Here is a 72,089-nt window from a genome sequence, read left to right as displayed (position 1 = left end):
TGAAGTCTTAGGACACAGCTCCTACCTTTAAGCGGATTCTAGGGGCCGGACTACCTGCTAGGTCCCTCCCTAAGGGTGGGACCAGGAAGGGGGGTGGTTACACCCCCAATCCTTTGTCCAGCTCGCCCCAGGCCCGGGACTCGTGTGCCCCAGGACCGGTTTGAACTGGCATATGCCCCGAGGCTCCTTGTGAGCCACAGGCATGTCTGGTTTCTTTCAAGCCCTACCTGACCAATACACAAAATCCTGTCTGGGGTGGTGCACGCACCTCCCCTGGCAGGAAACCCTTTGTCCACACCTCCCAAGCTGGAAGGACTCCCAGCAGCAGGAGGGCAGACTTGTGTCTGTGGTGGCAGCATCCATTTTGTGGAGCTGAGGCTATGTCTGATTTTACCCGGGTTTCAGGTACTGTACATGTCCTGTCCCTCTAGAAGGGTGGAATGCTAACCCCGTCGCCAGAATTGGCGAGGGGTTAGTATTCCAATTCGTATGACACCTTACTCGACATGTTTTGATAAAGCCAAACCAGAGTTAGCATTTAACCACGAGGTTCATAATGCACTTAAGAGTACATGGTATGACGATATCTGGAAACAGTAGAAGGAAGTTGTTCCGACCACTGCAGACAGGCTCAGCTCATGCCAGAGCACTATCTCACGTGGAACCAAGCACTCTGCCTTCAGGATTGTTAAGGCCTGCCATAGGAGTGACTTATAGGTTACCAGGTGTCCCATTTACGGTTAGGTATAGGTATACTACACCTAAGTAAGAGGTGGTTACACCAACTTACCCCAGCTGAGTGATCAGCCAGTTGTGTCAGATTTGTTAGGCCAAGCCTGGGGTGGCATAATACATGCTTCAGCCCCGGGCAGGCCTTGGGTACACCAATGCCCTGGGTACCTAGTGTACACTGGTACAGGGGCTGACAGGGTGATCCACTTCCAATTGGTTATGCACCTAAGGTGCATAGTTTTAATTTAGTAGAGAGAACAGCAGGCTGGGGGTCTGATTGGCAGGCCCACAGCCTCAATATGTCAAAAACCAGTGAAGCAAAAAGCAAAAATTTGGGGTGACCATAGGATAGCAGACCCTACTCTCCTACACAACCCCCCCCCAAACGCTGGGACATTAAACTAGCCTTGACCAGTCTCGTCTTCATGTCCTAAGTGGAAGTACCTGGAGAGACCATCTGCATTCCCATGGTCAGTACCTGGCCGGTGCTCCACTGTAAAGTCCATACCCTGTAGGGAAATGGACCACCTAAGCAGTTTGGGATTTTCACCCTTCATCTGATTTAGCCACAAGAGGGGCTTATGGTCGGTCTGAATCTTGAAGTGAGTGCCAAACAAGTATGGCCTCAGCTTCTTCAGGGCCCACACCACAGCAAAGGCCTCCCTCTCAATAGCTGACCAATTCTTCTCTCTGGGGGTCAACCTTCTGCTAATAAAAGCAATGGGTTGGTCTTGACCATCTACATTAAGTTGTGACAGCACAGCTCCCACACCCAACTCAGAAGCATCTGTTTGGACAATAAACTCTTTGGAGTAGTCAGGACTTTTCAGGATAGGTGCAGAGCACATGGCCTCCTTCAGGTCATCAAATGCCTTTTGACAGCTTACTGTCCACTGAACCTTTTTGGGCATCTTCTTGGATGTCAGATCATTAAGAGGAGTCACTATGGACCCATAGTTCTTAACAAACTTCCTGTAGTACCCAGTCAAGCCCAAGAAAGCTCGAACTTGAGTCTGGGTGGTTGGAGGGGACCAGTCCTTGATGGATTGGATCTTACTCTCCAGTGGTTGAACTTGGCCTCCACCTACAAGGTGGCCCAAATACACAACCTTACTCTGCCCTATCTGGCACTTAGTAGCCTTGATAGTGAGGCCTGCCCTTTGCAGAGCCTCCAGAGCCTTCTTCAGGTGGATCAGGTGATCCTCCCAGGTGGAACTAAAGACAGCAATGTCATCAAGATATGCTGCGCAAAAGTCATCCAACCCAGTAAGGACTTGGTTCACCAGCCTTTGGAAGGTGGCAGGTGCATTCTTCAGACCAAAGGGCATCACCACAAACTGATAATGCCCACCTGGGGTTGAGAATGCTGTTTTGGCCTTAGACTCCTCAGCTAATCTGATTTGCCAATAGCCAGCTGTTAAGTCAAATGTGCTCAAAAACTTTGCAGAAGCTAGTTTGTCTATGAGCTCATCTGCCCTTGGAATAGGGTGTGCATCTGTCCTGGTGACAGCATTGAGTCCTCTGTAATCCACACAGAACCTCATCTCTCTCTTGCCATCTTTGGTGTGAGGTTTGGGGACCAGAACCACTGGGCTAGCCCAGGGGCTCTCTGAGGGTTCAATGACACCTAATTCCAGCATTTTATGTACCTCAGCCTTTATACAGTCCCTGACGTGGTCAGGTTGTCTGTAAAGTTTGTTCTTTACAGGCAGACTGTCACCAGTGTCCACAACATGGGTACAGCAGTCAGTTTGACTAGGTATCAAGGAAAACATATGTGAAAATGATTGTAGAACCTGTCTACATTCAGTCTGCTGATGGGCAGTGAGGTTGCCTCCAAGGGTCACTCCTTCAACTGAGCCATCTTCCGGGTTCTGAGACAACAGGTCTGGGAGAGGGTCACTCTCTTCCTCCTGTCCCTCATCTGTAGCCATGAGCAAGCCCATGTCTGCCCTGTCAACATATGCTTTAAGCCTGTTAACATGGAGTACCCTGTGGGGACTCCGGGGAGTTCCTAGGTCCACCAAGTAGGTGACCTCTCCCTTCTTCTCCAGGATTGTATGGGGTCCAGACCATTTGTCTTGGAGTGCTGCTGGGGCCACTGGCTCCAACACCCATACCTTCTGTCCTGGCTGATACTCAACCAAGACAGCCTTTTGGTCATGCCAAGCTTTCTGTAAGGCCTGGCTTGCCTCAAGGTTTTTGGATGCCTTCTCCATATACTCAGCCATCCTGGAGCGGAGACCAAGTACATAGTCCACTATGTCGAGCTTAGGCTTTTTGAGAGGTAACTCCCATCCTTCCTTCACCAAACACAGTGGGCCTCTCACAGGGTGCCCAAACAACAATTCAAAGGGGCTATAGCCAACCCCCTTTTGTGGGACCTCTCTGTAAGCAAACAGAAGGCAGGGTAGAAGGATGTCCCATCTTCGCCTGAGCTTTTCAGGTAATCCTTTGATCATACCCTTTAGGGTCTTGTTGAATCTCTCAACAAGCCCATTGCATTGTGGGTGATAAGGGGTGGTGAACTTGTAGTTGACACCACATTCCTTCCACATAGCTGTCAAGTATCCTGACATAAAGTTGGTACCTCTGTCAGATACTACCTCCTTAGGAAACCCCACTCTGGAGAATACTCCCAGCAGGGCCCTGGCCACAACAGGTGCTGTAGTGGTCCTAAGAGGAATTGCCTCTGGATACCTGGTGGCATGATCCACTACCACCAGTATAAATCTGTGTCCAGATGCAGTGGGAGGATCCATGGGACCCACTATATCTATTCCCACTCTTTCAAAGGGAACCCCCACCACAGGTAGTGGTATCAGGAGGGCCTTTGTTGTGCCACCTGATTTGCCACTGGCTTGGCAGGTAACACAGGAGCGACAAAACTCCTTTGTATCTTCATTCATATGAGGCCAGTGAAAGTGAGGGACAAGTCTGTCCCAGGTCTTATTCTGGCCTAGGTGCCCTGCTAGGGGAATATCATGGGCCAAGGTAAGAAGGAAGCCCCTAAATTGCAGAGGTATAACCAACCTCCTGGTTGCACCAGGCTTGGGGTCTCTAGCCTCTGAATAAAGGAGCCCTTCATCCCAATACACTTTATGGGTACCTTGAGCATTCCCAGCAGCCTCAGCAGCAGCCAGCTGTCTGAGGGGTTCAAGAGAGGGACAGGATAACTGAGCCTGCCTCAAGTCAGCCCTTGAAGGTCCCCCTGTCCCCAGAAACTCAACCTGGTCAGGTTCAAGCTCTTCAGGGACAGTTCCTTCAGGGTCCTCTAGATCAGCTTCCTGGGAAGGCTGATCATCACTCTGAGGCAGGGGGGAAGGCACCGCCTTGACCCTCCTGTTCTTCTTCTTGGTAGGTGCTTGGTCCATTGTTCCAGGATCCAAGACCTGTGGTTCAGTGAGGCACTTTTTGGCCTGTGACCTGGTCACAGCAAGGACATGTGATGATATACCTAACATCTCTGCATGAGTCCTGTACTCCACTTCTGACCATAGAGAACTCTCTAGGTCATTGCCCAACAAACATTCTACTGGGAGGTCTGCACTAACCACAACCCTTTTGAGGCCAGTTACCCCTCCCCATGAGAAGTTAACAACTGCCACACTATGTGAAGTAGTGGCATTGCTGGCATTGGTCACCAGGTAGTTCTCACCTGGTATGTACTGTCCAGGGTCCACAAAGCCTGGTGTCACCATAGTGACACTGGCACAAGTGTCCCTGTAGGCTTGAGCCACTTTTTCGTTTATTAAAGGAGTCTGTCTGTACTTGCCCAGGTTACTGGGGCTCACAGTCAGGGACAAATCAATGTCCCCATCACAGATCAGGACTGCCTGTGTCAGGGTTCTGTCTAAGTCAGAATCTCCTTCAGTTCCCATAGTGATTCCCACTACACCCTTTGTCTGGGGACCAACACTGCTAACAGTAGTACTGGGAGCAGGTGCCTTAGGGGCAACAGTGTTGGGGGCTCCACCCTTTTTGCAATCACTAGTCCAGTGAGTTGTATTTTTACAATGATTGCACCAGGGTTTCTTTTGACCTTCTTTCTTCTTTTTGGACTGTTGGGACCCACCCTCCTTAGCAGTAGTTTGGGGCCCTGTTGAAGACTTCTGGTCTTTAGGTTTCTGATCTCCACCCTTTTGGTCTGTTTTCTTCTGATCACCCCCTTGGCCCTGGTTCTGGTTCTTTTGCTTAACCCTGGTTCTGACCCATTTGTCTGCCTTCTTTCCCAATTCTTGGGGAGAGGTCAGATCAGAGTCAACCAAGTGTTGATGCAGTTGCTGGTTTTGACAGTTATTTAAAATCTGTTCTCTCATCATCAAATTATACAATCCTGTAAAATCAGATACCTTACTTCCCAGCAACCAACCCTCCAAAGCCTTAGTGGCACATTCAATGTATTCAGACCAGTCCTGAGTCTGTGTCTTTTGGGTGTCTCTGAACATTAACCTGTACTGTTCAGTGGTTAAGCCTAACCCATCAACTAGGACACTCTTCAGGACTCTGTAGTTTCTGACATCCTCTTCTCTAACAGTGAGGAGTCTGTCTCTGCCTCTTCCCTCAAAGGAGAGCCAGAGGATTGCTGCCCACTGGTCTTCAGGAACCTGCTGTACTTTGCAGGCTCTCTCAAGAGCAGTTATCCACTTGTGGATGTCATCCCCACTTTTGTAGGGGGGCACAACCTTAGACAGGTTTCTATTATCGAATACCCTATCTTTGTCCTTAGGGACAATGCTGCCACCAGTGGGTATAGACCCACTCTCTTTATGCTGCCTAGCCCTGCTCAGTTTCTCTTCCATCAGGGCTACTTCTAGCTCCTGCTTCCTGATCCTCAGCTGGGCTTCTTGCATCTTGGCCTCATGTTCCCTCCTCTGAGGGGTGGTCATCCTTCTCCTGGAGTGACCTTGAGAGCCTCTAGAGCCATGGGAAGCATTGGAGTCACCTGAGCGATTCTTTCTCCTCCCAAGCCCTGGGTTAAGTCCACTGGGGAGATCCAATGGGGTAAACCCACTGTCAGTCCCCAATAGCCTTGGTTTAGCTGGGCCAAGTATAACACTTGGCACTGGGCTAGTTCTCCCTTCATTCCCACTCTCATCTGTATCCCCATCACTTTCCTCCTCTGTAGTATGGTGTTCATCTAAGGGATGGCTATTGGAAAGGGGTACCTCAGTGGCATCTTCAGAAGGGGGGCCTCCTGTCCCTGTCCCTAAGGGGGCTAACTGGGAGGCTTTCCTGAGAGCTTTCTGATCTTCATCAGCCTGTAAAAGCTCCCTGAGTTCAGCAGAAGTAGGATTCTTGGGCTGTTTAAGGCCCCTGATATTTGCCAACTGCCTGAGCTCATTTTGATTAAGGGTAGCAAAGATGGATGGTGCCCTCTGGGGGTCACTCTCAACAGAGATGGGTACAGTGGACCCCTCTGCCCCAGCCATTGCTCTTAAGTGTGGGTGGATGTGTTGCAATCTACCTACACTTGGGTTTACCTACTAAACCTATCTAGTAGTTGTAGTCAGGGTGTGCTACTCCCTTTGCTCTACAACAACTAAGTTCAGTAGAACTTAAGTATATCTAATCTTGTTTTATATGTACCTACAGGTACCTATGTGATCTTTCAATTGGTAACCAAGAGATTACAATGGTAAAACACAGCAAGCTCAAATCCAACCGCTGCTCACCAATGTGAGAAGTTGGCCTGGTATATGCTGTTCACTAGTTCTAGTGACCACCTTGTACCATGCCAAGCAACCCTTATGGTGTGGTTGTAAGTCAACCTTTTCGGACTAGCTGCCCTAGTGGTAGCGTAGGCTAAGCAGTCTTTGAGGCTAAACTCGTGATGCGTGTTAAGCAAGCTGTTTTACCAATAGTAACCCCCTTTTATACCAATGAAAGGACACCACACAGATATATATTCAAAATATATATGTATTTATTTCTCAAAGTAACCCCTAGTCTCTTTATGAGCACAGGAGCACAAATCGTCAAACAAGATTATCACAGAATACACAGAAGTTGCACTTTATATGGATAGGCCCTGGTGGCCACTCGAACCATATACTAAAATAGTGGTATAAGTACCACGAACAGAAAAGGGAAAAGGCCTAGGGCCTCTAGAATCGCTGGGCCTACACGGAGCTAACTTCAGTTAGTGACCAGGAGGTCCACGGGTTGCGTGTGCAGAGCAAATAGTCACACGCGTGCTCCCATAGGTTTCAATGGGTGCGTAAAAAGTACAAAGTTACTGCAACGAGGATCTTCCGGGTGGGCTAGGAACTCAAGATTTGGAACACAGGCACTAGAGATGTAATACTACACTTGGGCATAGGAGTGCCAGCTTTACCTCACCCACAGGAAGCGGGTGCATAGGCCTCGAAGTGCGTCGGGTTTCTTCTATCTGTTCCGTGGGGCCTGAAGACAAAGATGCTGCAGGCGGCCGGCCCGGAGGAGATGCAGTGGATCCAAGAGTGGATCGGAGATGTTGAAGACCTGTAAGCAGAGGGGACAGTGTTCACAGTCACTAGCCAGTGACCAGCGTTGCACCAGGTGGGTACCAGGCGATGTCGGGTGCAAACAGGAAGAAAGGTGTAGCTTGTCTCTGCAGCCACGTGGTCCCTGAAGGTCGACGACGTCCAGGAGTCAAGTCATGAGCTGTCCCACACAGGCTCTCACTGTCAGCGGTGTCGGCGACTTGATCGAAGCAAACAAGCCTTGGCAAAAGCAATTGTTGTGGGAAAGGAGATAAGCTGATGGCTCTGACCAGCAAGGTCAGAGGAACTGCTCCTTTGGAGGGGAGCAAGGGCCAGTCTGGAGCAACCAGACCAGCAGTGTTTTTCGTAGATTTCGTCGCCAAGATGGCCACTAGCCAGCGGGCCAGCAACCGGCGAGGCGCGTCGAGTGGCAAAATGCAGAAGGGCCCCACGCAGATCGTGGAGATGCTGGAGGGCTCACCTTTGGTGCAGATGCTGCTCGAGGGTTGGGCTTTTCAGATCCCAAAGCACAACTTGGAGGGAGCCTCGGTTGTTGCACTGGTCAGCTTGTCGTAGTCGTTCCAAGATGGCTGGCTCCACGTGTCTCGGTGCCTCCACGGGTCTCCTCTTTTCAGGGACTGTGGATCGGGCGGTGAGAGGTCTGGAGGTCCAGGTCTTGTCAGTCTCTGGGCTCGGGCTCCGGCGGGAGGCGGCGGCAAAGCAGACGTCGATTCGCTGGATGGTGCTTGCGTTAGCAAGGTGGTCACTCCCTGACCACAGGGGAGATTGGCTTCAGTCCTCTGTGCGGCAGAGCGTCGAAGTTCCCGTCTTCTTCTTAGTTTTAAGTTGATTCCAGGATGTCTGAAGTCTTAGGACACAGCTCCTACCTTTAAGCGGATTCTAGGGGCCGGACTACCTGCTAGGTCCCTCCCTAAGGGTGGGACCAGGAAGGGGGGTGGTTACACCCCCAATCCTTTGTCCAGCTCGCCCCAGGCCCGGGACTGGTGTGCCCCAGGACCGGTTTGAACTGGCATATGCCCCGAGGCTCCTTGTGAGCCACAGGCATGTCTGGTTTCTTTCAAGCCCTACCTGACCAATACACAAAATCCTGTCTGGGGTGGTGCACGCACCTCCCCTGGCAGGAAACCCTTTGTCCACACCTCCCAAGCTGGAAGGACTCCCAGCAGCAGGAGGGCAGACTTGTGTCTGTGGTGGCAGCATCCATTTTGTGGAGCTGAGGCTATGTCTGATTTTACCCGGGTTTCAGGTACTGTACATGTCGTGTCCCTCTAGAAGGGTGGAATGCTAACCCCGTCGCCAGAATTGGCGAGGGGTTAGTATTCCAATTCGTATGACACCTTACTCGACATGTTTTGATAAAGCCAAACCAGAGTTAGCATTTAACCGCGAGGTTCATAATGCACTTAAGAGTATATGGTATGACGATATCTGGAAACAGTAGAAGGAAGTTGTTCCGACCACTGCAGACAGGCTCAGCTCATGCCAGAGCACTATCTCACATGGAACCAAGCACTCTGCCTTCAGGATTGTTAAGGCCTGCCATAGGAGTGACTTATAGGTTACCAGGTGTCCCATTTACGGTTAGGTATAGGTATACTACACCTAAGTAAGAGGTGGTTACACCAACTTACCCCAGCTGAGTGATCAGCCAGTTGTGTCAGATTTGTTAGGCCAAGCCTGGGGTGGCATAATACATGCTTCAGCCCCGGGCAGGCCTTGGGTACACCAATGCCCTGGGTACCTAGTGTACACTGGTACAGGGGCTGACAGGGTGATCCACTTCCAATTGGTTATGCACCTAAGGTGCATAGTTTTAATTTAGTAGAGAGAACAGCAGGCTGGGGGTCTGATTGGCAGGCCCACAGCCTCAATATGTCAAAAACCAGTGAAGCAAAAAGCAAAAATTTGGGGTGACCATAGGATAGCAGACCCTACTCTCCTACACCTGGTCTACAAGTTTTCCCCTTAGATTATTGGCATGGAATGTATATTCATCTTTAAAGGAACAATTGCGCCTGATGCGCAAAAATTGCCCGTAGGGCAAATTTTCTTTCAGACTCCGTGGGTGATTGCTTGTGAAATGAAGGGCTTTGTTTCTGTCAGCTTTTTTCTTGAATAAAGTCGTGACCAGACGTCCTTCTGTTGCATATACTTCTACGTCCAGAATTGGCATTTTATGAGTTAAATGATTCATACTGAATTGAATATCTGTTGTCCTGTTGTTTAACCAGCCATGGAAGGAGTGTAGCTCTTCTTCATTTCCTGTCCATACCATAAAAATGTCATCGATGAATCAAACCCAACTTCCAATATATTGTGAAAAAGTGTTGTAATTGTAGACAAATTTGTCTTAATATCTGGACATAAAAAGTACTTTTAGCTCTGGGGCGAATGGACACCCCATGGCTACTCCCTTCGTTTGGTAGTAGAATTCATCATTAAAATTGAAGTAGTTCTTTTTTAGAGCGAAACTTGCCAATTCCATTATAAATTCAGTTGGTATTTTCATTGGTTTGTTTCTGCTATCTAAAAAAGAGGATAACACCGCCAGTCCTTCATCTTGTGGTATTTGGGTAGATAAAGATACCACATCTAAGGTCACTAAAAGATGTTTATTTTCTTCAAAATTCTTTGTTTCAAGTTTGTTAATAAAATCTGTGGTATCCTGGAGGAACGATTTGACTTTCACCATGAAAGGTTTTAAAAAATAGTCCACAAATTTTGAAATGGGTTCCATTAACGACTCGCGACCCGAAACTATTGGTCTTCCTGGCGGGCAAGCTTCATCTTTGTGTACCTTAGGAAGTAGGTAAAACATTGGTATTCTTGGATGTTTGTTTTGTAGGAACTCGTATTCTTTTTTGCCTAGAAAGCCTTGATCGTATCCAACTTTTAAGATATTGAAAAGTTGTCCTTGTAATTCCCATGTGGGATCTTTTGAGATCTTCTTGTAGCATTCTCTATCACAAAGCTGTTTATTTACTTCGGCTGTATACTGGGGAATACCCCAGACCACAATCGAACCGCATTTATTGGCCTGTTTTATTGTTATTGTTAAATCATTCTTCAGATTGAGAAGAGCCTCCTTTTGGATTTTGGAAATATTAGGTTTCACAAATCTTTTTTTATTTTTCCCAAATTCAGCAATTGCCGATAGTACAGTTTTTTCAAAAGTAATTACCTCTTTGGGGATCTTACCAGATGGCGGACAGAAAGTGGATTTCTTCTTAAATCCTGTTGTTTCAACAGAGCTTGATGAAGGGTGCTCTGCAAAAAAGGTTCATAAACAGATTTTTCTGCAGAATTCTATAACTTCTGCCTTTAGTTGCACAAAATTGGTATTCCGTGTCGGAACAAAGGTTAGTCCTTTCTCTAAAATGCTTAATTCTGCATCTGTCAAAACTTTGTTCGAAAAATTATAGATAGACGATCTATTTAGTTTTTGTAATTCTGTCTCCTTGTTGACATTTCCCATGGTTGGTTGTTGAATCCTATCCTGCCTCGTGTCTTTTGCTGGCCTCTTCCTAAAAAAGAAGGCTGCTGTTGTTGTTGTTGATGTTGAAAATTCTGTTGGAGATTGCCCGTCTATTAAACCCTAGATGGCTGCTACTATTTTCCGTTTCGTTACCACTGGAAGAGGAGGATGTTTCCGAAAATGTGATGAAATTATTTTTCGATCTCCCCTGATATTCTGGGAAAAATCTTCGTGCCTCTACTCTTGAGTAGAAATCTGTTTGGAGATAAGGATAAACTTTGTCCAAGGAAAAGTTCTTCTTGTCTTTTTCAAATTTCGTGCCTTTTTGATTTATTGTATAATCCTTAAAATCAAGAATCTCTTTTTCCACTTTGTCTAACAATGCCTTTGAGTCCGTGATCATTTGATTTGTTTTAATTTAATTGGTTAAAAAAGGTCATCAATCAAAATTGGCACCTGAAATAAAACCTTGATAAGACGCTAATGGATGCACCACTTTTTGCTTTTAAGAAGGATAAAAGCATCGCCAATCAGATAGTGCGAGCAGCACTTCCAAAACCAAAAACAGCCACCCTTCGCGATTATGTGGGCCTCTCCCCAGTGAAAGGTCACCACAAATGTGGAACTTGCATTTGTTGTGAATCAACGTTGGAAGCTGACTTGTTCACCCATAATGCAATTCATTGGAAACACAAGACGTTTTCTAATTGCAAGTGCAAGAATGTAGTGTATGGGATTATGTGCCCATGTATGAAATTATACATAGGGAAGATCAATCAGGAAGTACGTCACAGAATCTCACAGCACAAACCTAGAATTCGAAAGAATGTACAAACGGCCCCATTAGTGAATCACTGGCAGACAAACACAAATACAGAAAAAGATTTAAAATGGACTGTTATCTCAAAGGTCGAACAGGATTTTAGAGGTGGAAATCTGGATGTGAAATTAACAAAACGCGAAGCAATGCTAATTATCAGATTCAATATAGCTATCAATGGGCTAAATGAACTTTCAGAAATGTGCAAACTGTAAGTAATATTGAGTCGCCCACATGTTTTATGACTTGTAAACAGTGCAGAGTTTATTACTGCGAGGAGTTAACTGCACAGTCGATATTCATTTATATATACATATTATAACAGTCCAGAGCCAGGCAGTTGCTGCATGAAACGTTAGGATTAACAAATCATGCAAAGCATTCGAAGAACCTTTGTATGGGGCCAATCCTAACTACTATTATCAGAATTCCTGGGACGGTGATGTAATCACGCTCGTGTTCAAAATAGTTCCCGCCCTCACAACGCTAGTGATTCGATTCTACGGCGAACTGCCAAACATTTCAACCCGTTTGCAAACTTGATACTGTAATTTGAGGTAAGAGCAGCGATAGTTTTAATTCTTCAACTGCGTGAAAGAGTTCGGTGCAAGCAGCTTGTATAACTGCCACGTCTTTTAAACAACAAGCGCTAATTGAATTGTATCGTCTGTTCTTCTCCAGAAAGTCGCCGAACGCCACTGGCATTTTCGCAATTATTTTCAAGCGGACGACAGGCAGAATATAAAGTAGCTTAAATTATGGATAAACACGCTCGGTGACCGACCATATTTAGTTGTGTTTAATAATAATATTAGGAAAAACGTTTAATCGCTACATTTGTAACGTAGCCCTTTTTCTTCTTAGTACTAAGCTGCCACGCCCCTTCACCGCGGGTGCCAGCATACTCGTTTTTTCAGCGGAGAAACGGACATTAAATAAGGTACTGGTCATTTTTGAACAAATAGAATATTGTGAACTACATCAAAGTTTTGGCCCTACTAAATACGAGGTATATATATGTCTTCCAAACAGATATGTTAAATCATCATATCCATCTGCAACTGGCTTTCTGCCACTATCGATCTGCTACAAGTAAGAGCTAAATACTTATAACTTTTATATTTTGTCTATATAAGTGTGGTTTCACACAGACTTAACAACTGAATGAATGAGACTGTGACAGAATGATTGTTTTTTAGGTGCGACAGTTTGGAGAAACTGAAACGTTCTTTGGTCGGCTGATCATTGAGCATCTGAAAAGGTAAGGGTTTTTGAACAGATGAGGGCTGCAGAGATAGGGGTCCTTAAGGTCAATTACTAAGACAAGGATATTTCTCCTTCTTGTTTTCCAGCTATTCTGGTCCTGATGAGAATTCCCAAAAACTTGGAGGGATTCGAAACGCATAGACCGTTGTTGTTAAGGCCAATCCAAGACCAAAATTGTATATATTTTTGATTTAGAGAAATCTTTTGTGTTGATGGCCTTGCAGTTTATTGCAAAAAGTTGTTGCTTGGCATTTTTGTTGTAAATTTGTGAGGTATTGTTATATGTTGGTATGACAGGTGTGTTTATTGATAGAATGAATGAAGTTTTGAATCAGTCAGGATATATGGGGAAATGAGAGTTTGTTTAATTGTGGTTTGAATGTTAATAAATATGTGCTGTCGTTATTTGTAAGGATTAAAAGGGTGTGTTGAGAGATATGTTTTACTAAAAATTGAAGATGTTTTGCGGTGTTCAAATCTTTTTTATGTATTAATGAAAAAATATTGGGATTAAATCCAACGGAATAGGCAGTTGCTGTGTCATAGTTTTTCTTCAATGCACGTTTGAAAGAATTTTGATGTACTAGCAGTATTGGCATTTTCATTGTTTTGTGATTATAGTTGGCTTGGCCTTGCTGCTTAGTAGCCAAACCCTTTATTGGTTTCTTGCCACGGATTGTCAGCTGCTCTCCGGGGTCACTGTTTTGCCCGGGGGTATCTCTGATCACTCCTTCGTCTCCCTCCGCCTTGGTACCTCCTTTGCAGACACCCGTACGTCATGGCGGATGAATGCCTGGTTCCTGCAGGATGCCGAATTTGTCACGGCCCTCGGGCGGGAGCTGAGGCTTTATTTCTCATCCAATACGGGCTCTGTCTCCTCGCCGGGAACATTGTGGAAGGCCGGCAAGGCTGTCCTACGTGGGGTGGCTAGAGGCCTGGTTCACGCAAGGCGTAAGGAACAGACCGCACGACTCGAGCAGCTGGAGGCCCAGGCGGCGCAGTTGGAGGAGGTCCAGGCTGCCAGCGACAGCGACAACTCCACTCTTCAACTTGCGCTGCTCCGCGAAGAGATCTGTCAGATCTTGCTAGAGTCTGCTAAGATGCTGTGGCGCTCCTCGGTGGCGCGTGTGTATGGCTGGGGTGACAAACACGGCAAACTACTTCACAATTTAGTGTCCTATCCCAAAGCCAACCGCATTATTCCCGAGATTCGGGCTGAGACTGGAGCCCATCACGTCACATCCCTAGCCATCGCCCGAACCTTCGCCGGATATTATGCGGCCCTCTATGCGGCCTGCCCTCCTCGGAGCTCCTTGGTGGATTGGTTGGCTCGGACTGATACTCACCTGCCATGCCTTTCCCGGACGGCCTCGGAAGCTTTGGACCTCCCCTTCACCCCGGAAGAGATCCATGGGGCTATCTCACTGCTGCACTCCGGCAAGACGCCTGGGCCCGACGGATACCCCCAAGAATACTATGCGGCCTATCGCGACATATTGGTCCCACACTTAACAGCTCTATTCGAACACGTGGTAGATGAGGAGTCGTTCCCACCAGAGACGGATGTGGCCACCATTGAAGTCATCCCAAAGACATAGCCGCCCTCCCTTGACTGTGCGGATTACTGCCCTATTTCCCTCATTAATACAGAAGTCAAAATCTTCGCCACTGTGATAGCCCAACGGCTCCGTCCCCACCTGCAGGACCTGGTCCATCCGGATCAATGCGGTTTTATGCCTGCCCGGGGTACCCGGCATTGCATACGCCGCCTACACCTCGCCCTTGCACATCGCCATCAGCTCCCCCGTACCTGGCGTTGCTTTTTATAGATTTCGAAAACTTTCGATATGGTGGACTGGAGTTACCTTGATGGGGTGTTGGAGAGGATGGGTTTCGGCCTCCCTTTCCGGCGCTTTATCCGGGTCCTCTACTCTAGACCCAGGGCACGGGTCCTTATTAATGGCGTGTTATCTGAGACATTCCCCATCCGGAGGGGCACCCGACAGGGTTGCCCGCTCTCGCCGCTTCTATTCGCTTTGGCGATGGAGCCTCTGGCCTCTCTCATCTGTCAAGACTCCTTCATCCGAGGCTGGGCCTGGGATCCGAGCCACACTGACAAGATAGCCCTGCATGCCGATGACATCCTCCTGTTCTTGGCGGACACAGAGAACTCTGGCCCGCGCTGTTTGGACGCCCTCTCAGCCTTTGAACGGGTCTCCGGCCTCAGGCTCAACCCGGCGAAATCCACGCTGGTCTCCCTTCATCCATCCCGGGCATGCTTTGACTGGTAAATGAATTTCCCATTACGCAGGCAATCGTTCAAGTACTTGGGGGTGTGGGTTGCCCTCCTCCCAGAGCTTGAATGGGCCCTGAACATCAGGCCCTTGGTCGCCAGGGCCAAAGCCGACCTCAGGAAGTGGCAGTCCCTCCCCCTCAACCCCCTGGGCAGGAGTGCCCTTTTCAAAATTATGGTCCTCCTCCGCTTCCTGTACATCCTACAGAATATTAACGCCCACCTCCCGAGCAGTTGGTTCCGGGAGATGGACGGCGTCTTCACTCGGTTTTTATGGGGTGGCGGGAGGCCGCGATTATCCCTGGCACACTGCCGCATCCCTCCCTATGACGGGGGCATGGGGGTCACTAATCTGCACCTCTACTACTTGGCCACGAGGCTCATTGTGATCCACGACTGGTTCGCAGGTGGCTGGTCCGACCTGGCGTATCGGGTGGAACTCAGGTCAATGGACCTTACGCAGGTTCAAGCTTATCTGTATGGAAGCCCAGTGTCACAGTCTCTCTTCCCCCGTCACTAGGACGGTACTAATGGCCTGGCACACCGCACTACGCCACGTAAAGTGGGATCAGACACTCCCCAGACGGACGCCCCTGTGGAGCGGAGCATGGTTGAGGGAGGTATCGTCTCTCCAGGACTTCCGTCAAACTTCCGTCACTGGGATCTTGTCGGAATCTCGCTATTGGGAGATGTCTGGGTGGGTGATCATATCAGATCCTTTGCTGACCTCCAACAATGCCATTCCCTCCTTCCTTGACAATTTTACAAGTATTTACAGCTCAGACACGCCCTCCACTCACACATTCCATCTCCAACTGCATTTCCGGAATTTAATCCCTTGAAAGCCCAGGTAATGATGGGGAATCTTGGCAGCGGTGGGGTGTCTCGGATTTACCGTTCCCTGGTAAATAATGGTCCCGCGTCCCTAGACCGGCTCCGGGCCCGCTGGGAGGGGTGGTTGGGCCCCCTGGAAGAGGCGGACTGGAGAGACGCTCTTATGGCCCCCAAGACCCTGACAACCTCCTCCAAACTGCGCCTTGTTCAACTCTATTATCTTCATGCGGCATACCTTACTCCAGCACACCTGTAAAGCGCTCATATGCGGTCCTCTCCAGCCAGCGCGCACTGCAGCCACACCCCAGCAGATTTTTACCACATGGTGTGGCAGTGTCCCAGTCTCGAGCCATTCTGGGGGGGCGGAACTTGAGCTTACGCGGGCCCTGGGTTGGGAGGTCCCCCACGACCCGCTGCGCCTGGTCTTGGGGGTGTTTGATGGCCTTCATGGATCCCGGGCAGACAAGCGCTTCCTAGGTACAGTGGTAGCGGTGGCGAAGCGGGACATAGCGGCACTCTGGTCGCAGGCTAAACCGCCCACTGTGAGGAAGTGGAGGCGAGGAGTAGACTGGTGTGGAATCCAAGAGTAGCCCCTTTTCGAAGCCCGGGGATGCCCCGAACTTTTTGGTAAAATATGGGGCAAGTGGTTCCACTTAAGACCCGCCTGAGGGGTCTGTGTGTGTTGGCTACGCATATTTCGTTAAGTATGTGTCATGCCCATTTCAAAGGTGCCTTATGAGTCATGGTCGTCTTAATTTGAGTGTCTTTTGTCCCAATAATGTGTTTGATTTGCTGCCGATTAATTTTTATCTTTGTTATAAAAATGCAATAAAGTTGATAATCAAAAAAAGTCCCATGTGGGGAAGCATCCCCCATTTTATGAAACCCCATCTCATTTAGTAAATGTAGCATTTTGGTTTCTTGCGTCACCGTGAGTTGTGGATGGTGAGTCAACACGAGCGTGTATACGTTGGGAGTTTGTGCGCTCGTTTTTCTAATGTATGCCATGCTTTAGAAGTGCAAGTCGCTGGGTATATCCCCGTAGACGGAGTATTTTGTTGGGGAGATGAGATAAGTGCAATTAGTGGCGTGGGAAGCATATTTTCATGTTCTACAGATATATGTGGTATATGTCCATGTGGGTGTAGCCAGTATTGGGCACATTGTGCCTGTGCACAGTAATAGCAGAGTTGGAGGTCTGGGGCCCCGAAACCTCCTTGCATGTATGGTCTAGTAAGTTCCTTCCAGCCTACTCATGCGTGCTTTCTAGCCCATGTCAATCTAACTAGAGCTGTACGGAGTCTAGCAAAGAGCACTTGTGGAATCCATATAGGTATATTCATGAATAAATAAAGAAACCGTGGTAGCACCACCATTTTTTGTATGGCTATTCTATTGGCGAATGATAGGGGGAGGTGGATCCATCTGTCAACCTGTTCTTCTAGTCTAGTTATTGCTTTCCCATAAGGGTGGGACCAGGAAGGGGGGTGGTTACACCCCCAATCCTTTGTCCAGCTCGCCCCAGGCCCGGGACTGGTGTGCCCCAGGACCGGTTTGAACTGGCATATGCCCCGAGGCTCCTTGTGAGCCACAGGCATGTCTGGTTTCTTTCAAGCCCTACCTGACCAATACACAAAATCCTGTCTGGGGTGGTGCACGCACCTCCCCTGGCAGGAAACCCTTTGTCCACACCTCCCAAGCTGGAAGGACTCCCAGCAGCAGGAGGGCAGACTTGTGTCTGTGGTGGCAGCATCCATTTTGTGGAGCTGAGGCTATGTCTGATTTTACCCGGGTTTCAGGTACTGTACATGTCGTGTCCCTCTAGAAGGGTGGAATGCTAACCCCGTCGCCAGAATTGGCGAGGGGTTAGTATTCCAATTCGTATGACACCTTACTCGACATGTTTTGATAAAGCCAAACCAGAGTTAGCATTTAACCGCGAGGTTCATAATGCACTTAAGAGTATATGGTATGACGATATCTGGAAACAGTAGAAGGAAGTTGTTCCGACCACTGCAGACAGGCTCAGCTCATGCCAGAGCACTATCTCACATGGAACCAAGCACTCTGCCTTCAGGATTGTTAAGGCCTGCCATAGGAGTGACTTATAGGTTACCAGGTGTCCCATTTACGGTTAGGTATAGGTATACTACACCTAAGTAAGAGGTGGTTACACCAACTTACCCCAGCTGAGTGATCAGCCAGTTGTGTCAGATTTGTTAGGCCAAGCCTGGGGTGGCATAATACATGCTTCAGCCCCGGGCAGGCCTTGGGTACACCAATGCCCTGGGTACCTAGTGTACACTGGTACAGGGGCTGACAGGGTGATCCACTTCCAATTGGTTATGCACCTAAGGTGCATAGTTTTAATTTAGTAGAGAGAACAGCAGGCTGGGGGTCTGATTGGCAGGCCCACAGCCTCAATATGTCAAAAACCAGTGAAGCAAAAAGCAAAAATTTGGGGTGACCATAGGATAGCAGACCCTACTCTCCTACACCTGGTCTACAAGTTTTCCCCTTAGATTATTGGCATGGAATGTATATTCATCTTTAAAGGAACAATTGCGCCTGATGCGCAAAAATTGCCCGTAGGGCAAATTTTCTTTCAGACTCCGTGGGTGATTGCTTGTGAAATGAAGGGCTTTGTTTCTGTCAGCTTTTTTCTTGAATAAAGTCGTGACCAGACGTCCTTCTGTTGCATATACTTCTACGTCCAGAATTGGCATTTTATGAGTTAAATGATTCATACTGAATTGAATATCTGTTGTCCTGTTGTTTAACCAGCCATGGAAGGAGTGTAGCTCTTCTTCATTTCCTGTCCATACCATAAAAATGTCATCGATGAATCAAACCCAACTTCCAATATATTGTGAAAAAGTGTTGTAATTGTAGACAAATTTGTCTTAATATCTGGACATAAAAAGTACTTTTAGCTCTGGGGCGAATGGACACCCCATGGCTACTCCCTTCGTTTGGTAGTAGAATTCATCATTAAAATTGAAGTAGTTCTTTTTTAGAGCGAAACTTGCCAATTCCATTATAAATTCAGTTGGTATTTTCATTGGTTTGTTTCTGCTATCTAAAAAAGAGGATAACACCGCCAGTCCTTCATCTTGTGGTATTTGGGTAGATAAAGATACCACATCTAAGGTCACTAAAAGATGTTTATTTTCTTCAAAATTCATTGTTTCAAGTTTGTTAATAAAATCTGTGGTATCCTGGAGGAACGATTTGACTTTCACCATGAAAGGTTTTAAAAAATAGTCCACAAATTTTGAAATGGGTTCCATTAACGACTCGCGACCCGAAACTATTGGTCTTCCTGGCGGGCAAGCTTCATCTTTGTGTACCTTAGGAAGTAGGTAAAACATTGGTATTCTTGGATGTTTGTTTTGTAGGAACTCGTATTCTTTTTTGCCTAGAAAGCCTTGATCGTATCCAACTTTTAAGATATTGAAAAGTTGTCCTTGTAATTCCCATGTGGGATCTTTTGAGATCTTCTTGTAGCATTCTCTATCACAAAGCTGTTTATTTACTTCGGCTGTATACTGGGGAATACCCCAGACCACAATCGAACCGCATTTATTGGCCTGTTTTATTGTTATTGTTAAATCATTCTTCAGATTGAGAAGAGCCTCCTTTTGGATTTTGGAAATATTAGGTTTCACAAATCTTTTTTTATTTTTCCCAAATTCAGCAATTGCCGATAGTACAGTTTTTTCAAAAGTAATTACCTCTTTGGGGATCTTACCAGATGGCGGACAGAAAGTGGATTTCTTCTTAAAGCCTGTTGTTTCAACAGAGCTTGATGAAGGGTGCTCTGCAAAAAAGGTTTATAAACAGATTTTTCTGCAGAATTCTATAACTTCTGCCTTTAGTTGCACAAAATTGGTATTCCGTGTCGGAACAAAGGTTAGTCCTTTCTCTAAAATGCTTAATTCTGCATCTGTCAAAACTTTGTTCGAAAAATTATAGATAGACGATCTATTTAGTTTTTGTAATTCTGTCTCCTTGTTGACATTTCCCATGGTTGGTTGTTGAATCCTATCCTGCCTCGTGTCTTTTGCTGGCCTCTTCCTAAAAAAGAAGGCTGCTGTTGTTGTTGTTGATGTTGAAAATTCTGTTGGAGATTGCCCGTCTATTAAACCCTAGATGGCTGCTACTATTTTCCGTTTCGTTACCACTGGAAGAGGAGGATGTTTCCGAAAATGTGATGAAATTATTTTTCGATCTCCCCTGATATTCTGGGAAAAATCTTCGTGCCTCTACTCTTGAGTAGAAATCTGTTTGGAGATAAGGATAAACTTTGTCCAAGGAAAAGTTCTTCTTGTCTTTTTCAAATTTCGTGCCTTTTTGATTTATTGTATAATCCTTAAAATCAAGAATCTCTTTTTCCACTTTGTCTAACAATGCCTTTGAGTCCGTGATCATTTGATTTGTTTTAATTTAATTGGTTAAAAAAGGTCATCAATCAAAATTGGCACCTGAAATAAAACCTTGATAAGACGCTAATGGATGCACCACTTTTTGCTTTTAAGAAGGATAAAAGCATCGCCAATCAGATAGTGCGAGCAGCACTTCCAAAATCAAAAACAGCCACCCTTCGCGATTATGTGGGCCTCTCCCCAGTGAAAGGTCACCACAAATGTGGAACTTGCATTTGTTGTGAATCAACGTTGGAAGCTGACTTGTTCACCCATAATGCAATTCATTGGAAACACGAGACGTTTTCTAATTGCAAGTGCAAGAATGTAGTGTATGGGATTATGTGCCCATGTATGAAATTATACATAGGGAAGATCAATCAGGAAGTACGTCACAGAATCTCACAGCACAAACCTAGAATTCGAAAGAATGTGCAAACGGCCCCATTAGTGAATCACTGGCAGACAAACACAAATACAGAAAAAGATTTAAAATGGACTGTTATCTCAAAGGTCGAACAGGATTTTAGAGGTGGAAATCTGGATGTGAAATTAACAAAACGCGAAGCAATGCTAATTATCAGATTCAATATAGCTATCAATGGGCTAAATGAACTTTCAGAAATGTGCAAACTGTAAGTAATATTGAGTCGCCCACATGTTTTATGACTTGTAAACAGTGCAGAGTTTATTACTGCGAGGAGTTAACTGCACAGTCGATATTCATTTATATATACATATTATAACAGTCCAGAGCCAGGCAGTTGCTGCATGAAACGTTAGGATTAACAAATCATGCAAAGCATTCGAAGAACCTTTGTATGGGGCCAATCCTAACTACTATTATCAGAATTCCTGGGACGGTGATGTAATCACGCTCGTGTTCAAAATAGTTCCCGCCCTCACAACGCTAGTGATTCGATTCTACGGCGAACTGCCAAACATTTCAACCCGTTTGCAAACTTGATACTGTAATTTGAGGTAAGAGCAGCGATAGTTTTAATTCTTCAACTGCGTGAAAGAGTTCGGTGCAAGCAGCTTGTATAACTGCCACGTCTTTTAAACAACAAGCGCTAATTGAATTGTATCGTCTGTTCTTCTCCAGAAAGTCGCCGAACGCCACTGGCATTTTCGCAATTATTTTCAAGCGGACGACAGGCAGAATATAAAGTAGCTTAAATTATGGATAAACACGCTCGGCGAACGGCCAGATTTAGTTGTGTTTAATAATAATATTAGGAGCAACGTTTAATCGCTACATTTGTAACGTAGCCCTTTTTCTTCTTAGTACTAAGCTGCCACGCCCCTTCACCGCGGGTGCCAGCACACTCGTTTTTTCAGCGGAGAAACGGACATTAAATAAGGTACTGGTCATTTTTGAACAAATAGAATATTGTGAACTACATCAAAGTTTTGGCCCTTCTAAATACGAGGTATATATATGTCTTCCAAACAGATATGTTAAATCATCATATCCATCTGCAACTGGCTTTCTGCCACTATCGATCTGCTACAAGTAAGAGCTAAATACTTATAACTTTTATATTTTGTCTATATAAGTGTGGTTTGTACACAGACTTAACAACTGAATGAATGAGACTGTGACAGAATGATTGTTTTTTAGGTGCGACAGTTTGGAGAAACTGAAACGTTCTTTGGTCGGCTGATCATTGAGCATCTGAAAAGGTAAGGGTTTTTGAACAGATGAGGGCTGCAGAGATAGGGGTCCTTAAGGTCAATTACTAAGACAAGGATATTTCTCCTTCTTGTTTTCCAGCTATTCTGGTCCTGATGAGAATTCCCAAAAACTTGGAGGGATTCGAAACGCATAGACCGTTGTTGTTAAGGCCAATCCAAGACCAAAATTGTATATATTTTTGATTTAGAGAAATCTTTTGTGTTGATGGCCTTGCAGTTTATTGCAAAAAGTTGTTGCTTGGCATTTTTGTTGTAAATTTGTGAGGTATTGTTATATGTTGGTATGACAGGTGTGTTTATTGATAGAATGAATGAAGTTTTGAATCAGTCAGGATATATGGGGAAATGAGAGTTTGTTTAATTGTGGTTTGAATGTTAATAAATATGTGCTGTCGTTATTTGTAAGGATTAAAAGGGTGTGTTGAGAGATATGTTTTACTAAAAATTGAAGATGTTTTGCGGTGTTCAAATGTTTTTTATGTATTAATGAAAAAATATTGGGATTAAATCCAACGGAATAGGCAGTTGCTGTGTCATAGTTTTTCTTCAATGCACGTTTGAAAGAATTTTGATGTACTAGCAGTATTGGCATTTTCATTGTTTTGTGATTATAGTTGGCTTGGCCTTGCTGCTTAGTAGCCAAACCCTTTATTGGTTTCTTGCCACGGATTGTCAGCTGCTCTCCGGGGTCACTGTTTTGCCCGGGGGTATCTCTGATCACTCCTTCGTCTCCCTCCGCCTTGGTACCTCCTTTGCAGACACCCGTACGTCATGGCGGATGAATGCCTGGTTCCTGCAGGATGCCGAATTTGTCACGGCCCTCGGGCGGGAGCTGAGGCTTTATTTCTCATCCAATACGGGCTCTGTCTCCTCGCCGGGAACATTGTGGAAGGCCGGCAAGGCTGTCCTACGTGGGGTGGCTAGAGGCCTGGTTCACGCAAGGCGTAAGGAACAGACCGCACGACTCGAGCAGCTGGAGGCCCAGGCGGCGCAGTTGGAGGAGGTCCAGGCTGCCAGCGACAGCGACAACTCCACTCTTCAACTTGCGCTGCTCCGCGAAGAGATCTGTCAGATCTTGCTAGAGTCTGCTAAGATGCTGTGGCGCTCCTCGGTGGCGCGTGTGTATGGCTGGGGTGACAAACACGGCAAACTACTTCACAATTTAGTGTCCTATCCCAAAGCCAACCGCATTATTCCCGAGATTCGGGCTGAGACTGGAGCCCATCACGTCACATCCCTAGCCATCGCCCGAACCTTCGCCGGATATTATGCGGCCCTCTATGCGGCCTGCCCTCCTCGGAGCTCCTTGGTGGATTGGTTGGCTCGGACTGATACTCACCTGCCATGCCTTTCCCGGACGGCCTCGGAAGCTTTGGACCTCCCCTTCACCCCGGAAGAGATCCATGGGGCTATCTCACTGCTGCACTCCGGCAAGACGCCTGGGCCCGACGGATACCCCCAAGAATACTATGCGGCCTATCGCGACATATTGGTCCCACACTTAACAGCTCTATTCGAACACGTGGTAGATGAGGAGTCGTTCCCACCAGAGACGGATGTGGCCACCATTGAAGTCATCCCAAAGACATAGCCGCCCTCCCTTGACTGTGCGGATTACTGCCCTATTTCCCTCATTAATACAGAAGTCAAAATCTTCGCCACTGTGATAGCCCAACGGCTCCGTCCCCACCTGCAGGACCTGGTCCATCCGGATCAATGCGGTTTTATGCCTGCCCGGGGTACCCGGCATTGCATACGCCGCCTACACCTCGCCCTTGCACATCGCCATCAGCTCCCCCGTACCTGGCGTTGCTTTTTATAGATTTCGAAAACTTTCGATATGGTGGACTGGAGTTACCTTGATGGGGTGTTGGAGAGGATGGGTTTCGGCCTCCCTTTCCGGCGCTTTATCCGGGTCCTCTACTCTAGACCCAGGGCACGGGTCCTTATTAATGGCGTGTTATCTGAGACATTCCCCATCCGGAGGGGCACCCGACAGGGTTGCCCGCTCTCGCCGCTTCTATTCGCTTTGGCGATGGAGCCTCTGGCCTCTCTCATCTGTCAAGACTCCTTCATCCGAGGCTGGGCCTGGGATCCGAGCCACACTGACAAGATAGCCCTGCATGCCGATGACATCCTCCTGTTCTTGGCGGACACAGAGAACTCTGGCCCGCGCTGTTTGGACGCCCTCTCAGCCTTTGAACGGGTCTCCGGCCTCAGGCTCAACCCGGCGAAATCCACGCTGGTCTCCCTTCATCCATCCCGGGCATGCTTTGACTGGTAAATGAATTTCCCATTACGCAGGCAATCGTTCAAGTACTTGGGGGTGTGGGTTGCCCTCCTCCCAGAGCTTGAATGGGCCCTGAACATCAGGCCCTTGGTCGCCAGGGCCAAAGCCGACCTCAGGAAGTGGCAGTCCCTCCCCCTCAACCCCCTGGGCAGGAGTGCCCTTTTCAAAATTATGGTCCTCCTCCGCTTCCTGTACATCCTACAGAATATTAACGCCCACCTCCCGAGCAGTTGGTTCCGGGAGATGGATGGCGTCTTCACTCGGTTTTTATGGGGTGGCGGGAGGCCGCGATTATCCCTGGCACACTGCCGCATCCCTCCCTATGACGGGGGCATGGGGGTCACTAATCTGCACCTCTACTACTTGGCCACGAGGCTCATTGTGATCCACGACTGGTTCGCAGGTGGCTGGTCCGACCTGGCGTATCGGGTGGAACTCAGGTCAATGGACCTTACGCAGGTTCAAGCTTATCTGTATGGAAGCCCAGTGTCACAGTCTCTCTTCCCCCGTCACTAGGACGGTACTAATGGCCTGGCACACCGCACTACGCCACGTAAAGTGGGATCAGACACTCCCCAGACGGACGCCCCTGTGGAGCGGAGCATGGTTGAGGGAGGTATCGTCTCTCCAGGACTTCCGTCAAACTTCCGTCACTGGGATCTTGTCGGAATCTCGCTATTGGGAGATGTCTGGGTGGGTGATCATATCAGATCCTTTGCTGACCTCCAACAATGCCATTCCCTCCTTCCTTGACAATTTTACAAGTATTTACAGCTCAGACACGCCCTCCACTCACACATTCCATCTCCAACTGCATTTCCGGAATTTAATCCCTTGAAAGCCCAGGTAATGATGGGGAACCTTGGCAGCGGTGGGGTGTCTCGGATTTACCGTTCCCTGGTAAATAATGGTCCCGCGTCCCTAGACCGGCTCCGGGCCCGCTGGGAGGGGTGGTTGGGCCCCCTGGAAGAGGCGGACTGGAGAGACGCTCTTATGGCCCCCAAGACCCTGACAACCTCCTCCAAACTGCGCCTTGTTCAACTCTATTATCTTCATGCGGCATACCTTACTCCAGCACACCTGTAAAGCGCTCATATGCGGTCCTCTCCAGCCAGCGCGCACTGCAGCCACACCCCAGCAGATTTTTACCACATGGTGTGGCAGTGTCCCAGTCTCGAGCCATTCTGGGGGGGCGGAACTTGAGCTTACGCGGGCCCTGGGTTGGGAGGTCCCCCACGACCCGCTGCACCTGGTCTTGGGGGTGTTTGATGGCCTTGATGGATCCCGGGCAGACAAGCGCTTCCTAGGTACAGTGGCAGCGGTGGCGAAGCGGGACATAGCGGCACTCTGGTCGCAGGCTAAACCGCCCACTGTGAGGAGGTGGAGGCGAGGAGTAGACTGGTGTGGAATCCAAGAGTAGCCCCTTTTCGAAGCCCGGGGATGCCCCGAACTTTTTGGTAAAATATGGGGCAAGTGGTTCCACTTAAGACCCGCCTGAGGGGTCTGTGTGTGTTGGCTACGCATATTTCGTTAAGTATGTGTCATGCCCATTTCAAAGGTGCCTTATGAGTCATGGTCGTCTTAATTTGAGTGTCTTTTGTCCCAATAATGTGTTTGATTTGCTGCCGATTAATTTTTATCTTTGTTATAAAAATGCAATAAAGTTGATAATCAAAAAAAGTCCCATGTGGGGAAGCATCCCCCATTTTATGAAACCCCATCTCATTTAGTAAATGTAGCATTTTGGTTTCTTGCGTCACCGTGAGTTGTGGATGGTGAGTCAACACGAGCGTGTATACGTTGGGAGTTTGTGCGCTCGTTTTTCTAATGTATGCCATGCTTTAGAAGTGCAAGTCGCTGGGTATATCCCCGTAGACGGAGTATTTTGTTGGGGAGATGAGATAAGTGCAATTAGTGGCGTGGGAAGCATATTTTCATGTTCTACAGATATATGTGGTATATGTCCATGTGGGTGTAGCCAGTATTGGGCACATTGTGCCTGTGCACAGTAATAGCAGAGTTGGAGGTCTGGGGCCCCGAAACCTCCTTGCATGTATGGTCTAGTAAGTTCCTTCCAGCCTACTCATGCGTGCTTTCTAGCCCATGTCAATCTAACTAGAGCTGTACGGAGTCTAGCAAAGAGCACTTGTGGAATCCATATAGGTATATTCATGAATAAATAAAGAAACCGTGGTAGCACCACCATTTTTTGTATGGCTATTCTATTGGCGAATGATAGGGGGAGGTGGATCCATCTGTCAACCTGTTCTTCTAGTCTAGTTATTGCTTTCCCATAATTCTCTCTCAAAACCAAGTCTGGATCTCAGTGTATCCAGACCCCTAAGTATTTAATTGGTTCTGTTTGCCATTGGAACGGATAGTCAATTGTTGGTTTGGTTGTCACGAGGTAAGCTGGATCACCACTGAATTGTCCAGTTTATACTGAGGCCGGAAAAGTATTCAATCCAATATATTCTCGGATGAGTTTGTTTAAATTTATGACCGGGAGTCTTGTATATAGGACCATGTCATCTGCATACAGTGATATTGTTATGGGTCGTAAGTGAAATTGCAGGGCTGTATCGGCAGGTTTTTGATGAATCTTACACACGAGGGGCTCTAGCGCCAGTGTGAATAAAAGTGGGGATAATGGGCAGCCCTGATGTGTGCCGCAAAATATATTAATAGGATCAGACATACTACTATTTATACGTATTCGAGCGCTGGGTTGTGTATACAGTAGGGCTATCGATTTCAGAAATGGTTCTGGGAATCCATTTGTCTCAAAACCTGAAACATAAAAGGCCATTCCACAGAATCAAATGCCTTAGCGGTATCAAGTAGAGTCGCAGAGGCCGGCAGTTCCGGGTGTAAGTGATGGAACATGGCAAATATAGCCTGTATATTTTGTATGGTTGAGCGTGTTGGAATAAATCCAGCTTGATCTGGAAAGACTAGGTTTTGCATCAGTGGCTGGAGTCAAATGGCAATGATTTTTGCCAGTATTTTAGCATCTGTGTTGATTAATGATAGTGGGCGGTAGGAGTCGCATCTAGCCGGATCTTTGTCAGGTTTGAGGAGTGTGATTAGGAGTGCCTCGCGTAGCGAGGGTGGTAATATGCCCTCTAATGTGAGAAAGTGGCTCTGTATATACTGTTCCCCAATAGGTACAGGGTGTACAGAGTCCACAGTCCCCCAGAGGCTGACAGAGGCTAAAGTTAGATATAACCTTACTCTCTAAAGTGGTAGCTTGGTCGAGCATTAAGGCAGTATCAGAGGACAGTGTAAAGCATTTGTTGTACACACTCAGTCAGCAAATGGTCTCACACACTCAATAACTGAACTCTAGGCCAATAGTTTATATATAAAAAATATATGCTTTTTTTATTTTTAGAACCAACAATTGGAATTAAAATATACTTTCTCAGAATGAGATGCTTGATATAAATACTTTTGCAATATGCAATTGACTTTTGTAAACAGTTACAAGTGGTTGCAATAGGCAAGACTATTTTAAACACAACAATGCATTGAGCTCAATGGAATTTTCATATTATTTGTCACAGATTACTTTTAGGATTACTTTTGGAATTCCAGGACTGGATCGTAGATTCAGCCGTGGGTCAGTACTTGGAATCAAGTGATAAAAGTCAACTTAATTACTGTGATGATTTTTAAACAATATTTAGCTAGGTAAAGTAGGTTCTCGTTACTTTTCTAATCCAGTACTGGGTGCCTAGACTCAGTACGGGGACCTTTATCCAAAACAGGTAAGTAATTACGTTTGCAGATATTATACGATTTTTAAAGAATATTTAAAGATTGCAGAAATTGACACTTAGAAGAAATTTCACAGAAAAACAGTCAATGATTTCCTACGGAAGAAAATTGGGTTACTGGTAAGTACAGTTGTAAGTATTTTTTAGAGTCAGTGCTGGGCACCAAGATCCAGCACTGGGAGCTCACCTAAGAGCAGGTGAGTATTTGCGTTTTTGTTACTCGGCTGATTTTTGGTGAATATTAAGATTTGAAAAGTCCACACTTAGAAGAAATTTCAGGAAAAAGCCAGTCAATGTTACCCTATGAGGAAAATAGAGTTAGCGGTTTTCAGGTAAGTACTCGACTGGCATAGTTGAGGTTCTGGGCATAGACTCAGGGGTCCCCCAGGGTCAGATAGGTACAGTTAGTTTACCCCCAGCAGCACCAGGGCGGCCGGGTGCAGAGAGAGGTAGGCCCAATGTTATCCTGCGAGGGATAGGGGGCCTGGGTTGGTGGCTGCTGACTAGCAGGCCACAAGGCTGTGGGAGCTGGGCTCCTGGTCACTTACTCAGAGCAAGTGGGGAAGTAGATCAGTGTAGAGGTTGCACTGCCAGGGCCACTCGGGCGGCTAGGTGCAGGGTACTTTTGAGCCTTCCGGCGCTCAATTGATTTCAATGAGAAATCTCTGGTTTAGAAAAAGACTGCAAGCTCGGGGACGCGGATTCTTCAGGTGCCACCACCACTTCGAGAGGTAAGTTGGGTAGTTGGAGGATAGGTAGGAACCCCGGGATTGGGCACAGGGGGCCGCGGGGCGCCGCGTGCAGGTGTGCCTTTTGGTATCGGGAAATCTTACCCTCTGTTGATCGCGGTTGGGGGGGCACCTTGCTCTGAGGCTGCAGGCTTCTTCAGGAGTGTCGAGGGAGGTCCTTGGGTGCCGGACTCGGGGTCACAGTCGCCGTGAGGTCGTCCTTGTGGGCTTTATTCACTACGGCACTGGCCAGGCTTGGCTGGTGCAGAGTGGGCTGGGTTCGCGGTTCCGGGCTGCTACCAGGGATGAGAAATAGGTTATGAGTAGAGCCTCTACTCATGGTAGTACCAGGGGCTTAGAGCCAAAGGGTAGCCAGGTCCTCCGGGGTTTTTGAGGTTGCTGGCCACAAGAGATGCCGGGTTGGAGCAGGAGCAGGTTCGAGGGTCGACAGGCCGGTAGGGCTGGGGCCAAAGCAGTTGGTGTCTTCCTCTTCTTAGCAGCTGCAGGGCAGGTCTTCTTTCTTCTTGTCCAAACAAAAGATGGGGACCCAGGAGCTGATTATGGTCCAGTGTTCACGCTCCTCATGCCTAGCAATTACAACAAAAGAACACTGTTCCTATGGTCGGGTGCAAATAGTCACCCAGGCCTATCAAATAAAAGAAAAAGAAGAAGAAAGACCCAGAAAAAGGTAAGACCCCAGGTATAGTGCGTGAACCTACTAGAGAAGTGGGAAGAACATGTCCTTTTACTTGTTGCCCTCACACACCCCGAAGGATGTCATGCTTCATCATCGGGCAGGTGCTCCTCGTTGGGCCGGCGCTGCAATTCCCAACGGGTCCCCCGAAGGGTCGCTTTGTCGGAGATCTTTTAAGGACTGCCGGATGGTGCATGTGGGTGTGCGAGGAAAGTGGGTGCTCTATATAAGGTGCATAGTAACGTGCAAGATAATTAAAAGCTGGCCAGGGAGTGTCATACAGCATGTGTAGAAATGATGAAACCCTAGGCAGCATAAAAAGGAATATTGTCCTAAAGGGCATAGTATGTCCTCATGTAAAGGGTCTACTAGGTCGACATGTTTCACGCCTTTATTGCCATACAGGTCAATGGCGTTTCTTCAGGACCAGAACAACAATTAGAGTGAAGTGCACGTGGTATCCAAATTTAAAATATAGGTACCCTCTCAAAGTTTCAGGGCTGACAAGTAGGACTGTGTGATGGCTACAACCCATTGGTTGTGAACGCTCCTGATGTAAACCTAGGGGAAGAAACACATGCTGCCTAGGGTTTCATCATTTCTACACATGCTGTATGACACTCCCTGGCCAGCTTTTAATTGCTTCTTTCTTCTTGCTCTTCTTTGTATTTCGGAATCTGGAATCTGGGGAAGGAAGATTCATGGTGCCCCTAAATACTAGATTTAGGGGCGTTACAGGTAGGTGAAGGCCAGGGACCAATGGGTCCCTGACCTGGGGTGGATACAACCCCTATCCTGCCTCTCTCCTGTGGGAGGGAGGCAGTAGCCTAGTCCTGATAGGGTAGGGCTTCCCATCTTCAAGATGGCGAGAGCCCGGAGATGTGTTTCACCTCGCCTCCCCCACCTGAGGGGTGAGGTGGGCAGGCTGGCACTTCCCCTGTCCTTATTTGGGGTTTCCGGCCAAGCTTCCCGCCAGAGTGGGGGGTTGCAGTGGCCTGGGGAAGCTCACAGAGGCGGCATGCCTTTGAAGCTTCCCCCTGCTCATCCTGGGGGAGGAGATTTATCACCTCGCCCAGGATGTGCATTGTTGCAGGCCCAGGAGAGCAGGAGCTCTCCCACCCAGGGGTCCAGCAACATGTCTGCTGTGTGGCAGCCTAGGCAGCTTCAGAGCAGACGTGGATTTGTAGGTTAGGTTTGAGGGGGCCTCTCTAAGATGCCCTCTGTGGTGCTTGGTACATTAAATCCCACACTGGCATCAGTGTGGCTTCAATGTGCTGAGCAGTTTGATACCTAACTTCTCAGGCTTCAGTGCTGCCATTATGGTGCTGTGGAGTTCGTATTTGACAAGCTCCCAGCACCATGTACTCTTAAATGGCAGCACTGCACTTACAGGGCCCAGGAATGGACCTGGGTACTGTAGGGGCACAGGGCTCCTGCCTCTGTGCCCACACCACTGGCATAGGGCACCCAGCTAGAGGGGTGGCTGATGTATGCCAGGGCAGTGTAGTTTGTGGGCATGGCACACAGGGATGTGTGCCATGTCGACTCTGTTTTGTCTTGTACCCAGACACTCAGCCTGCCAGGGCAGTGTGTGGGTATTAGGGTACAGGGCCTCTAAGGGTGGCACAATGAGTGCTGCAGCCCTTAGAGGCCTTCCCTGGTCACAAGGCCCTGGGTACCTAGGGTACCATTTACCAGGGGCTGACATGTGGCCAGGGTTTGCCAATTTGGGTTTTGGCTGTTAGGCAGTTTTTTAGGGAAGGAACACGGGCCCTGGGTACCTGATTGGCAGGAGCCCAGGGCACAACAAGGAAAAGGGCATCAGCTATTAGGCAAAAAAGGGGGGGTTACTGCAACAGAAACCCACTTTCTTACACCCTCTTCATAAGCTTCCTCATACATTGCTGCTAGGTGAAGGAGTAATATATCTTTATATTCTTTGTAGAACTCTCCAGGTAAGCCATCTATGCCTGGTGCCTTGTTAGTTGGCAGTGAATTTATAGCTTCCCTCATCTCATCTTCCGTTATGTGGTGACTAAAGTATTCCCGATGAGCATCAGAGAGCCACGCCAGGGCAATATCGTAGTTGCATTCGTCCTGGCAGTGTACAGGTGAGTGTAGTGGTCCGCAGAGCAATGTGTGATAGAGGGGGTGTCATATTCAAATGTTCTTGACTATCTATAATTTGAGTTATGTAGGACGCAGTGAGGGCGGGCCATAATTTACTGGAGAGTGATCCACCCGGCCTACCACCTTCTCCATAGGCTCTGGCTGTGTACTTGCGGGAAAGGTATTTAATTTCGTCAGCTGCAAACTCGTGAGTGGTGATACCTATGTATTTGTCTTCGAATTTCAGCCAATAGCTTAGGATCTGATGTGGTCATACATGTAGTTTCTAGGTTCGTGATTTCTTCTTCAATTTTGGACAATTGTCTTTGGATGTCTTTGAGTATACCAGCATGTTTACCAATACAGAAGCCTCTAAGAGTACTTTAGCACTATCCACTGAATCTACGTTATGTGTAAAGTATTCAGTAATAGCCTGCCGCAGTTCTACTCTAAATACTTGGTCTTGTAGTGCGCTAGGATTTAGGCGCCATGTATATTGGTGTGGGTGGGGATGGTTAGCTCTAATCTAACCGGCGTGTGATCTGAAAGAGTTTTGGGCATATGTGTGAGTGCAGTCGTCCAAGAGTTTATATCGGCTGTGGCTAACCAGAAGTCAATTCGCGACCAGGTGTTATGTGTAGTGGATATGTGTAGTGGATATGCAAGTGCCCTCTCTACGAGAAGGGTGGCGCATCCTCCATATATCTAACATAGCGTAATCTTCCATACCTTCTTTGAGTACCTTGGTGGATTGTTTATCATATCGATCATTACAGGTGGACCTGTCCATAGTGGGGTCAATGCACGTATTAAAATCTCCGACCCATAATATTGCAGATGGCCGAAGCGTGTGTAGTTTGGCCCATATGCCCGTGAAGAAAGGGGGTCATCCACATGCGGTCCATATACATTAACTATAGTCATGACAGTTCCTCCAAAATGACCTTGTACAATAACAAATCTCCCATGATCATCTTGAATTGATTGGAGCAGAGTAAAGGGAACATTTTTTTTAATAAGTAGTAAGACTCCTCTAGCATAAGTGGAATAGGATGATGCAAACCTGTATGAGGCCCATCAAGCCCCTACTCTGTACTCCGTTGTGTTAGTAAGGTGCATCTCTTCAAGACAGGCGACATCTACTTTGTGACGATCTAACTATGCAAAGACCTTTCGTGTTTTCTGTGGATTGTGTAGGCCTCTTATATTCCACGTCATAAGTGTTAGTTTCCTCGTGGTGATCAACCTGCTATTCATTTCTGCCTACGGTAATTACATGAACAGGATATCCTCGTCTAGATCTGCATATCATAAGATATACAGTAACAGATGTCTCTGTGCTGACCAGTTTTTTTAGTTTTTCTGCCCTTCCCTCCCCCGTCACCATCCCAATTTAGGCAGAGACAAACCCCATAAACTGATGAATATACTCATTCCGCTTGAACTTTACTTACTAAAACGAAAATACAAGGTTGTGGTGTACACAACGGTGGTGGGACTAGTCAGCCCTAATCCCCGATGAACAAGTCATACAGGGGGGTCATGTTACCAATTCTTAAGTGTTATGTTTCTACACAACTCAATGTCGGTAAATAGAAATAAACCTAATGAGATCCACAGGAGGCAGTGACATATATAGTCCAGGCGTGACACATTAGACAATATCAATCCTACGCACTACTTTGAGTAGGATATTGCACAGCCCAATCAAATATAACTGTTACTTGTCTGAGTCCACAGTATATCGGTATAGGAGGCCGCCGGTGGGTTCCACTTTTGAAGAGTCCAAGGCGATCTTAGTTAGTGTATACTACATTATTCAACATCTGATGTAGTCCCTGATTCATCTTGTGCGCCTGTAGGGGATCTCCGACGTGGCTGCTGTGCTGATTTCATTTTCAAGTATTTAAGTACTTCTGTAGGTGTGTTGTAGACTCTACTTTTACCGTCATCTGTAATTCTCAATCGCGCCGGGTAGATCATTGCATAAGGAATGTTCATTTCTCGTAGTTTCCTTTTTACGTCTAAGAATTTTTTCCAGGCTTCTTGGACCTGTGTAGTGAAATCTGGATAGATAGAGATAGTCATACCCTCATGATTCAAAGTGCCTAGATCGCGAGCCTTACGGAGCGCCACATCACGATCCCTGTAGTTGAGGATTTTGGCTACTAGGAGGCGCTGTCTCACCCCGATGGCGGCGGAGGTGCCAACGATCTGTGTGCCCGCTCCACAATAAAGACGTCCGAGAAGGTTTCTCTGCCCAGTAGCGTGATTAGGAGAGATTCAATTTAGAGTTCCATGCTGCCTGTGTTTGTTGTCTCTGTAATGCTCATGAAGCACAGGTTGTTGCGGTGCGACCTCGCCTCCAAATCTTCGGTCTTTGCCAGTATCGCTGTTAGGGTTGAAAAACCAGGGCCTCATGGGCCTGGCGGCGCAGGGCACGCCTTAATCTCCGAGTTCACCTGCTTTGTCGAACAGAGACACAGGACACTCCGTTAGGCGTAGAAGACCAGGTTTATGAGCTGCAGCTAATCACAGTTGTCCCAGAAGTACCCTCAGTATGTTCTTAGGAGACTGCTGCTTAACTCCGTGGCGCATAATCTTTTATAACACACAGATTCACAAGGAACACTCCCAATGTATACATGGTTAACCAATGAGAAGAATTTGAAAACAAGATATTAAGTAACCCAAATAAGTCTCTCTTTCAACTCTGTTTGTCACCCTTCCCCACAAGTTAATCAATGGTAGTGTTTACAATTCGTCTTGCAGGTGGCAGGACACATTTGTATGCCTCGAAGGACAACTGTGAAACGAGAGAATACAAGTAGAGAATAGCGAAGGCCAGAAGATAAGATAAAGTCAGGAAAGAATGGTGCAAACCAACAGATAGTCGAAACAGGGATCAGTCAAACCAGACAAGGATTAGCGGTCTCGGCCAGACCCTGACACCAATTTCGTAAACAGAGGCAGGAGGTTATTTGACACGTAGGAAGAGCAAAAGCACTTTGTTCGCCGTGCTGCCTGAGTGAGGGCAACACAAAATGGCAGCGGGACACAAAATGGTGGCTGAATATGAACAAAATCGGAAACTGAATTACCTCAGACCCTCCTTTTGCCATTACTCAGGCAAAACGCACAGACTCATTTTAATCCGAGTCAACGTCAATGGCCATGAGGTCATCAAGCTGTTGCTGCAACATCATTTTAATGTTCTCCGTTTTCTGTGACACAGGCCTTGGGACACACATAGTGGCACAAAGACCGCAAATGGCGGGGCCACACTGCATACAGAGATAACAAGAAAAAATTATGGTCAAAACCTCTCCAAGGAAGGTTAATACCTTCCATCCCCATTTGGACAGTAATCCCCAAAACCATCCCAATAAAGACCAATCTCCTTCGTCCTGATGAATCGACTCGTAGATCACTTGTAATTTGGAGATGGCATACCGTAGGGGCATCGTCAGGTATATAAATGCAACAGCTAGAGCCGATCAATTTACAAACTCCACCACGATCCGCAACAATAACATCTAGGGCAATCCGGTTCTGCAATGAGACGATCTGCCTGAAGTTCAGCTGTGAGATTACTCAAGGCTCCCACAGTAACATCTATGGTAGTCTCAACAACATGAACCAACTGTCTCATGTTTCTACTGTTGGCCATTGGGCCCCAACAAGGAAGAAATCCTTTGAGGAAATCACCTCCCTCTTGTCCTGCCCTGTCTTTAGAATCAGTAATCCCTCTGCCATATCTGCTTCTGTGATAACCTGAAGGCGCAGTGTATGTAGAAGGGAGAAGGAAAGCTATATAGCACGTTCCTGAAAAATCAGCCGGTAGCCACGTGTAGGCTCTATCGTGGCAGACAAAATACGTGCCCTGAGATGGCACCAACGGTGGCGAATTCCGAAATGTGTAAATGTATGTATGGGAGCAAGAGCTCTTTCCCTGTCCAGTGTCAGTAGTCTGGCCATTCATTTGTAAACAGAAATTACCTTGATGAGATACAGTCCAAATTGGTGGAGATTTTCCCTGTTTAACTTTATCCGTAAGGCTAGTGACGTAACGAGTCACATTCCAACCATCATATGTCCGTTTCTCATCAACAGGAACCTTACTATTCTCCACAATTCTAGCCATAGCCACTATTCCCTTTATCAGAGAACTATGAATAAAATCTGGTCCATTACCATATGAACCAACAGGATGTCTAAGTCGGTTCTGATATGCATTTGAAAACATCGTCAAATAGGCCCAAGCGGAACCTTCATAAGAAAACGGAAGGACTAAATATGGCATCCCTTTATCTGTGGTATGCGGCATAAGTCCACACACCCAACAGTCAGTTGTATTGACTGCCAATTGATACTGGTGCAACAACTGGACAAATGAATTATTAAAATATTCTGTTCTCCTGATTAGTTCATGTTGGGGAAGTGTACGTAATTGATGTGGTGAGATAGTAGAACGAAGAGGCAAGGAAATAGAAGTAGGGACAGATTTTTGCTGCATAGCATGAACAACCCAACCTACACAAGCCAATAAGATACACAAAAACATAAAAACACACAATGTTATGCCACATCTATTGTACAATAATTTACAATATTTCTTTCTCATCTCTTCCCTCTTATCCTTCTTTCCCAATTGGACATCCATCCTCTAAAATTGTTGCTCACGGCAATCTTCCTTACTCACTTGGCTGTGATTATTAGCCGTCCTATGACACTGCAAGTCCTGGGGTCCTAGCCACTATACAGGTCACAGACCAAGGCTCCTACTGTAAAAGCCATCTTTCTTGTATGATACCAAATGCTGTAAGCTTTTAGGCCCTGCTAGGTTGACATGAAAAGCAGTGCACAAAATGCTTGTACTTTTCCATTCGCTTCAGGGACACAGCTTTTGTAACACAAGGTTCGATCAAGAATAATACGTGACAGGGAAGATGCTCACGTAGACACAGACATTTCAGCATAGCACATTTTGCAATATGTCTGGTCCTTTCTATTATGTTGCAATAATTAACTGGGAAGGTACCAACGTTGATAGATTACATTACAGTGGAAAGTCCCCATAGCTGCCCACTTGGGACACGTGGTTAGCAACAGCATATTTCGGACCTTAAAAGGTATAGCACAATCTAGGCCTTTGCTAATTGGTCAAATGGATAGGGCTTAATTTGTGCTACGTATGTGATGATGCTGTATCCTTCGTGGTTTTGGCTTATAAAAGCTGTCACCAATGTCACATCTTTGGGCATTCAGTATCTTTATTGTCTGCCTCCGTGCTGCACGTACTTTTGCATTATTTGTTGTTCCCAAATAAATCTTGCTAACAGTTGTGCTGACAGAGACTTGTGTTATTTGTATTATTCCTTATTATTTCCATTTCAGCTTCTACATTTGGTGGAGAATGCAGCCCCAAAACATCTGACCGGCTTCAACGGCCACCGGCTGCTGGACTCCAACTCCTCGGGAGCTCGGAGACCTGAGGTGGTGACATTTCAATTTGTCTTCTCTATCTCCGGTCTCTGGCTGTTGGAGGACGACACCAGTGCTTAACCATTAGTTGCTTGTGTCATTTCTTTGGCTCCTGCTCTTTCTCTCTCAGCACATTTGTATAGCACTATTTTTACTGGATTCTAAGCGCTCTCCTCCTGTCTCCTTTTCTCTTGGTACTCTTCTCATGCCATTGCCAGTGTTTCTTTGGCCGGTGTGCCTGTCTCTGGGATGGCTCCATTGGTTGTTTACCGCAGTACTTCTTGGCTGTCATACTGGCAGTCCTCATTACTTTCTTTGTTCTCCTTTTTCTATCACGGATAATTTCCGCTGTGTCGCCATTATGCTTGTGACATTTCCTTTGCTTCCTCTTAACGTTTGCTCGGCGCCACTGACTCTGTTTCTGCTTCGAAGCTCTTTCTGCGTTTTGACATCTGACACTGCTGCCGACTATCAGCTGTCTTTTAATGTGCATTTTGATCTCCTTTGTAGTTCCTGGTCCTCATCTCCACCCCTCCAGACCGGCGATGGTGTCCTTCTGCTCGAGTCCATGCACGCAGTAACTCCCTGGTGCTACGCAGCGCTTGGCTGTAACGTGGACCACGGAGGGCGTACTTCTGCAACCCCTTTGTCTTGCCTGCAGAGAGTCTCCGGTCTATGGGGGTGGAGGACAATTGGCCCCTGGTCCCCTGGTGACAACTGAGGTTGGTACGCTTTGACAGACCAGTGATCACTAGGTGAGTACATATTGAGGGTTTATATCCTCCTGGTTGGGTTGTAGCAGGTAGCCCCTCGTTTTAGAGTTGTGGCAGTTTCGCTCCCCATGGCAGGTGGTTGCGGTGAAAGCACCCCTGTGGCTGCACGCGGTTTAGGTGCAGCGGCTACGCGTAGTTCATTCAAGATTGAGCTGACGAGCTCCTTTGGGACCTTGGTTGGAGGGACTGGTGGAGGGTTGGTGATTAGCATCCCCTCCGGATTTCATTCAGTATTTAGATTAGGGTTACTTTTCTGTTTCTAGGCAGCCAGTAGCGCTCCAACCAGACTAATAGGTCCAGGGACCCTGCTCAGTGGGAGCAGGGTCAGGAGGATTCGGTGGGAATTCTCGGAAGTGGGCCCATGGGTGCTGTCTCGGTTTGAGCACACCCAGCGTCGTGAGGGGTTGCAACTGCAGATGCTCCCCTGGTATTCTATCGCTGTCTATGATTCAGGGTTCACCTCACTACTTGATGATGTGCTTTGTACTGGGAGTATACTTGCTGCACTGTCACCTTCACCACTGGGGTTCGGTGAGGGCAAATATTCGCCTTTTTTCCTTGACCACGCAGTAACTCCCTGAAAATAGGAAGCACAAGACTACTGATGTTTCATGGAGGGTGAAATTCTGCAGTTCCCTGTCTTGCCTGCGACACTCACTGGCTCCAGGGGTGGAGGGTGTCGGATGCTGAGAAAAGGAAGGGGGGTGAACGCCTGGTTTCAAACAATGAAGGAATACGTGATTTATTGTTTCCTTGATTTGCATTAATAATAAGTTTCTTGAGCTTTATGATTTTTGTTTTCAAGACCTATGTTCGTCAGTTATCGAAATTTGACTGTACATCTACATTTTTGACTGATCTGACTTTGACACGAGGAAGATTTCTGTTGCCATTCTCATACAATAATATTTCTAGACTGCTCAAATAGACACTTTCATAATTTGTTTTTATATTGCACATTACCCTAAGTCTGTGCACTGCTACTTATGATATGTCAGGTTTCAGCTCTCCTTATGATTACACTTATTACACTAACACTATTTTGGGATTAGGTAACAGGTGCTTGTGTAGATCCCCACTGCCTGTGTAAGTGCAGAGTTCACCTGTTTTTGTCTCACCTTTTATGTGATTCTAAAAATTTCGTTCAGCAGCACCTCTGTGGGTCTGCGTGGCCCAGAGAGAAAGGAAGGGGACGAAATATCTTACTCTACCTCTGTCTCTTTTCTTCCTATCCATGAATATTTTCGGTGAACTTGTAGCAAATGTCATTTCATGTCACGTTGTCTGATAATGGGCGCTTGCTCTGCTTCATTTTAACAATGCGCAGCTGGCTGTTTGATCGCTGACTGATTAGTATCTGTTATCAATTTGTATTATCTGTTATCCATATCCCCACACCTCAGGAATGAGCAGCCAGACATAGTCTGCTGACTACCTTCTGAGTCACTGTACCGACGTGTGCCTGTAAGTTTGTCTACTGCAAGAGGGACAGATTACTCCTTCCCACATACACTTACAAAGAGCAATTATTGGGGTACGGGTTCCTTTCAGGTAACACAACTGCATTGCTGTTTCCATCTATTGAAAATGGGGAATACAATTATGACATAGGACTGCATATTGTGTTTCGTTTAGATTGCAATGTCTTTCTTGTGACTGTGATTATTCTCCTGGAAGGAAGGGAATGGAAGATTACGGTGTGGGACTAGTTTTTGGGAAGTTGTGGCCAGAGATAAGTTGGCGCTGGTGCACTGCCTCCTGCTGGATACCAAGGGTGGTCTCCAGATGTGAATAGGTGTCCGCCTACTCACAACAAGGAGGGTGTTGGTGTTGGTATTGCATTATATGCATTCATTTGAAGCGCTGTTATTGTACTGTATGGATTTATTTGAAGTGCTTTTATTTTTTGATATACTGTCTTTGATTAACTATGGGTTTGTTTTGTAATACTCTAGCAACAGAGCTCTTGGACCCTGAGCTTGCACAACAAATTTTGGGCAGGCCCACTCTATCATCAGTAAGGGGTTGATAGACATCCCTTCAGTTAGATGAATGTACATGAGTGAGCACGCTTCTCCTCTGTGAGGAAGTGGGCGGTGCGCTGAAGTGTGTTTCCCCTTACAGTGCCGGAAACATATGTATTCACTGGTATAAGCAGCAAGCGATGGCCCTAAGACAAACACAAAATACGGGAACAGCCCCCCTCTCTCCATATTATAGTTGCGATGATGTCAACTTTACGTTCCCTGCTTTCTTTCCAAGTGCCAACAACGCACCACATTGATAATGCCCCTGTGAAATGTGTCCCCTCCACCTGGGGAAAAGGAAAATAAAGTGGCATTTGTACATGTCTCATGGTCCAGAGCAGATCTCATGTCCTTTACCAACGACCTTCTGAAATTACGTGTAGAACAAAGAAGAGGGTACATAGAACTAATGAGACAGGAAGGGAGACAAATAGGTGGAAGGGAACACCTGATAATTTTATAGAGTAGAAAGAGTGAAAGCAATAGTTACTGAGAAATGGCCAGCACGGCCTTTGATTATATGATACATTAAAGGGTTAAAGAAAAGTCTTTTGGACTGGCTTTGAAATAACGATCGTGGGCTGGCCACAGATTCTGGGCATTGCGCCAAGACTAAACCACACACTACAACAGCTTTCTGTGGGTATGAACAGAACTACTTAAAAAAAGAAATGTATTCTTCGCAGCGGAGAATGGAAGGGAATGCAAATGCTTAAATGTATATTAACAAAATAGGATTGAATAACTGTTACAATTTATAGTTGTTTAAAGTTCATTTAAAGATTGATGAAGGGAAATGGTATTTTGTGTATATGCACTTTAATAAGTTTTGGTGCAACATTTTCAGATGCAAGAACGTCAGAGAAAAGATGTGTGTCGTACGTGTCTGTTTGGTGTCTTGTCAATTGACATTGTGAGGGCCAGAGTGATGTTATCCACAGGTCCCCCACCCCATCTCCCAGAGTGATTTACAACAGGAGACATTTGCTATTTTAAAGAACAAAAGATTCCATTACATTGCACAAAGGCTACCTAATTAAAAAGCAGGGGGAATAGAGGACCCTCCTGCCAGTTATCAGGTTATTTCCGTGCATTTATAGGTATTGTCCCTGTTTCAAGTGCTGGTTTTTCAAAGTGTGCATTTGAACATATTAGCTATTGAGCTAAAAGATCTGGGTGGCCTGGGTTCCCATTATTAAGAAAGATGTAAGTTGCAAAGATGAAAATGAAATGCCCAGGATAACACAATTAGGTCATGTTAGGTAGCTGGCTTGTTTTCCCCATTTCTCACTCCACAGACGGCAGCCTAACATATAACGTCACCATCCTCACAAGCACATATAGAATAGCACTAGGTATATTGCGCTCTTAAAGGGTTTTGCCTAATTGAATTGAGCAAGGAGAAGTACTATGTTATGTATGCATCTAAAAGAAATATTGTGTATGTATATTAATGTTTTCCATTTCTAGGTTCTTCAGAGTTGCAGGATATATAACAATTTATAATGTAAGGGGAATGTGCTAAAATGCTTTTCTAAAGCAGTGCATTCGCCAGGGGCTACAAAGGACTGGACAAAGAGTAGTAAAATTCTGTTTATTTATTGATCTTTAGTAATGAGTATATGCCAATGCAGAAGGATAGTGTGCATTGAATAACTTAACTGTGCTTCGTATTATGATGTTTTAAGGATACAATGTGTACAGATTTATTATGTCTTTTAATGTACAGGTGTAGTCTTTAGGGGTGTTAGTGAATAGGTGTCCTGTGACAAAAACCACTTGTCCCTTTTGTGCCATGCAATGCGGCAACAAATTATGGCAGCAATATCATTATATAAGGTCTCTAAAATAGCATTTCTGATTATGCCAGGGCTCCTTCCATAGTAGGGTTTGAATACTAACTATTACCTTATGCTGCCACGTTCAACAGATCGTATATAAATCAGGGGGAGGGAGAAAGAAGGAGTTGCGACCCACTCAGCTTCTTTAACAAATATCTGAAATATCAAATGAGAGTGGATCACTGGTCCTGAAAGAACCAAAGTAAGCATCAACAGTTAATGAACTGTTAAGAAACCCTCAAGCACGTTTTCTGCAAGGTGGTGTTATAGCGGTATGTTCGATTATCCGCTTTGCTTAACAACGTGACAGCATCATCATTGGGTTACTGTGTGCTTCCTCCACCCGGAGGTTCTTGCCTCTGGTTTTTTCAGTAGTGATCATAAAAGGTGTGTGATAAAGGCATCCCAGTGAGTGTAGGTTAAAAAACTCGTAAAACCAGTCAAAATTTTTTTTTTAATAGGACTGGGTTCGGGTTTGGTTAAAAAATATGATTTATGTGCAAAGTTAGACACTTTAGGGTCTGTTGCACTTGGTGAAAGTATTCAAAAAAATGTGGTCGACATGTTTCAGCCCTATCTAGCGCCCCTAAGGGTCAGGTGGGCTTTCTTCAGGACCAAATGTGATAGTGGAGGAATCTAAATATTCATAGGACTCCTTAGGGAGGGTGGAGTGAATAGTCCAACCAGCACGAAAAAGTTCGTTTTGAACCTGTTAGGAAGTGGTGGAAAGAAAAGGTAAAAAGACTGATTTCAGTCACAATCCATGCTGTTACTAAGTTCAAAATCTAGAGCATCAGCCGTTGTTTTGCAACTTAAAAATGACAATACTTCTACTGAAATATAATGTCAATGGATAGAAAGACAAAAATTGACATTTGTTAATGGCAAAGAATGGCCCTCTTTTTGTATTTCAAAAAAGTGGGGGTATGCAGGTAAGAAGAACCAAAACATTAAAAACTGAAACACAAACACATAGACTCATCGCCATTCTTCAGTAGTGAGAAAACATATCCCGTTGAACTAGGGAGCGTGGTACACGATGATTGGGTTATCGAGTACAAAGCATCAATGTCATACATGGTATAGAAACAAGTAGCTCAAAAGTAACAGAGAAAAAAACTAGGAGCAGAATGGGCCAAACTGTCCTGTGTCTATCACAGATCGTTAAAAAGGCGTGTTATGTGAAGCTTATCAATAATCAGTATACGAACTTCAAATTTGTGCAAGAGCTAACAAAAGAAACAGTGTAAAAAGGGTGAGGATTTGACAAGGATTTCGTATGATAATCAGAATAATTATTCACAAAAAACGATGTTAAACGCCTTTAAATAAATATATGCTGATTTGCTTGAGGTCGCGAGTACGCGCAGAATATTCGAGGCGTGTTAGTTTAGTAGGTCACCGTAATGTGCAACAATGAAGAAATAAATAACTATGTACCTTGTTTTCTCTAGTTGAGGAAAACCTTCGGGGGTAGGAGGCTAAACCTCGCTCTTGGGAAAAAAAGGGAAAGGAAAGTAATTTAAGGTGAATTGAATACATTACGTTCCTTCGAAGGTCTGCTCGAGTCCGCCTCTGCCGCTACCTTGCGCATAGGTGTTGTCGACTTGTTCTGCCGCTGCCTCTCTTTCCCCGGTATGTCTGCTGATAGTACCGGGTCAGCTTTTTTAAAGGGGCAGGGTCGTCACATGTTCAAAAAAGAAACCGAGGAGAAAATTTGGAGCCTGAGTCTGGTTTTATCGTTAAAACTTGTTTGGAGTTGTTATAAGATATACACTTCTATGCAAGAAAAGTATGTTGCTTAACAGAAGAGGAAAAATATGATACATCGGGCGATTGTTCGAGTCTGCATCTGCTTATTGTTCATCTGCTGTCTCAATAAAGTTATAATTACAGCAGCGCACGCTTCGAACCTTGTAGAGATTTTATCATGCTGCACGCTCAATTTCTCAATAAAGATATAGTCAAATTCATAAAAGAGAGTGGTGCTGCTGTTCTTTCGGGGATGTATTCGTAATCGTTATTGAAATGATGGTGTCATAATGTGAGTTCGCTCTCAAGTAGTATTATATGGTGTGTTTTTGGTCATAATTGAGAGAATAGTTCCGATCTATCTCATCTTGGTTGAGGCGTTCATTCTTCTGCTTTGATATAATCAATATTCAATTGGTGCATAGTGGTTGTCATTTGTTGATGCTTAACCAAGGTATATTATCATTAAGTCCCTGTATATGGGTGCGAAGCCGGTGGACCCATCTTTGTTCTTTTTCAAAAAGAATTTTTTCTGCGTTGTGATTTTTAACAGTTAGAGCTTCTAGGATGACCCACTGGAGATGGTTAACTGTGTGGCCTTTTTCCAGATAGTGGCTACTCATTTTTGTGGTGCTCTTTTTGCATTTCACATTGCTCCTATGTTCGCAGAGTCGTTATTTTGCTTTTCGACAGGTCATTCCGATGTAGCGTAATTGACAAGGACATGTGATCATGTAGATCACATGGGTAGTATTGCAGTTGGTATGTGCTCGGATTGTCCATTTTAAGTCTGGTAAGAGTTGCAGGGTTTTTGTTGCCGTAGTGAGGTGACAGACGGAACACGTGCCACATGGATAATGGCCAGTTACTGGTATATTAATCCAAAGGCTTAGGGTTGTTTCCAGAGTTGGTTTAGGTGGAGGTCTTGTATGTACCAAAATATCCTTTAGATTACGTGTCCGCTTGTTTGAGAACCTCGGTTTTGGCCATTTCAAGGCTCCTGACGTGAGAATCTTCCAATTTTTGTTGATAATTTTCTTTACGTCATTGGACACTGGGCTGTAAGTGCTGACACAGGTGACTAGGTCTGTCATAGGCTCTTTTACAGTTGTTTCTAAGAGGGCCTCTCTCGGTTGGTTTCTCGCCCTCTTTTGACATTTTTTGATGGTTCGTGGGGGGTAATCTCTGTTCTTCAGCTTCTCGCTCAGATCCTGCGCTTGTTCTTTATAATCTTGAATGGTACTACAGTTGCGTCTGAGTCGGAGGAACTGACCGTACGGAAGGTTCTCTCTCATTGGGCGCGGGTGGAAACTATTGAAGGAGAGTAAACTGTTCTTTGCAGTGGCCTTAAAAAGGTCTTAGTCTGGATGGTATTATGGTCAATGAAGATGGTGACATCTAGGAAGTCAAGCTCGTTTGAGCTTGATGTGTATGTAAATTTCAGCCATTCGTCTCTGGTGTTCAGCCATTGATGGAATTCAGTTAGTGTTGTTGTGTCGCCTTCCCAGATTAGCAGGACATCATCAATATACCTTTTCCAGAAGATGATCTGGTCTAGAAAGGGGTTGGTAGGACTCTGTACGAAATTAGCTTCGAAATCGCTCACGTACAGTCCAGCCACGCTCGGCGCGAAGGTACTCCCCATGGAAGTACCGTGGCGTTGTCTGTACATGATGTTGTTAAATTCGAAGTGGTTCTCAGTGAGTGCTAGCCTACAACACTCCAAAATGAAGTGTCTTGGCGTTTTGTGGTTCCACTGCTGTTTGAACAGTAGTTCTTCAAGGGTCTCCAGCGTTTTCTCCTGTGGGAGGCTGGTGTAAAGACTTTCGACGTCTAAACCAACTAGCAACATTCTTCCTTCTGCGAAGCGTTGGTTTTTTAGAAGGTTAAGCAGTTCTTTGGTGTCCTTAAGATAGGTAGGTGTCCTTTGCACTAGTGGTTTAAGGTAGTGATCCACAAATTGTGACAAAGGTTCGAGGATAGATTCGATCCCGGAGACAATTGGCCTTCCCGGTGGTGGTCTGCGGTCTTTATGAATCTTGGGAAGCGAGTAGAAGTACGGCATCCTCGGTGTCCGGGCAACCAGGAACTCTGCTTCACTTTTAGAGATCCAACTGTTCATTTCAGCTTCGTCAACCATCAGGGTGATGGTTCTTTGGAGACGTTCTGTAGGGTCTACTGTGATGATCTCATAGAACTTTCTGTCTGATAGAAGGTCCATACACTGTTGCTCATACCCTTCTTTACTCAGCAATACAATTCCTCCGCCTTTGTCGGCAGGTTTTATCACAAGATTGCAATTATTCCGCAAAGTGTCCAAAGCTAATTGTTCGGCCCTGGATACATTCACAAATGGTTTCCTAGTTTGATCTTTGAGACCTTCCACTTCTCTCATGATGGCTTGTTCAAAAGCCATAATCTCCACTGGAACCTGATGGTTCAGGGGACAGAACCTGGATTTGCGGCGTAAGGTGGTATCGCCTTCTCTCTCTTGTTCATCCTGTTCTTTAAAGTAAGCTTTAAGCTTAATTTTGCGACAAAATTCTGCCATCTCGCATTGGAGTTTGAAAATGTCAACAGGAGGGGTTGGAACAAAGCTCAGGCCTTTATTTAAAATGTTTTCCTGTTCAGTTGTTAGGGAAATATCAGTTAAGTTGAAGACGAGGTTGTTGCGCTTGTCCCCGGTTTTGCATTTGTCATACTCCTGGTATGTACTTGGCGCTGTTGGTCTTCCCAGGTTACTCCCTTTCTTCTTGCCCTGTTGTTGGTCTGGCCTCTCCCTAAAAAAGGAGGTCTGTGTGTATAGTCTTGACTCATATTTGGTGGTGGTGGAATTCCCATCTGTGGGGGGCCTGGGTAGAAGGGGGTATTCCAGCCTTGAAAGTTCGGATTATATGGTTGGAAGGGGGCTGGATGTTGCGGAACGTTGAACGTTGAAAAAGGGGTTGTACCAGTTATGAGGCCTTCTCCTATTCTGGCGTCTGTATTGTCCCCTATTTCTCCTTGGTGTGTAGGTCTCATCACCACTCCAGTCCGATCCGTTGGAGGAGGAACCCATGCTCGAGTTACTTGAGTTGTGGTCATAGTTCTCTTCCGGGACTTTATAGTCATCGGCACTATAAGGGTGCATTCTTTCATTTGAGAACTTCTTTAGGTCTTTTCCAAGTTTTTGGATTTTATTTTGTGTGATATATTCCCTAGTCTCGTTCATCTCCTTGTTGATCTCTTCAAGTCTTTTTTTGTATACTGTTAGATGTACCATGTTCTTAAGTTTTGTTTCGGTCACCTGGATCTTAATGGTGAGTTCTTCAGTCAACCTGGTAGCTGTTTTTATGATCAGGACAAGGTAATCTCTTGTACACTTCCATGAGATCGAGGACCAATCTTTTCGGAAGACCAAGTCATGTAGGAAAATTCGTGGAGCGTTGTTCACCCAGAGTCCTCTTGGTGCCGCATTAGCGCGAAGGTATTCGGTCATGATGACCCCATGAATAGCAGTGCGTACTTGTTCTTTTTTCAGCTCTGACAGTTCTTTCCAATCTGTAGTTTGTGCTAAAGTTTGTGTTAGGTCTTTATCCTGCAATAGTGAGGGGAGGGACAAAATGGCATTGATTTCGTCTGTTGAGTAGCTCAGGCCTAAATTCTCGGCCATGGCGATTTTAGAAAAACCTTTCAGTGGGACTTTTTTGTCCTGATAGAAAGGATGCGTATGATTTTTTTTCTCTGTTACTTTTGAGCTACTTGTTTCTATACCATGTATGACATTGATGCTTTGTACTCGATAACCCAATCATCGTGTACCACGCTCCCTAGTTCAACGGGATATGTTTTCTCACTACTGAAGAATGGCGATGAGTCTATGTGTTTGTGTTTCAGTTTTTAATGTTTTGGTTCTTCTTACCTGCATACCCCCACTTTTTTGAAATACAAAAAGAGGGCCATTCTTTGCCATTAACAAATGTCAATGTTTGTCTTTCTATCCATTGACATTATATTTCAGTAGAAGTATTGTCATTTTTAAGTTGCAAAACAACGGCTGATGCTCTAGATTTTGAACTTAGTAACAGCATGGATTGTGACTGAAATCAGTCTTTTTACCTTTTCTTTCCACCACTTCCTAACAGGTTCAAAACGAACTTTTTCGTGCTGGTTGAACTATTCACTCCACCCTCCCTAAGGAGTCCTATGAATATTTAGATTCCTCCACTATCACATTTGGTCCTGAAGAAAGCCCACCTGACCCTTAGGGGCGCTAGATAGGGCTGAAACATGTCGACCACATTTTTTTGAATACTTTCACCAAGTGCAACAGACCCTAAAGTGTCTAACTTTGCACATAAATCATATTTTTTAACCAAACCCGAACCCAGTCCTATTAAAAACAATTTTGACTGGTTTTACGAGTTTTTTAACCTACACTCACTGGGATGCCTTTATCACACACCTTTTATGATCACTACTGAAAAAACCAGAGGCAAGAACCTCCGAGTGGAGGAAGCACACAGTAACCCAATGATGATGCTGTCACGTTGTTAAGCAAAGCGGATAATTGAACATACCGCTATAACACCACCTTGCAGAAAACGTGCTTGAGGGTTTCTTAACAGTTTATTAACTGTTGATGCTTACTTTGGTTCTTTCAGGACCAGTGATCCACTCTCATTTGATATTTCACACGTTCAACAGATCTACATACAGGGGATGAAGGTAATGGTAAGAATGCTGAGACAGGTTGGATTTTTACTCCTGAAAATAGCAGACATAATACTTCTTCCAAGGTTGGCTAAAAGTGGATGGAGGAAAAGTGAGCTTGCAAACACTCAGATTTTCGCATGAGTAGATCTACACCTGCATATTTGCTCATGCTTAAATGCAGTTCACAAATATTTTCTAGGAGTACTATTTCTTGTCCTGCTTCTGTAAAGTCTTGTGAATTAACAACAGTTGTATATCTGCACTTAATGAGAGGACGTGGGTGCACTTTATTTCATAACTCGGCCCCTAATTAGGTCTGGCATTAACAGTGACCTTCTGTGTTTATTAAAAGGTTGTCTCTTTCCCTTTCTCTCCATGAGGGGATTCCTCACACCCACAGGCCAACAAATATAACATGCACAGTTGATCAGTGGCCTCCTCCAAGCATTACTAAGACCAACCAAAGTGGCTATAATACAATGTGCAGCGCACACATCATCAAACGAATATGTATTAAAGGGCATAGCATTTATTGATGGGGAAGAAAGGAGAATAGCACTGATAGGCTGCCAGTTAGTAATGGTACAAATAACAAGCAGTGAGAAGAACACTAAAGATAACAGTGACGCATTATACTATGACCCAATTTATATTAAAAGGAAGGTGGATGAAAAAGAGGAATGGGTCAAAGGAGGATGTGTGCAAACAAAGGAGGGGTTATGGACAGGGCCCCATGGGAAGATATGCCTGCCTTCAGCAATGCTTCCTTCCATCACATGCCTTTTTCACGATCTCTCACATGTTGGCCGAGATGGCATGATCAGACTGTTTTCCCAATGTTGGTACAACTCCGAGTTCCGCCAAATAGCAGAAAGACTTTGCAGGCAATGCACTGTTTGCGCACAATATAATACTGGAAAGGGCACACCAACTGCACCTGGTCATTTCTAAGCCTGGGCAAAGCACTACGCTACGCTCGCGTAGTTTGCGAAGTTCGCGCTACTTCGCACTACGCGAACTGCACGTAGCACAGTGCGAACACGCGTAGCGTAGTGTTGCGTAGTGCTGCGGTAATTTTTTGCTTGCTCGCGGTCCTCAACATCAAGTTGGCGACCGCGAGCAAGCAAAATGACATCCCGGCGAGACTTTTTCCTTGTTCGCGATCAGCAACTTCAAGTTGGCGATCGCGAGCATGGAAAATAAACCTCCCGGCGAGATTCCCAACGCGAGGAGGTCAGGTTTCTCATTGCGAGTGGTCGCGTATGCTCGCGACCGCTCGCGATGAGAAACTACCAGTTCGCGTTGAGAAAGCTGAAGCTCGAGTAAAAATCTACTCGAGCAGCAGAAAACTACAGCTCGCACTGTGCAAGATGCCGTTTTCAATGATTGCACAGTGCCGGTTGCTTGTCCGCACTGTGCAATCATTGAAAACGACATCAGGCACAGTGCGAACAAGGTACTACGCAGTTCGCGAAGTGCTACGTGTAGCTCGCGTAGTGCGAACTTCACTTTGCGTAGCTTCGCGAAGTGCTACTTCGCGAACTACGCCCAGGCCTAGTCATTTCCCTCCTCCCCACGGACCAATTGAAAGCCTCCAGATGGACTTCATAGACATGCCCCCCACCCACAAGTACAAACATGTGTTGGTAATTGTGTGCATGTTCAGTAAGTGGACCGAAGCATACCCAACAAAGAACTGCACATACAGTTGCCAAATGCCTCCTACAGGAACTTATCCCACGCTTTGGAATACCAGCCCTTCTGAGCTCCGACAATGGGCCAGCATTCATTTCCCATGTCATAGGGGGAATATGTAAGGGACTTGGGGTCACACAGAAACTACACTACACCTATCAACCCCCCGCAGCGGGCGCGGTGGAGAGGAAGAATGGGGTGTTGAAGAATAAGATTGGAAAAATGTGTGCATCAACTGAACTTTCATGGGTAGATGCACTACCACTAACCCTGCTGGCGATGAGGAGCACGCCAGATAGGGTAACAAAGCCCAGCCCAAGAAATAGTATTTGGCCACCCCATGAACATTGCAGGCCACATGTCCACAGCCCCACTATCAATAACAGACTACCTGCTTTTATGTTAGTGCAAGAAATTAACCGAGACCTTACGTTATCTTCACCACCAGGTACTGCAGGCGCTTCCAGAGGCAACATCTCCACCGCCACATGACCTGCAGACTGGTGACTGGATCTGGGTAAAGGCCCACACCCGACGGCACTGCTTCCAGCCAAGGTGGAAGGGACCTCACCAGATCATCCTCAGCATAGCAACAGCAGTGACGTGCCAAGGGCTGACATCCTGGATCCACAGCTCCCACACCAAGAAAGCAGACGCACCAGACAGCAGAGAATGAGCTCTACCAGCACCACAAGCGAGATCTGAGGCACCTCGCCGGTACAACATTCGATCAAGCACGCAAGACAAGACCAATGGGAAATAAGAGGCAGACACTTGCTCGGGCAGGCTAGGACTCCAACAGAAAACAGAAGACACCAGAGGCAGTAACATACGGCGCACAACAAGCCCAGGCCTCTGGGTATAATGACTCCAAAGACGTCTGTACCAGTTACTTTCCAAGGGAGTGCCAACTGTCATGTGCTAGTAACCTCTGACAGTACACCATCAAGGCACCAACCTTTTCTTCTAAATGGTTGACTGGTGTCTGCACCAATAGACCCCTAGGAGGTGCATCACCCGCTAGTTAGATATCAAAGACATGGCTTTGGAACATCAAAGAACTGAATTGAACACTTGGTTAAGGGTATGTAACTACCTAAGTACACCCCAATTACGACAAATGCCAGCAACAAGATCTGGAAGGCTTAGATCTATACAAGTGAGGGTAGAAGAGTAACAACTAATAATTCATATGAGGTTATTGTGTCCTGGAATAAAATTAAATAGTGTGCTGGAACTAACTGTGCCAAATTCTACGCTATTGAGTGGGTTAGGAGACCTGATCTTGCAAGACATCTCGTTCCCCACTTTTTGGACATCAAACAACAGCACAAGAAGTGAGACATTTGACTTGACATTTTGGATTGCGTGATTTATGCAATAGAAGAGATCTGATCTGGTCTTATCAGAGACATTAACTAAACAAGTGAAAGAAAGGAACAATGCCAAGTACAAGAAGAACGGATAGAACATGGCCATCAGTGTTAGGAGCCATATTGACACCAGTCCCAGGGATAATAGTGACTGCGCTGATAATATTATTTGCAAAAGACATTGAAATAATGTTCATCAATGGCCAGCAGGGAGGTGAGGGGTTAGAAGATAGTGATTTGGTATCAGATGGGGCAATGTAGAAGCCATCTTTCTTGTATGATACCAAATGCTGTAAGCTTTTAGGCCCTGCTAGGTTGACATGAAAAGCAGTGCACAAAATGCTTGTACTTTTCCATTCGCTTCAGAGACACAGCTTTTGTAACACAAGGTTCTATCAAGAATAATACGTGACAGGGAAGATGCTCACGTAGACACAGACATTTCAGCATAGCACATTTTGCAATATGTCAGGTCCTTTCTATTATGTTGCAATAATTAACTGGGAAGGTACCAACGTTGATAGATTACATTACAGTGGAAAGTCCCCATAGCTGCCCACTTGGGACACGTGGTTAGCAACAGCATATTTCGGACCTTAAAAGGTATAGCACAATCTAGGCCTTTGCTAATTGGTCAAATGGATAGGGCTTAATTTGTGCTACGTATGTGATGATGCCGTATCCTTTGTGGTTATGGCTCATAAAAGCTGTCACCAATGTCACATCTTTGGGCATTCAGTATCTTTATTGTCTGCCTCCGTGCTGCACGTACTTTTGCATTATTTGTTGTTCCCAAATAAATCTTGCTAACAGTTGTTCTGACAGAGACTTGTGTTATTTGTATTATTCCTTATTATTTCCATTTCAGCTTCTACATTACCATGACCCTGCAACCTGGACAGATGGTACATGTCACAAAAGAGATGAAAATCTCAGGTGTCTTTGACCAGTCTAGGCCTTAAATTATATCGAGTTCTGTTTAGTACAGTTTGGTCCTGAAATAGTGTCTGTGGATCTGTAGTGTTCAATCGGAGATGTGGCGGTACGGCTTCTTGTAAAACGTCGTCATCTTCTTCTCTGACCGAGTTCCATCCAGGTGTGCACTACTGAAAGGTACAAACCGGGGGACCCTTTCGCCTTCAAAATCACCTACACCCTTACGGATCCACTGGTCAAAAGGCAAGGGCAAGGGCAAGTTCTTTTTCCCTTCGACTTTCACTGCTGTACGTGTCACCAGAAGAACTTGTCGAGGCGCCTTCCAACGAGGTTCCAAATTCCTTGTCCTCTGAAAAATTTTCACACAGACCCAGTCTCCAGGTTGGATAGAATGACCTGGGTCTGTGGAGGCCTCTGGTAAAGCGTTTTGAACCTGTTGGTGGAGAACACGCAATTTAGTGGTGAGGTCATGTAAGTAGTCAATCAGCATTGGATACTGTATGTCAGACTACTTTTTAGCTGTTCTAGTGGATAGGAGAGCCAAAGGTAAAGCATCGGGCCAGGCAAGACCCGTGCTGGCCCGTACCTTTGCAAGCTTAAGTTTGAGAGTGCCATTATAGCACTCTACCAAACCCGCTGACTGAGGATGGTTCGCCGCATGGAATTTCTGCCTAATACTAAGACCTGCACACACCTTTTGCATGATTTGGCCCACAAATTCACTTCCATTGTCACTCCAGACAATGTGCGGCAAACCAAACCTAGGGAAGAACTCTTTCAAAAGAACTTTGGCAGTGGACAAAGCAGTGTTATCTTTTAGGGGGTAGGCCTCTATCCATCTGGAAAAGGCACACACCACCACCAGAACATATTTGAGATTGTTGCATCGCTCCATGTGAATATAGTAAATTTGCAACACCTCAAAAGGATATGTTGGGGGAGCAAAATGACCTGCTGGAGTTGGGGTTCCCTTTCCTGGATTATGCATCAAGCAAACGATACAATGCTTCACCAAATTATCTGCACATTTTGGAATCCCTTCGTTCAGCCACACTGGAGCCAGAAGCTTACATATTCCTTTCGCACTGATGTGGGCTGGACCATGCGCCATAGCAACTACAGGCAGTACATAGGCGTCTAGTAACAGCCAACGCTGATGTTCTGACAATTCTATCCAACATCCCATCGCGTCTAGCATTCCTGTACTCTCTTTCCACTTACTTAACTCTTTCTCTGTAGCCTCTCCTTGAATCGATCTCACACTTTCTATTGTGTCCTCACACATTCCTCTTTCCCTGACCCAATTTGCAGGGCCCGCAACATACATGCGACTTGTAGCATCTCTGGCTGTTGCTTTCGCTACCTCATCCGCAAAAGCATTTCCGCGACCAACATCATCAGTAATCCTCTTATGCGCACTACACTTTACAATTGCTATCTGGGTAGGCAAAGCAAGTGACTCAAGAAGGTCAGTTACCAACTGACCATGCTGTATCTTAGTTTCGTGGGAGGTAAAGAATCCTCTTTCCTTCCACAAACGACCAAAACTATGTGCCACACCGAACGCATACTGGCTGTCGGTATACACATTCACTCTCTTTCCCTTAGATAACACACACGCTCTGGTCAAAGCTATCAGTTCAGCTGCCTGAGCTGAATTATGTCTGATGCGTGCTGTCTCCACGATTGTATGCAAGGTGGTAACAGCATAAGCTGAAGTTGTCTCACCATTAGGGAGTTTAAAAGAAGAACCATCCACCCATAGGATCCCATCTGGGTCCACTAGTGGTGTATCTTTCAAATCAATCCTACCTTTTGTCTCCTCCTCAGTACGGAGAAAGCAATCATGTTGTTCCTGAATACCTTTCTCCTCTGGAAGAGGTAACAATGTAGCTGGATTTAAAGTGTTACATCGTTTGATGTGCACATGACTAGCCAAGAGCGTCAGCTCATATCCAGACAAGCGAGCACTTGTGAGATGCTGAGTTTTTGTCCTATTTAGCAAGGTATCCACTGCATGTGGTATCATAACAACAAGAGGGTTATCTAACACCACTCCAGCAGATTGACGAATAGAAATTGCTGCTGCTGCTGTAGCTTTAAGACAACTAGGCAATGCCTTGGCTACTGGGTCTAACGTAGCCGAAAACTAGGCACATGGCCGCTGTTTGTCTCCAAATCGTTGTGTTAAGACTGACAACGCACAACCCTCTCTTTCATGGACATAGAGCGTGAAGGGCTTACTGTAATCCGGAGTACCCAACACAGGAGCAGAGCACAGAGCAGCATGTAAATCAGTAAAACTCTTCTGACATTCGTCAGTACAAGGAAGGGGTTGGGGCGTGTCTTTCAAAGTGAGTGCCAACAAAGATTTGGCAAACAAAGAAAAATTTGGAATCTGTCTACAATAAGAGGTAATGCCCAGAAAGGCACGCACCTCTCTTTGTGTGGATGGCACAGACATTTGTGCAATTGCTTGGATACGTTCTGGGGTCAATCGCCTTCCCTCCTTCGACAAGAGAGGACCTAAATAGGTAACCTCTTGGCGGGCATATTGTAGCTTAGAAGGTGAAACCTTATGATGAAGATCAGACAAGTGACGCAACAGTGCAACAGTCACATTCTTGGGAATGTCCTCTGAATCAGCAGCAATCAATAAATCATCCACATACTGAATAAGGGTAGCACCTGGCGGCAAAGGAAAAGCATCAAGCTGACATTTCCTCTCGTCTCCTCAACCACACCCTTCTGAACCAAATCATAAATAATAGCCAAAAGCGCTCTTTCACCATTATTGGAAATTTTGTATTGAGGAATGCGTGGCAATTTAGCATTGGGCTTGAGGGTAACAACATAGGGTGGGATCTCAAGACAACCAACATCGTTTGGACCCGTGGCCCAAAGTGTTGCAGGGAGAGAGAGCAATTCAGGTGGAAATTGATCTTTAGACAAATACATTGAAGACGTCAGTTTCTGTCCCAAAGCAAGATGTACACCAGAAGGAGAACAATATATCGTTGCATGCAATCTTTTCAATAAATCCAAACCCAACAGATTCTCGCCGCAACCAGTCGTTAAAAGAAGCGGAGCCTCCAAATCATAAGGACCAATTGAAATAGGCAGAGGGCAAGAGACCGGGTTACGAACTGGTACGCCAGAAAATCCTACGGATACATTCGTTAAGCCAGACAAAGGTGCCCCAGGGAGTTTGGAGTGAATGATAGAACTTCTCATCGCACCAGTATCTAAAAGAAATGGCTCTGAAACACCCATTGTAGTGACATTAACATAAGGCCCATTCTGATCTACTGGAATCGATACAACTCCCTCACTTTGTCTATGGCTGTCCTAGTTAGCGTGAAAACCTTCGTTCTCACCTTTAACATGATAGTCATCATTGTAATACTGTGTAGACTGAGTATTTTGCTGATCAAAGTAGTTCATAGAATTTGGAGGTGGAAGGGAACGCTGTGTTTGAGGCAACACACCTCGACCTTTACCCCTGGGCACCAACTGGAAACCACCGCGACCTCGTGGAGCAGATAGTCCTCCATTACGCTGTAATAAAACCGGGCAACTATTCTTAAAATGACCTTCCTCCCTACAATAGGTACATTGGTTAGGACCTAACAAAGGTCGCAGAATAAAGGGCTCAGGCTTTTGAAACAACCTCTGAAACTGGGGAGGCTGTTGAAACTGGCGCTGAGCAGAGCAAGGAGGATAAGCCTGTTGCAGAAGAACCTTCGTTTTCAATTCTTTAGTCTTTTTCTCTTGCTTATCTTTTTCCTCTTTGTCCTTGTTCTCGTAATATTGAGCAGTAGCCAATATCTGAGCAGAAGAAGAAACAGCCCATGAACTTTCGGAGTCTTTCAATTTATGTGACAACTCGGGAAGCAAATTAAATACGAATTTATCTACAAATAATCGCTGTCCACCCTCCGTAGTCATATCCTGACCACTGTGATCAATAAACGTCTCCTCAAAACGAGTGAAGAAATCGGAGACACTCATCTTTCTTCTGTTTACACGCAGCTAGTTTATCCCAATTAACTCGTAAGGCGGGCATCATCGTTTTCATTAAAGTAATAATCCTACCAGGGAGTTCTGAAATCAAAGAATCAGGCTTAGCACCACCCACTTGGGCTCTATCCGCGGCGGTTATAGCAGCCCATTCACCACCCAATGCTTGGTTGTGGTCCTCTTTTCGAATCCGTGCCCATAACTCTTGTGGGACTACATTTCCCATCAACATGTCAATATCGGCTAAATTCATAATACAGGCATCAACAGTCTGGGACAACTCTTTATAGTAACCAGCAGGGTTTTTATGGGGATCCGGTAGAGACTGTTTAACAGCCAAAACATCAGATGTCTTCCAGGGGACATGTACCCATATACGCTGGAAGTGAGCGGGAATAGCTGGATTATTACCTGCTTGTGCAACCTCTTCAATCAATCAAAGCATTTGTATAGCGCGCTACTCACCCAGAGGGTCTCAAGGCGCTTGGGGAGGGGGGGTCCGTTACTGTTCGAACAGCCAGGTCTTGAGTTGCTTCCTGAAGGCGAGGTGGTCTTGGGTCAGGCGGAGGTGGGTGGGGAGGGAGTTCCACGTCTTGGCCGTCAGGTAGGAGAAGGATCTTCCTCCTGTTGTGGCTCTTCGGATGCGGGGGACGGCGGCGAGGGCGTGGCTGGTCGATCGAAGTTGGCGGGTGGGAGTGTAGAAGTTGAGGCGGTCATTGAGGTATCGTGGGCCTTGGTTGTGGAGAGCTTTGTGTGCGTGGGTGAGGAGTCGGAACGTGATTCTTTTGTTGACGGGGAGCCAGTGCAGGTTTCTTAGGTGTGCGGAGATGTGGCTGTGTCGGGGGATGTCCAGGATGAGTTGTGCTGAGGCGTTCTGAATCCGCTGGAGTCTTTTCTGGAGTTTTGCAGTGGTTCCGGCGTAGAGGGAGTTGCCGTAGTCCAGTCAGCTGGTGACGAGGGCCTGGGTGACCGTCTTCCTGGTTTCGGTGGGGATCCACCGGAAGATCTTCCGTAGCATGCGTAGGATGTTGAAGCATGACGAGGAGACGGCGTTGACTTGTCTGGTCATGGAGAGGGAGGAGTCCAGGATGAAGCCCAGGTTGCGTGCGTGGTCCGTTGGTTTGGGTGCGCTGCCCAGGGCAGGGGGCCACCAGGAGTCGTCCCAGGCAGATGGCGACGATCCCAGGATGAGGACTTCCGTCGTGTCTGAGTTCAGTTTCAGGCGGCTGTTCATCATCAACTCGGCTACGTCCTTCATCCCTTCGTGTAGGTTGGTCCTGGCGGTGGCGGGGTCGTTGGTGAGAGAGAGGATCAGCTGGGTGTCGTCGGCGTAGGAGATGATGTTGAGGTTGTGTTGGCGTGCGATGGCCGCAAGGGGGCTCATGTAGATGTTGAACAGCGTGGGGCTGAGTGATGATCCTTGTGGTATGCCGCAGATGACTACGGTGGCTTCTGATCTGAACGGGGGAGGCGGACTCTCTGTGTCCTTCCGGCGAGGAAGGAGATGATCCATTCCAGGGCCTTCTCTTGGATTCCGACGTTGCTGAGGCGCTGCACTAGGGTGCGGTGGCAGACAGTGTCGAACGCTGCGGAGAGGTCCAGGAGGATGAGGGCCGCTGTTTCACTGTCGTAGAGCAGGGCTCGGATGTCGTCAGTGGCTGCGATGAGCGCGGTCTCGGTACTGTGGTTGGCCCGGAAGCCGGACTGCAAGCGGTCGAGGGATCCATTCGTCTCGAGGAAGGCGGCCAGCTGTCTGTTGACGGTCTTCTCGATGTTTTTGGCAGGACACGGGAGGAGCGAGATGGGGCTGTAGTTTTTAGGGTCGGTGGGGTCGGCTGAAGGTTTTTTCAGGAGGGCGCTGAGTTCGGCATGCTTCCAGCTCTCCGGGAAGGTTGCGGTGTCAAAGGAGGCGTTGATGATGTCCCGGAGATGGGGTGCGATGACGGAGTCGGCCTTGTTGAAGACGTGATGAGGGCAGGGGTCGGTGGGAGATCCGGTGGGGATGGAGTTCATCGTGCGAATGGTCTCTTCGGTGTTGATCGGGGTCCAGGCGCGGAGGGTGGTGGTGGGGGGCGCTGGTGCGGACGTAGGGTGCGTCGGCTGTGTGCTGAAGCTGTTGTGTATGTCTGCGATCTTGTTGTGGAATTACGAGGCGAGTGAGTTGCAGAGGTCTTGTGATGGGGTGATGTCGTTGTTTCCGGCGTTGGGTTTGGAGAGCTCTTTAACGATGTTGAAGAGTTCCTCTTCCCTCTCATTGGGTAATGTTTCAATGTCTGCCGAACAGCAGGATCAGAATCAAGAAAAGTCCGTGAAGAAAATAAGGATCTAAAAGTAACAAGTGTCCTTATCGCGTCCTCAACCTTAGAACCCACAATGAATCCTTTATCGAAATTGGCCTGAACATCCAACAGACCCTGGGGAACTAAACCCAAATCCATATCCTCCCATCCTTTAACAAGAGTGTCACACATAACATTAATAACATATCTCTGCGTTGGCGCATCCCACTGATGAAAGTTGGTCATGATATCATACACACCATACTGAGGACCCTTCTCGATCCATTTGCGAGCGAGAGAGTCCAACACTACCCGTTCATCAGAAACTACGAGGCTGTCTTCGACAAAAAGCTGGAGACATGCTCAGAGTCCCAAAGAAAGGGGACAAAAACCCAGAGACAGTATCTGTGAGTCGCTTGCGCACAGTAGGAGAATTGGACATGAGGACAGGGGACAAGGTATTAGGCGATACAGGAGAAGAACTAACAGTTATAAGGGGAGCCGAAGGCAAAGGAGATTGTGGTTCAGGAGAGGGAGGCAAAGGAATCGGTGGCAAAGGAGGTGGGAGTGGCAATACCGGAAGGGGCAAATGTGGAAGAACCGGAACAGGTGGGGGCACAACAGGAAACTGAGCAGGTTATAACAATGGGGGTGCATTAGCACCATGTACATAGGGCGGAGGCAATCTCAATAGGTGAGACATCAAAGGGTCTTCCTCCAGATCCTTACTTTTATCAGGAGGGGAAGTAGGCAACACCAGATAGCATCTATCTATCGCCATACGATGCTGTCTTTCTGAAATTTCCATTGCATGATCAATCTCGCTATCTTTAAACTGCTGGGCAGCCTGTATAATCGTCATACCTTGTGCTTTCTTATCTCGTTTTGCCTGCTTAATTTCTTTCTGTTTGGCTTCCTTACGCCAGAGGCGGAAAGAGTCAAACATTGCCGGACGGGCTTTTCTTTTAAACAATATCGCTTCCAAATTGTCTAATATATCAGGCTCAAAACTACCATTCTGTGACCACTGCAGAACACCATCGTTCTTCGTGTATCAGATCCATGCCTCGTTAAAGGCAATGGGGTCAACACCATGTTTTGAATAAAGCTCATAGGTGGGAGTTCCAACCGGAGGAATATGACAAGAGTCCTCAAGCTGGGAATCCCTATCGCAACCAAAACAACAAAACTTCCTAAACTTACTCAGACCAGGCATCGTTATTTCACTGGACTGTTCACAAACATCAAGGGGTTAAATCAAATAGGACAGCACAAACGTACTCACCCCTCGGCTTGGGCTTTTGCAATAGCCGAATCAAAGACCAAAAACAAAACAAAATAGTGGGAGCTACCCACCAATTCTTAACTAAGTGTCTTCTCACATCAACAGAGGTCCGTCTAACGTCTCGCGATACCAAACATCACCGAAGGGACCAAAGCAGGGTGGCAGTCAGGGCAGCAGTCGTCAGCAGCCGTCAGAAAGGAGAAACCGCGCTGCAAAAGACCTCCGGACCACTTCGACATACAGGGGTCGCTTGACGTGGTTCGCGATTCCTCCGGAATTTTCTTGCGGGGCTCCTCACGACCCTCGGGCAGAACTGCTACCTCTGAAGCCGCCCCACGTTGGGCACCAGTTGAAGAACCAGGGCCTTATGGGCCTGGCGGCACAGGGCACGCCTTAATCTCCGAGTTCACCTGCTTTGTCGAACAGAGACACGGGACACTCCGTTAGGCATAGAAGATCAGGTTTATTAGCTGCAGCTAATCACAGTTGTCCCAGAAGTACCCTCAGTATGTTCTTAGGAGACTGCTGCTTAACTCCGTGGCGCATAATCTTTTATAACACAGAGATTCACAAGGAACACTCCCAATGTATACATGGTTAACCAATGAGAAGAATTTGAAAACAAGATATTAACTAACCCAAATAAGTCTCTCTTTCAACTCTGTTTGTCACCCTTCCCCACAAGTTAATTAGTGGTAGTGTCTACAATTCGTCTTGCAGGTGGCAGGACACATTTGTATGCCTCGAAGGACAACTGTGAAACGAGAGAATACAAGTAGAGAATAGCGAAGGCCAGAAGATAAGATAAAGTCAAGAAAGAATGGTGCGAACCAACAGATAGTCGAAACAGGGATCAGTCAAACCAGACGAGGATTAGCGGACTCGGCCAGACCCTGACACCAATTTCATAAACAGAGGCAGGAGGTTATTTGAAACACAGAGGGAGGAACAATAACACTTCGTTCGCCGTGCTGCCTGAGTGAGGGCAACAAAAAATGGCGGCGGGACACAAAATGGTGGCTGAATACGAACGAAATCGGAAACTGAATTACCTCAGAGTCTTGACCGTTGTTGTTTGATTCGTTTCCTGTTGGTGCTGAGCATCTTCCGTATCCGAGATGCGGCGCTCCGCCACATCAATTCTTTCTGTATGTCTATCAAGCCACTCTGACATGCGATCAACACGGTATGTTAAGGAGTCTATTTTCCCATCAATGTTTGTCAGTGTTGATTGGATCGTCGTGAACATAGAGTGAAAATCCACCGCTCAGTCTGCGGTTCCTGTTGGTGTAGGCATCTGGCACCGTGATGCGTCATCGTTTGAGCTCTCAGTTATTTTTTTGGACTGTTCAAAGTGCAGTTTGGGTTGGTTTTTGTCTGGTTTACCCATGTTTGATGTTCTCCTTACAGCTCTTAATGAATGATGGAGCAAGTGGTTGGCCGTGTCTCCGCAGTACGCAGCACTACTGCTCATTCGCGTGTCCCCAGCCACACCTCAGGTGCCTCACCAATCGCCTCTAGGATAACAGAACACCAGGTCTCAAGGCACCAGAATCAGCCCAGGACAGGAGACTACTGCATACGACTATGGGTCCAAGATTGCAAATCTGCAACTTCACGCATCCATTGGATTACGTCGTCCCACACACGTCTCATGTGCGCCTTGTGCCGCCTGTGCCCAGATTTCGGCTGGTGAATATAACAACTCACGCGCTGTGATTCGCGGCAGTCAGCGCCGTGCCCTTTATATTTCAGCCCCCACAACCGGTTCTCAAGGATGGCTGTGTGTAGGCCAATGTGTGAAGGCCTACACCCTGCACGCATCAGCAGCACGCCCTGTATTATGGGGTGGACGGTGGGGAGCGAGATCGACTTTCCCTCAGTAGTTTGGTGTCCATTTGGGTTGCCCCCAGTACTCAGCGGGAGATATTAAAAGGCACCAGTGTTGTGTAGTTTGCATGGCATGAACTGCGCCATATAGCCTCTCCGTCCTCTCTGTGCCATGCGTAGCAACATCCAATGCGGAGTAAGTGCAATCTAGCCATGCAGGCTTCGGGCTACATGCGGGGTATTCTTACAATGGTACACATTAAGTGCGCAGAGTCGGGTCTGTGCTCATTCGTTTCACTGACCTCGGTCTCGGTAATGTCCCAGCCGTCTCTCTGATGCTGTCGACTGTCCAGGACGTCTGCGCAGGCACCGGACAGCAAGGGGCCCCCCGAGGAGGCAGTTCCCTCGGCCACGCCGGACCGACCCACTCGTCTGGGATGCGGCCTAGTGTGTGGCAGCTGGGCGTCACCACCACCGGGGCTCACATAGTATGCACGCCAAGCGCGCACGGCCACCCAGCGCAGGCTGAGCTCCGGTCCAGATTTCTCAGCAGATTTGAGGGCTTTCGGCTCCGTCTTCAGTGACGATCTCGGGCACGGCTGTTCGCACCACTATCCAGAGACCGGATCAGGTATTTATGTGGCGAGTTTTGCGTTGTGCTTTAAGGATTCATGCAGGATAGGAACATGACCGGAGGAGCTCGCTCACATTGTGGCCATTTCCAGGCGTGGCTAGCTCTGCCCACGAGGCCTCACAAATTCACCCTTCACTTTATATAAGGTGAATAGTGCAATCCTCACCTATTTAAATCCCTCACCTGCTGTATGGGGAATAATTTACTCTCTCCCTGTCACACAGCCTGCTCTAGGAGGAACAATGCAGCCTTTATTTGTACCATCTGATTTACAAAGGCCAAAGCCCCCTCACCCTCCTTCGCGCCTCTTGTGTAGTAATTAATCCAATAACTCCTCATTTCATCCGTTTTAGAATGAACAATGCACCCTCTCCCCATTTCACCCTTCCACTCCCTGAGAAATAGCATGCTTTCACTTTTTCACCCTCCTCCCCCACAGCTGGTCTTTGCTCAGATAGCGGCCTGGGTGGCAACACATTTGGCACCCAGGTTGCTGCTTGTCAATACAGCAAGAAGAAACAGAGGTAGGTCCGTTTCTCCTCACAGGCCAGTTGCTAACTCCCGCAGTGACTGTGTTGTAGAGTAAACGTGATGGGCCTCAAATACAGAGTACATTTTCCCAGAATAACTCCAGCAACCAATTTCTGTCCCCTTAGGTCCTCGGATGGATCTTGTTCTGTGGTGAAAAGCACTAGAATATTTAGGGGATGAACTATTATCATATGAGGACCTGGAATTAGATAATAGCATGTATTCATTACCAAATGAACTTGTTTAGGAAGAATCTGTTTAGGTCAATGAATTTAGTAAACAGACAAAATGACCCCAACTAATGAGTGAAATAGAATTAGCAGAATAATTAACTCAGTTGGTATCTTTATCACGTCTAAAGAAAATGTTCATGTCATATAGATTTACGATTTATAGAATTTTAATAGGAATTTATAAAGCTGTAAGAATCAAGGGGCATATCAGCAACAACCAGTGATAATTATCGCTTAGCGCACTTAGCGCTAGGATAATTATCGCCGGCTAGCGTGGATTTTTTTCGCGAGATAGCGTGCTTTTAGCAATGCTTATCTCAAAAGCGATAAAAATCCTAGCACTAACTGCCAAACGTGAGATTATCGCTGGAAACCCAGCGATAATCTCACGAAGTTTGGCGTTAGCTTGTTGATGGGGCCCCACAAACTTAGCCATGATATCCACCTTCCATAGGGTATCATGGTTAAGTCAGTCCTGAAGCAGGCGTAAGGAAAGTAGCGATAACAGGAGTTATTGCTACTTTTCCTGCCGCTATGCTTCATAGCGTGGGGCTTAGCGACATTTCTCCAGTCATGTCAGGTTAGGAACGCCCACTTTGCATCTCATTAGAGATGCAAAGCTGGGCGTTAAGAATTTGTGCGCTAATGCAAGGTTTCACGCGATACCGTGACCTTGCTGATTAGGCGATAAAATTATCGCCGCTTTTCGCCCAAAAACAGCTGCAAAAGCGGCAATAATTTTCTATCGCCGCCTTGTAGATATGCCCCATAGTTTAAAGGGAAATTCTTCCTCCGCTGAGGGAGATTGTATCATGAGAAATGAGTCTTTTAAAGCATATAATCCTCATGCAAACCATATAGATGTAAATTCAGAAATCACCAAAATTACCAGTTTCAGTTCATGAACAGTTTTGTCTGTGCCTGTCCACACTGCAGCATCAAATGCCACAGCTGTTGTCGAAAAACCTTCCAGCCGTAAAAGTTCTATTCACGCAAGCATACCAGCCGGCTGCAAACGCAGTAATATGTCTCAGTTTGCGTTAGTTTCTGGAAGTTCAAATCATCAGTCTCTGTACCACAATGTGGGTCGAGAAGTAGGGCAAGATAGGGACCGCTCCTGTCCGCACTTTACGCAATTATACTCCATCGATGTCTGGTTGACACCCCTTAACATCACCACTTTGATGGGATCATTCTGTCCCATTGGCAAGTTTCTAGAGGATGATATTATGTAGTAGGTAAAGTATACAAATCCGGAAGATTAAGCAATCCATTACTTTGCATGTTCCATTATACCACACATTTTTATTCATCTGATTGGTTATGACATCTAGGAAGTAGGTGAGTCCATGCTCTCATTCTTTGTCAGTCCTTTCCCAAGCATGTACTCTAGGAAGTAACACATTTCTTGCAAGTCCGGTCAAGTAAGCTACAAGCGTGAAAGGAATTATTATAGCCTTATAGCCCGCCGTAGCGGGCTATACCGGCTGTTAATGGCCCGCTGCAGCGTTAAAGGCCCGAGCCGAAGGCAAGGGACTTTAACAACAGCAGCGGGACATTAACAGCGGTATAGCCCTGCTACGAAGGGCTATAAGGCTATTAGAACATTCTGCCACTAGAGGGCAGAATGTTCTAACAAAACGAAGCCCTTCAGGGAGCGCGAGGGGATTCAAATCCCCTCCGGCTCCCTGAAGTCTTTGTTCACAGCCAGAGCTGTGAACAAAGACAATCATTGGAATGTTGGAGCTCCGGGCTTATACCAGCCAGTATTAGCCCGGAGCGCTCCATTGTCTTCAATGGAGCTGCCAACGTTCCAATGTTCTAATGAGTGTTAGAGCACAAGTAGAAACTTTACGAAAAGTTCTCATAGGCTTCTAGGCTCTAGGCTTTCTTGTTCATGCTAGAAAGGAAAAGATGTTTTGAGGCCTATATGAAATGCAGCTTGCGTGTGCTGAAGTGCGCTGAAATATGAATTTCATATTAGTGAATACATTTTACTAGTTCTTCATTTTCATATCAATTAATAATTGCATCTACATTAGCAAGTATAAGGTACCTATATAAAAAAATGATAAAACTTTATATCAATACACATATTCGTTTTTTTTCAATACTCTTTTCATGTTACAAGCTCATTACACCAATCAGTAATTGAAACATCGCCAAGCTAAATTTTACAAAACACAAATTATTATAGCATTGGTTATCTCATCAATATCGGTGCTCACGTTACACATCCTAATGTTAACGTCCATTTTCTCAATACCTAAAACGACTTTATTCATACACGTATAAGGAATTTCTATATTACTGTTTGCCTGCTATTGTTCATTTATGCATAAAGAAAATACATATCCATAGCTTTATTAACTTCTCATTAGTTCATCTGTGGGTAGGGATCATCACAAATCTACTTCTTACATTCTGCATGCTTTTATGATGCAGCATCTAAATCAAACTTCATTTTCGTGCGTGGTTCTTAAAGCATAATTACTCAACATACATCTGTCATATCTGTAAATTATTGTCATAAGACCTTTTTCCAGGGAGAATTCATTGAGAGCAGATGAAAGATAACATCCAGGCTCTACCATCTGCCTCTGAATACAAACATTTCTGAGCCTCTCCAACCAACGTGAATTATCCCCTTCTTACCGACTCCACACAGGTGACAAGGAGGTGGTGGGGTGACGCGATGTGACCATGTGGGATGGCAGGGGGGGGGGGTGGGGGAGACAATGGGACTTAATAGGTGCTAAACACGGTGCCTGCAGCAAGCATGTTACAAGAAAAAAAATAAAAAGCAGTTTAGGAAGAATCACTGCAACCGGTCAGAGGGAGGCGCTATGAACAACCTTCAAGCAGACAGGTCAGTGGCCCCTCTGCAGGTTGTCTCCAACCCTCGCATGGACTTGAACCAACAACCCAAAGCAGGAGCCTGTTTCTGTACCAGGCGTCGCAACAGGCGCTGAACCCACCGTGCTGCCTGTTTGTACTGAAGGAGCCTGGCCTCTATCGACAGAACTGAGCAGTGCACCCCGTGCTCTCGCCTGAGACGTGTCCTATTAATTTCCGTTCAAAGCCGAAAGTATCAGCTCGATCCTTGCAAGTACAATTGATAGATATTAACATCATCCTATCACAACCAATAGTTTGCCATGGGTATAATTACATTTTTTGAAATGCGGAAGATTTTCTTGTAAATTGTGGGAAACGCGGTAAATTCGCTGTGAACGTATACCATCCTATTATTTTCAGACATCAAAGCAGACATTCCCAGCAGGAAAAATCTTCCAGAAATTCTAGCGAATGATAAATCACTGCCACGCGAAGTGCAAGTGATAATCAAAGCCAGGAGACTATGTTATGGTCAAGTAATTTAGCGCTACTGGTTTCTTTCAGGACAGCCCAAAAATTACATTCACCTAATAATGTGAGTGTGACGCTACAGCTTGTTGCAATCAACAATCTATAGCATAGTACTAAACCTCAGCATATTGCAGTACATATGAATCAATAGAATTAGTTTTTTATTCCACAAAAATGAAAGAGAAGATCCATATGGGGTTGTATGTAGATATCACGCAGAGGATTGTGGGGAACGTGGGTGTTGCGCTCACTGGCTGGTGATGCTGCTGAGTTGCCTCATCTCACAGCAGCACAGCAAGCATTTACAATGCAATGGTCTCGGCAATATTATAGGTAGAGCTATTGGTATTGCTCATTATTTTTTTAGCATTTTTGTATCCCTAAATAAATGGCATTGTCATTTCTATTGGCATTAGCTTTTTTTTTTTGCATATGTGATACCTATTGCATTAGCAGAGAGAGAGTGAGGTAGTGAGATAGAGAGAGAGAGTGAGGTATTGAAATAGAGAGTGAGGTAGTGAGAGAGAGTGAGGTAGATAGAGAGTGAGGTAGTGAGATAGAGAGTGAGGTAGATAGAGAGTGAGGTAGTGAGATAGAGAGAGTGAGGTAGTGAAAGAGTGAGGTAGTGAGGGAGAGGGATGTTGTGAGGTAGTGATATATAAGCATAGAGTGATGTTGTGATGTAGTGAGATAGATAGAGAGGTAGTGAAAGAGAGAGTGAAAGTGAGTTAGTGAGATAGAAAGAGTGAGGTAGTGAGATAGAGAGTGATTGAGGTAGTGAGTGAGAGAGAGTGAAGTTGTGAGGTTGTGAGCCAGAGAGTGAGGTAGTGATGTTTTGAGAGAGAGAAGTTGTGAGATAGTGAGGTAGTGAGATAGAGTGGAGTAGTGAGGTAGAGAGAGTTATGTAGTGAGAAAGAGTGAGGTAGTGAAACAGTGATGTAGTGAGGGAGAGGGATGTTGTGAGGTAGAGTGGCTATCTACGTTGCTGCTTATAAAAGTCTGCCGTAGTGAGGGAGTGGTGGATCACACCCTAGCTTCAAACATCCACGCAGGACAGTCTCCTACGAATGCGTGTTTGTAAAAAGGAGACACACACAAAGGGAATGTGGAGATAGGGAAGGAGGGTGGTCGCATTGTGAACACGGATAGCGGGTGGGGGGAGGGAGTAAAGCAACAGAAATGTAAACAAACGTGGCACGCGAAAGAGAAAGGGACCTCGTTTGGAGCAAAAATACACACACTTCAATAAAATATGTATTGCTATCCGTGAAAGGCTGGTAGGGCTGGGTACACTCCATTACATGTTACGTTCCTGCTTATAAAAGTCTGCCTTAGTGGGGGACTGGTGGATCACACCCCAACTTCAAACATCCACGCAGGACCGTTTACTACGAATGCGTGTTTGTAAAAAGGAGACACATACAAAGGTGTGAAAGGCTGGTAGGGCTGGGCACAGTTAGTTACACGTTACTATGCTGGTTATAAAAGTCTGCCTTAGTGGGGGACTGGTGGATCACACCCCAGCTTTAAACATCCACGTAGGACAGTCTCCTACTAATGCGTGTTTGTAAAAAGGAGACACACACAAAGGGAATGCGGAGAATGGAAGTGAGGTGGGAGCATTGTGAACATGGACAGCGGGTGGGGGGCGGGAGCAAACCAACAGAAAATTGAAAAGGCGCGGCACGCAAAAGTGAGAGCGATCGCGTTTTGAGCAAAAATACACACACTTCAATAAAATATGTACTGCTATCCGTGAAAGGCTAGTATGGCTAGGAACTCTCCATTACATGTGACGTTGCTGCTTATAAAAGTCTGCCTTAGTGAGAGATTGGTGGATCACATCCCAGCTTCAAACATCCACACAGGACAGCCACCTACAAATGCGTGTTTGTAAAAAGGAGACACATAGAAAGGAAATGCGGAGAACGGGAGGGGGGTGGGAGCATTGTGAACACGGACAGCGGGTGGGGGGAGGGAGCAAACCAACAGAAAATTGAACAAGCGTGGCAGGCGAATGTGAAAGCGACCGCGTTTGGAGCAAAAATACACACACTTGAATAAAATATGTATTGCTATCCGTGAAAGGCTGGTAGGGCTGGGTACACTCCATTACATGTTACGTTCCTGCTTATAAAAGTCTGCCTTAGTGGGGGACTGGTGGATAACACCCCAGCTTCAAACAGCCATGCAATACATTCTCCTACGAATGCGTGTTTGTTATAAGGAGACACACATAAAGGGGTGAAAGGCTGGTAGGGCTTGGCACAGTTGGTTACATGTTACGCTGCTACTTTTAAAAGTCTGCCTTAGTGAGGATTTGTGGATCACAACCTAGCTTCAAACATCCACGCAGGACAGTCTCCTACGAATGCGTGTTTGTAACAAGCATTAACAAGCACACCACTGCCTTTCTCCGAGGCGAAGCAGAAATGCCTCGGAGAAACGCAGCGGCGGTTTCGGATTCGGGGGCGTGTTTTTCTTTTCTCTCCTCTTGCCATTGGCTGGAGGAGAGAAAAACACGCCCTGCGAAAAGTATTAAAAAAACACGCCCCCGAATCCAAAAAGGACGGATGGAAGCTTCAAAACTTTTTCGGCTTCGAGGGCGTGTTCCTGCTGTTCTAAAAAGGGCGTGGCTAAAAAGTGGTAAGAACAGCACGGAACACGCCCCCGAATCTGAAAAAGACGGAGCCTATTTGGAGGGACGGCTCTCTCCTCCAATGGCTGGCCTCCGTTTAGGAAGCCAGCCAATGGAGGAGAGCCAAAAAGAGAGGCGGGCTAAATAGCCACTCTAAGAATCATAAGATCTCCGGACTTCCGGTTCTGCCTTCGGCAGACCGGACGGTCCCTCGACCTAAAAATGGGGACAGGTCAGACATAGAAGTAGGACTACGGTTTGCAGTAACCATCGACATAAAAGTAGGACTATTTGACAGCTGCCATAGACATAGAAAAAGGACTACAGTGACAGCTCCCTCCACTGACCAAGATGAAGCATTACAGACGACAAATCAGAGGTCTCTTATTAGCAGTAAGCATTAATTCCATTTAAACAGACTTTGCCTCAACATTTGCTATAGTTGGCAAATTCCAGGTATGTTTTCTTATCAAGTAAGTATATATATATATATATATACATATATATATATATATATTATGACTGTTAACTGTGAACAATAAAGAAAATCGCACAATTGAAGAGGAGTTCGTGCTCTCTTGTTTTCTCCGCCAGGGAGTGAACGAGTGAACCGCTATCGAGTTTGAGATATATATATATATATATATATATATATATATATATATATATATATATATATATATATATATATATATATATATATATATATATATATATATATATATATATATATTAGTAGTCATCAACATCAGATACTGCTGTTTGTAGAACACTCCTCCCCGTAAAGCACTCCCCCCTACATTCAGCACAGTTGACTGAAATATAAATAATGTTTGATTTATTTAAAAGAAAAAAACCTTTCACATCTAAAGACATTCTTTATTGAAGCCCCAATGCAACTGCACCTGCGGCACTAATTATATCTGCAGCCCTGAGTAGCAGGGTAACCCCTCTGCCTCTTTCACACATTCTCCTCCAAGCCTGGCTATCATCCCAATTTTAAAACAGGCTCTGTCCCTTTCAGAAAACATGAGCTCCCATGTGTTTCCCACTTCTTTGCCGCAATGGTGCTCTCAGCCCTAATGCTATCCAGGATGCCTCTATTCTAAAGTAAGACTGTCATAATTGTGATGGAGGGGGCCCTTCACACTCCTTTGTAGGGCACCATTGCACCTGCCTCATTAATATGAGCTAATGACCTGTGAAGCATGACATCTCCGCTGCCCCCTGTTACCCTCCTCCCCCATCCTCCGTTCTGCTATCTCTTTGAGGCCTTAACTAAGGTGTCTCCTCTGCATCAATGTTCCCCTCTCAGGTGCCATTAGTTCAATGCTCCTAACAACACTGGCAACCAAGGGAGCATTGAGCTCTAATATATGAAAGGAATGATGGTAAAACAGCCATAATAGGGGTTAAGTTGGTATGTCACACCCCTTGGACCTGGTGACACTGCACCTGCAACAGAATTATACCTACTACTCTGCCCACACTACTGGGCCATTTCTGCAAGGCCAAGGCCTAAAGGAGGCTGTCTGCTCCTCTCTGTAAAAAAACAGAAAAAAATCAGGAAAGGTCCTAAATTTTGCCCCTCTGTTGCTTGGGACCTGTTCGCTGTGCAGCAAGGGGGGCTTGGGCCCCAATACAAACCAGGAAAAGGGCTCCCCTCTCTGTCTTTTTTGCTAGTGACATTTCCATAATTGGGGTGTAGTGATTCCTCACACCATTGTCCCAGTGCCAATTAATGGTAGTGATGGCACTAAAAATAAAAAATAAATGAATCTGCATTTCTTGAAACCTTCTTCATAGCATCTCATTCAGGAAGTCGGGTAGCTGTCTCTGTCCATTTGTGAATACAGGAATTAGACCCCCACATAACGTCCTCTTTTCAGGGTCATCTCTTTGAATCTATCCTTGGAGTTTGCTCTGTTCCCTTTTTCCTGAGGCCCAAGTGGTCAGGCCGATCAGGGATCGGAATATGACCCTATTGGTCTCTTTCTTACAACCCCCTCTACTCACCTGAGAGGACATCTGCATGAAAACAGAGGTTGAAATCGGCTACGTGTATAGGTTGTGAGGTTAACCTTACCTGTTGTCCGAGTGCTTCCTGCTTGTGTGGCAAACCTCAAGAGCGTTGATCTATAGGCGGCAGCCCAGCCGCTAGGAATGCACCACCCTCTGATGATTTGGGGCCACAGGGGACCTGGCTTCACCCGTCCTCGTATGGGGCAACAGGTTGTGGATTAAGATGAACCAGCAAGCGAGGGGCTCATCCAGAGCCTAAATAAACGACAGACAAGTAAGCACCGATTCACGGCGAAATAAGTGGACTCTCTTTCCCATAAGGCAGCAAGCATGGAACTCATCTGGGCGGCCCATCGAGGGGCGTGTCATAGTGCCAATAAAATGGTGGGAGAGTGTTCGCAATTGCAACCATCAACGTCCAGCCTCTGAAGAAGAGATTATACTCGAAACGCGTAAGGCAAAGCGTTGGGACTGTTCGTTTCTTGCGTGCTGAGTTCGTCTGTACCGAAGATTAAAGGTTGTGAGGTTAACCTTACCTGTTGTCCGAGTGCTTCCTGCTTGTGTGGCAAACCTCAAGAGCGTTGATCTATAGGCGGCAGCCCAGCCGCTAGGAATGCACCACCCTCTGATGATTTGGGGCCACAGGGGACCTGGCTTCACCCGTCCTCGTATGGGGCAACAGGTTGTGGATTAAGATGAACCAGCAAGCGAGGGGCTCATCCAGAGCCTGAATAAACGACAGACAAGTAAGCACCGATTCACGGCGAAATAAGTGGACTCTCTTTCCCATAAGGCAGCAAGCATGGAACTCATCTGGGCGGCCCATCGAGGGGCGTGTCATAGTGCCAATAAAATGGTGGGAGAGTGTTCGCAATTGCAACCATCAACGTCCAGCCTCTGAAGAAGAGATTATACTCGAAACGCGTAAGGCAAAGCGTTGGGACTGTTCGTTTCTTGCGTGCTGAGTTCGTCTGTACCGAAGATTAAAGGTTGTGAGGTTAACCTTACCTGTTGTCCGAGTGCTTCCTGCTTGTGTGGCAAACCT

General features: G+C 46.2%; 2 long non-coding RNA genes across 3 annotated transcripts; both read left to right on the top strand.

Annotated features, from left to right (window-relative positions):
- The first annotated feature begins 11,947 nt into the window (after window positions 1–11,947).
- LOC146835233 (uncharacterized) lies at window positions 11,948–13,288 on the top strand. The gene is made up of 5 exons (XR_014960393.1): window positions 11,948–12,069; window positions 12,377–12,452; window positions 12,545–12,604; window positions 12,712–12,773; window positions 12,865–13,288. It is a non-coding gene; the product is annotated as an uncharacterized LOC146835233 (long non-coding RNA).
- A 7,900-nt stretch (window positions 13,289–21,188) lies between these two features.
- LOC146835232 (uncharacterized) lies at window positions 21,189–52,082 on the top strand. Of its 2 annotated transcripts, XR_014960696.1 has the most exons (6): window positions 21,189–21,310; window positions 21,618–21,693; window positions 21,786–21,845; window positions 21,954–22,015; window positions 22,107–22,196; window positions 50,343–52,082. It is a non-coding gene; the product is annotated as an uncharacterized LOC146835232 (long non-coding RNA). The 2 variants fall into 2 exon arrangements; XR_014960695.1 differs by lacking the exon at window positions 50,343–52,082 and having other exon boundaries at window positions 22,107–22,550.
- Window positions 52,083–72,089: the final 20,007 nt, after the last annotated feature.

Source organism: Triturus cristatus, chromosome 4_2, assembly GCF_964204655.1.
Source record: "Triturus cristatus chromosome 4_2, aTriCri1.1, whole genome shotgun sequence".
Lineage (NCBI taxonomy): Eukaryota > Metazoa > Chordata > Amphibia > Caudata > Salamandridae > Triturus > Triturus cristatus.
Note: the sequence above shows the minus strand (reverse complement) of the source record. Positions and strands in the feature narration are given on the sequence as shown.